Source organism: Silene latifolia, chromosome 2, assembly GCF_048544455.1.
Source record: "Silene latifolia isolate original U9 population chromosome 2, ASM4854445v1, whole genome shotgun sequence".
Lineage (NCBI taxonomy): Eukaryota > Viridiplantae > Streptophyta > Magnoliopsida > Caryophyllales > Caryophyllaceae > Silene > Silene latifolia.
In genome coordinates, this window is record NC_133527.1 from 154,575,151 (window position 1) to 154,647,239 (window position 72,089).

Sequence of the window (72,089 nt, forward strand, 5' to 3'; positions counted from 1 at the left end):
TGAGTCGACGCAATTAGACCCTTATTCTTAGTGAACCTTGACCTGGACCAAAAGGTTGGAAAAGGCAGACTAGTGGCGAACAATAGAGTATTGCAGCGAGGGCGAAAGTTAAACTGTTTACACTTTAGGGTGAATTAAGGACCGAAAGGTGACGTTCGCTACCCCTTAGACCGTACTGCATTGACCTGGGACCTAGATTACTCGACCAGATGATTATGGTGAACCGTTTGTCTTAGCTGTTCTCTTTTATCTGTTTAACTCTTTCCTTTTATTTCTCTTCTCCTTGTCCTCTATAGTTTAGAAATCACATTTTATAAACCCCCAAATTGGTTACTTGACGAACTTAAGTTTAGCCGACAAATTCCTACCTCTCTGTGGATTCGACCCGACTTCCCTAGCTATATTAGTTAGAGCCAGTTGGTTATTTTTGACAGGTACGCGACAGACGTGTCATGCATCAGTCTTTTCTAAGATTGATTTGAGGTCGGGGTACCATCAGGTGAAGATTAGAGAGGTGGACATACCAAAGACGGCCTTCACGTCAAGGTATGGTCATTATGAGTATGTGGTGATGCCGTTTGGGTTGTCTAATGCACCAACAGTGTTTATGGATTTGATGAATAGGATCTTTAGACCGTTTTTGGATAAGTTTGTAGTGGTGTTTATCGACGACATCTTAGTCTATTCTAAGACTAAGGAGGAACATGAGGAGCATCTGAGGATCGTGTTGCAAACTTTGAGGGAGCATGAGTTGTATGCTAAGCTATCCAAGTGTGAGTTCTGGTTAGAGAAAGTTGCTTTTCTGGGGCATGTGATCTCTAAAGATGGGATAGTGTGGATCGGCAAAAATAAAAAAAGTGACAAAGTGGGAAGCACCAAAGAATGTTCTTTGAGATCGGGAGTTTTTCGGGTTTAGTGGGTACTACAGACGGTTCGTGAAAGATTTCTCCAAGATAGCTAGACCTATGACAGCGTTGATGAGGAAAGAGAACAGGTTTCGTTGGGATGAGAGTTGTGAGACGGCGTTCCAAACATTAAAGGAGCGTTTGACCACGACTCTGTCTTAGCATTACTGAAGGGGGAGCGAGAACTTTGAGTTTTATACAGATGCCTCAAAGAATGGGTTGGGATGTGTGTTGATGTAGAACGGTAAAGTGATTGCCTATACTTCTAGGCAATTGAAGCCTTATGAGGAGAACTACCCTACTCATGATCTGGAGTTGGGTGCGGTGGTGTTTGCTCTCAAGATTTGGAGACATTACCTTTATGGAGAAATCTTTAAGGTATTTTCTGATCACAAGAGTCTCAAGTACATTTTCACTCAAAAGGAGTTGAACATGAGACAAAGGAGGTGGATGGAGTTGATTGGCGATTATGACATGGAAATCATCTACCATGAAGGGAAGGCCAATGTTGTTGCTGATGCTTTGAGTAGGAAGAGTGTACATTCTCTGTGTACAGCTCTATCTTTGATGAGGCTGAGAGATGAGGTAGCGAGGTTTGGGATACATATGATGTACAAAGGAGACGCCATGGGTGATATGATAGTACATCTTGAGTTTTATGATGACATTCGAGGTAAACAGGCGTTGGATCCTAAGATAGTGGAGTGGAGAGCTGGAGTAGAGAAAGGGACAGTGTCCCGATTTTCTATTCATACAGATGGTAGTTTGAGGTTCGATGATAGGTGGTGTGTCCCTAATGATGAGGAGTTGAAAAAGACTATCATGACAGAGGCGCATTGTACACCATACTCAGTACATCCGGGTGGTGACAAACTGTACAAGGATTTGAAGAAAACGTTTTGGTGGCCTGGGATGAAGAAAGAGACAGCTGAGTTTATGTCCCGTTGTTTGACATGCCAAAGAGTTAAAGGGGAACAGCGATGACCACAAGGGAAGATTCAGTCTTTAGAGGTACCTGAGTGGAAGTGGGAATCCATTTCCATGGATTTCATTATGGGTTTGCCAAAGAGTCAACAAGGTAACAACATGATTTGGGTAATAGTGGATCGACTGACCAAGTCAGCTCACTTTGTTCCAATGAAAGATACATGGACTAAGGCACAATTGGCTATGGCTTATCGAAAGAACGTGCTTAAGTTACATGGAGTCCCTAAGGACATAGTGTCTGACAGAGATGCGAGATTTATATCAAGGTTTTGGAAGGAGTTGCAGGAATCGTTGGGAACAACTTTGAAGATGAGTACTGACATTTCATCCCTGCGACAGACGGATGATCGAGAGAACAATCAAGACTCTTGAGGATATGTTGCGAGCTTGTGTGATGGACTTTGGTGGTAGCTGGGAACAGAGGTTAGACTTGATAGAATTTTCTTATAATAACAACTATCACACTAGTATTGGTATGGCACCGTTTGAGGCTTTGTATGGGAGGAGATGTAGGAGTCCAATTTGTTGGGACGATAGTGTTGAGGCAGTGGTTTTAGGACCAGAGATGGTGCATGAGATGGTGGAGCAGTTAAGATGATCGGGGAACGGATGAGGGCGGCTCGGGATAGGCAAAAGAGTTATGCGGATCTCGCATCGCGAGGACATAGAGTTTCAAGTGGGGGACAAAGTTCTTTTGAAAGTGTCTCATATGCGTGGGGTTATGAGATTTGGGAAGAAAGGCAAGTTAAGTCAGAAGTTTATCGGGCCTTATGAGATCTTAGAGCGAGTTGGGGAAGTTGCATATCGTCGGCTTTACCAATTTGCGTTAGAGAGAGTGCATAATGTGTTTCATGTATCGCGTGCTGGAAGTATATGAGTGATCCGTCACATGTGTTAGAGGCAGAGAACTTAGAGCTAGATGAGTCCTTATCATATCTTGAGGTGCCTAAGCAGATTCTTGACCGAAAGGTTAGGAAGACTAGGAGTGGTGAGACAGTTTTGCTTAAGATCCTTTGGTCTAACCACGAGATTGAGGAAGCTACATGGGAACCAGAGGAAGCTATGAAAGAGCGTTACCCTTTCCTTTTTGATCAGGTATGTATGGTTACGGGGACGTAACCTTGTTTCTTTTAGGGGGTAGGAGATGATCGCAAAAAGTTTTAAACCGTTTTTATACCCTTTTAGTATGTTGTGTCGGCATGTTTGTCGGGATGAGTTGGGTTAGTACCATGTTTTATGTTGGGTTTTGTTTTGTTAGTGAGTCGGAAGCGTTGGGGGAGTACCTTTGTTTAGTAGTGGTTTGAACTTCGGGGACGAAGTTCTTTTTAAGGAGGGAAGATTGTAATACTCCGTATTTATGAGTCTTTGGGTACTCTATCGAGTAGGCCTTACTCTGTCGAGTAAGGGTAAGATGCGTTTTAGAAAAGTTTCTGACCTGTTGGGTACTCGATCGAGTAACCAGGATACTCGATCGAGTAAGGGGGTAGTCGATCGAGTGCCTTGGGTACTCGATCGAGTAACCGGTTTTACGGGGAGTTTTCTCGGGTTTTGTTAATTATGCGATTAAGATATATAACCTTCGCCGTCATTATTCTAAATCACTTTTGGCAAAACCTAAATTACTGTTTAAGAGAGAAAGCAAGCAAGTTCACCATCTTAATCGCATTGTTAGCAATTCCTGGAGTTTGGGAGGTCGGTTCTCGTCGTTGATTATACCGTTGAGTTCCTTGCGTCGAGGATAAGATCTATGTACCCTTTTTATTATCTTTCCTTTATTTTGGTTAAACCCTAATATAGGGATTTGGGGGTTTTTGAATAGTATGTGATTTGGTAGCGTTTATATGTCGTATGATAGGAGGAGGGTTCATAGAGGAAGCTTTTTGATACAGCAGTAGAGACCGTCTGACAGTGTGCTTTCGGGTAGGATTTCCTACTCGTATTAGTCCCATAATGGGATGATTGTTGATGTGTTGTGATTGGTTGTTTGATATAGTAATTGTATTGTGATTGTGATTGTGATCGTTGTCTATGGTTCGCGAGGCGTGGCCTCTACCGAGTAAGGTCACTTGCGGGAGTGGCTTCACGCCCTAGTTTCGCCTTTCGTGGAACCCGCCACGAAAGGGGATGTGCACATTAATGGACAGGGTTATCGCTCGCTAGGTGGAGCGGGGATTTGGTGGGTACGGCTGCGGTCCCCCATGGCGTGGTGGTCCGGTGGACGATCGGTGATTGAGATGATTGGATTTGGCGTGATTGTGTGTGTATGACGGTTAAGTGTATGTTTATCTTATTGTTAATATATATTGAATTGTGTGATTAGTCGACCCGGTGTTGTTTTGTAAACTGCGGTGATCCATTCGGGGATGGTGAGTGAGATATTGAGCAGGTATGAGATGAGTACTGGATAGCTGGGATTACGACATGATGATAAGAGTCTTCCGCTGTAGCTTATTAGTTTATTTACATTTCAGCTAGAATAGTTAGTTTGAGAACATGTATTACACATTTGGTTTGGTTTTGAGAATTGTAACTCTTCGCTAAGTATTTATATTTAAACGTTGTTTCTTCATTGTTTATTTGATTATCATTGCCTCAGGTAACCGAGATGGTAATGTCTTCATATCTGAGTGGTCCTGGTAAGGCACTTGGAGTATGGGGGTGTTACATTTCATAACCCCTGATAAACAATAGGATGTCAGTAAATTATCAGATATAGTAAATAATGATATTGTTAACCAGATAGTTAATATTCCATTGCCGCACAATGATATTCCAAATACCCTTCTTTGGGGGGTTGTCTGTGAATGGAAATTTCTCGACCAAAATAGCGACATGGTTAGCACAAGGCTTGTTCGATAGAAATATTGACAAATGTGAATTTTACTGGATTTGGAAATTAAATGTTCCTCCAAAATTGAAATTTTTTCTTTGGAAAACTTATGTTGATGGCCTCCCTATGAAACGTAGTCTTCTAAGAAATCATATAATTGTCCCGCCTCACTGTGTTTTGTGCAATCATCCAATTGAAGATAAAGATCTTCTTTTGTAATTGTTCCTTGATTGTATCAGCCATCCAAGACATGAATATCATTGGCTTTAACAATTTTTTGGCAATATACGATAATATTGCAAGTCAGAGCTTAATAGAGAAACTTAATCATCTTAAAATTTTAATTCCAAAAGCCGATTTCATTAAGATTATATTTATTTGGTGGAATGCATGGTTCCATAGAAATGACATTATTTTTAATGATATTCATTTTAATATCAACAAACTTATTCTTTTATGTAATAATAGCATCAAGATTTGGAATGAGACTAGACATAAGGATCTTAACAATCCTGATAAATACGTGTAAGTTAGAAATACTATTAGTAAGGAAGAAATTTGGCGAAAAAAACCTAAAAATGGGTATCTAATGCTAAATTTTGACGGATCGAAAATAGATGATAATAAAGCTGCTCTAGGATATTCTATAAGAGATCAGAATGGTAAAGTCGTTTTGCTAGGAGCAAAAAAGTGCGGATCTAATAGTATTCTTGTTGCTGATGCTCTCACTTTAAAAGAAGGCATTTTAGCAGCTAAATACTTAGAAATCTCGTAGTTAATTGTAGAAGGTGATAATTTATGTGTTATAAACTCAATCCGTAGTACTTGGCAAATTCCTTGAGAAATTTCTAGTATAATCACGGATGTAAAATTAGATTTTCAATTATTTGATGAAGTGCTAATTAAACATTGCTTTCGTGAAGCCAACAAAGTTGCCGACTTTATGACTTCTATTGGACATTCATGTCCAAGTCGTTCGAGATCGTTTAAAAGCCGGTGGCTTGAAATAATCTCTATCATTGGAAAGGATGAGATAGGTTGTTCCTAACTTAAAGGATCGATCTAGTTTTATTACCTTATCAAAAAAAGAAAAAAAACTAAAGAAAGTCAACTAATAACAAAAGTCAAAGTGAGTTTGCACCACAATGTCACTCTAGTTAGACCTGGCAAGCCAGACCTAACTCGAGTGATCCTACCCAAACTCGAGCAAACCCGATCTGATAGAACCTGAGAATTTTGTGACCCGAAACCGTTCCGACCCGACCCGATGACGACCCGTAGCCGGACACGACCTGATAATCAGTGACCCGAACCCGACCCAGACCTGACCCGATTTTGACCCGACCTGATATTCACCCGATTAAATTGATGACGACAATTATTAAGCTTAATATTGATCAAAATGAAAGCGATTTACTGTTTCAATTGATACGTTAGGCTTAATCACGAACTAACTAAACCAAATAATGATCGAAAAATAAATTTTAATGGACAAAAATTGAAATAAGCGATAAAATCGCTGACCCGATAGTGACCGGGCCCAAACCCGACCCGACCCGAAAGGGTATACTGATCCGATATGATCCGACCCAAACCCGACCCGACTGACCTGATTGCTACGTTTAACTCAAGTGGAGGAAATAGTAGTTAAAAGATTATGGATAATATTGGTAATTTACCCAATTTATCATATCGAATTTGGAAAGATGATAATTATTTTGAAAAAAAAAATTAGAGAAAAAATAACAATAAAAATAAGGGTTATTTCATGGGAATAATCCAACCTATGTTCCCTCTTCTCATATTAATATATCCTCGTATTTAACTGAGAATAATCTCATCTTTGACGTCATTTAACTTGTAGTAGACCAATAGAAGGGTTACCTATACAATCGGTTTCCCTTATGTATAAACCTAATTAACCTTTCCCTCCCTTGATTATATTCATAAAACAAACCCAGATTTTTAATCCCAAAATCTCTACAACTCATCCACCACTGACTACAACACCGACCACCCACAACAACACCCATCACCGACAACAACACCAACCATACACTCCCTTTACCCGACAACAACACCAGCGGCCTTACTCCTTTCTTTCTCTCCTTCCTTTCTTCTTCCAAATCTGCCCAGAAATCCCAAATCAATTTGTAACTGATCCCAAATTAAAAATAATCTCAAAACCCCAGAAATCTCAAATTTTTCTTCTTCCCGGATATGTAACTTGCGCTAAACTATTCTTAATAATAATCAAAACACAAAAAACAATCAAACACTATACTAATTTAATAAGGACGGATATATGTGGGAAAGATCCAAGGGGTTTAAAGATATACTCTATATTCTACTGATGGAACATGGAATCTATATGACTATATATCCTTTTTTGAGCAAAAACCCAGAAAATCATGAAAATATATGACTGAATTTGAGCAAAAACCCAGAAAATCTACTGATGGAATGAGCATCAAATACTCACATGTGACTATATATTCTTTTTTAACAAAGATATCAAAATTTGAAGAGGTAGAAGGTGAGATTTGAAGGGGTTTTTATTGAGATTTGTTGTTTTAATTTGATTTGAAGGGGTTTTTAATGAGTGCATCCAAACATAAAACTCGGGTTAGATTGGTGGTAGTGGAGTGAGGACGGGGCGGTGGTGGTGGTGGTGGCGGCGCAAGTAGTCGGAGTTCTTTGAGAAGGAGGGAGATGAATGTGACGATAATGGTTGTATAGGGTGGTGGTGGTGGTGATTGAAGAAAAAGGAATGATAATTGAGGTCTAAGGAAATGAAGAATAAACAGAAAAATAGAAGAAAAGGTGGGACCCACATAGTCACTTGTTTATAAACCTGTAGTATCAGGTCAAAAATGGGTTTGGTCTATTAGAAGTTAAATGACGTCAAAGATAAGATTATTCTCAGTTAAACACAAGTATAGATTAATATGAGAAGAGGAGACATAGGATAGATTATTCCCATGAAATAACCCTTAAAATAAAATGGAGGAAATATATTATTATGAGATCGGTATATCGCGGCATCTCCTAACACATTTTTATTTCCGGTCATCACTATACATTTCGAGGTATTAATTCCAATTGGTTTAATCTTGGAGAATGCATAAAGAAATCTATATTTTGCATTTTACTCAAATTACATATTAACACACTGAAATTTTTTACCAATCAAACCATATTTTCTGCCATTTATGTTCGAATTTCAAGCGATTCATTTCCAATTAAACGAGCCAACTCACTTACTACTTACTAGTTGTTTAAGCCATATATATACACATTTAATTTTGTGCACATTATTATTACTAGTAACATCTCCTCTATCTCTTTCTCATCAGTTGCAACCATCATCAGAACAATGTTGTTAGTTATTATAACAGCCTTTATAATCATATTTTCGAGTTGGTTCGCTAAGTTAAGTTATGAAACCATCTCATTTTATTGGCTAAATCCTAGACGCATCAAGAAAATAATGGAAAAGCAAGGGGTGCATGGGCCTAAACCCCGGCCGCTTCTAGGAAATCTCTTAGACGTAGCTACTCTAGTTGCATCTTCTGCCTCCATGGACATGCCTACCATCACCCATGATATCGTCTCCCGCCTTATTCCACATCACCTCCTATGGTCTCGTAAATACGGTAAAATTGGCTCAGTTGATTTCAATTCACTTAATTAATAGAAGCATAAGGAAGAATTTAATTTAATAATTGCATTATATTAATTATTTCAGGGAAGAGGTACATTTATTGGCATGGTGTGGAACCACGAATGTGTCTTTCGGATCCGGATCTAATAAAGGAGTTGCTAACGAGATACAACCATGTGACGGGTAAGACATGGCTACAACAACAAGGATCAAAGCATTTCCTAGGCAGAGGATTACTTATGGCAAATGGTGACTCTTGGTATCACCAAAGGCACATTGTTTCCCCTGCTTTTATGTCGGATAAACTTAAGGTAACTATGGAACATGATGTTGGGTTGTTTATAGTATGAGTACTACGGAACATAATATTGGGTTATTTGACATGATGCATGCAGGGTTATGCAGCGGAAGTAGTGGAGTGTACTACTAGTATACTTAAATCGGTTCAAAACGCGATACAAAGAGGCAAACATGAGGTCGAAATTGGTGAGTTGATGACCAGATTAACTACGGATATCATCTCTAAATTTGAATTTGGGAGGGACCATGAGAAAGGGAAGAAAATCTTCAACCTTCTTGTACTTCTTCGACTCCGTTGTGCTCAATCTAGCAAGCATCTATACATACCAGGGGTTCGGTAAGTTCCATTTACATTTTTTGTTTAATCAAAACGACGCATATTGCTTTGGTGTTGCTAAATCATGTACAATTTTTACTCAATTATATTTATATACGACTTTGACACTTACTTGTTAGTACAACTTGGGCTTCCGTTCTTTGATTTGTAAAATGGTCTCTCAATAAAGTTATTAGAAGGAGATCGTTTTTCAGGAGACTTGCTCTTACAGTCTTACTTAAATTTTCAGGTTTTTCCCTAGCAAATGCAACAAAGAGATCAAAACCTTAAAAAAAGAGGTGGAGGAGCGTTTAATGGAGATTATAGAGAGTCGGAAAAGGTGTGTCGAAATGGGTAGAAGCGACTCATCAGATGAGAATGATTTAATAGGGATTTTAGTGAATGAGTTGCACAAAAATGATTCAAATGGATTTTCAAGTATGCAATTGATAATGGACGAATGCAAGACATTCCTTATTGCGGGACATGAGACAACGGCGTTATTGCTCACTTGGACCCTTATGCTTTTAGCAACCAATTTGGACTGGCAACAAAAATTAAGAGATGAAATTACACAAGTTTGTAATGGTGCTACTCCTTCCTTTGATCATTTGCCTAAGCTTCGTTTGGTATGCATCCATTTTCTTAATTCTAATCATTTTATAATTGTCCTATTAATTTTCAAATTGGTCTTTTCGGCGTGTGATGTATTTTAAACGGAAACTCACGTGATACTCCTAAACTTAGCCACTTTACATATGGTTATCCAGTATTATAAGTTTGTATATATGTTACCTTTCACATTTGATTTTTTTTGTGCACAACATTGTCCTTTTGGTCGCTTTAAAAAACTTCAATTGAGCATAGCTCCTCCACCGAAATTCGGAATCAACCAATTTTTTGTTCTATAAACATTTTTTTGTCATAATCTACGATTTTTTGATTAAAAGAATTATCAACCGACATTTTCTAAGGTTTTTTTCCTCACGAAAATCTTAAATCAAGCATAACTTCGATCCTAAATTTTTGAATGACCATTTTTTGTTTTATCAAATTATAGATCTCGAATTAATTTTTTTTTAAAAATTGGCTCATTCCGATTTTTAGTCTACGATTTATGCTCAATTGAAGATTTTAAGAACAATAAAAAGCGCATGTCGTACATGAAAATCAAATCTCAAGGTTATCATATGCACAAATTTAAAAAGTTGGGTACCATGTGCAAAATGACAAAATTTAGGAGTACCAAGTGAATTTTCTGTATTTTCCGACTCGAAAAGGTTGACCCACATAATTGACCTGAGCTACAACACCTGAATTTGACCCGGAACTCGAAATCCGACCTGGAGCAAACATGACCTGACTTTGCTGACCCGATCTGAAACACCCAATCCAAAAATGACCCAACAAAACATAAATCTAATGACCCGAAAAACTTAAAATGACTAATTTAAAATCACACTTTATATTATTTATGTTCAAATAAAAAAGTCAATCATCAAAACTAAACTAAAAAATGTAATACAAAAAGTACTTTTTTTCTCTTTTAATAATTGACCCGATAATGACCTGACTCGAAATAATCCGACAGACGACCTACATACAAAACCAAATGTGAAACTCAAAATGATCCAACCCGGCCCGAATTAACCTGTAAATGTAACACACTCGAACTAATCCGACCCAAACTAGCTCAATCTGACTAACTCGTTTGTTGGGTCTAGTGTTAGCCATAGGTTAGTTATAGTTTTTCAATTTTTTTTTTTTTTTTTTGGGGGGTTAGTTTGAACTTAAATTTCGATAAAATGTCAAGGTAGGGTTAGACAAACCTTTCTTAATTACCTAGCCATAGGTCGGTTATCGGTTTTTCTTTAAATAACTAATAAAAATAAAAGGGATATTCTATGGTGTACCCTTGAATTTTTCGGTACTATATATTAAAACCCTATGGTTTTGAAATTCTATGGAGTACCCCTGAACTTTATACATTAGTCTATACTATGACCTTATTTATTGTCTTTGCTAACTTAGTCTCTTAATTGACCTACTAAATCATTTATTTACCATTCCAATTACTCGATAACTTACTTATTTACTTCTTAGTTCGCCAAATTACTCATTTACCCACCAAATAGTATACGAATCTAACATAAAATTCATCAAATCTTCATTATGATGTCATGAATAATAACGGATGTTTTTAATAGTAGTTCGTGGTTATTACAAGGGATTTATGACGTTTCTCATATAGATCAATGATATAACATTAATAAGTCAAAATAAAGGTCAAAGTACGGTTGTTTGATAGTGATAAAGTTAATGGAGAGTTAAACGAGGTCGTGATGGAGAAATAAGTAAGGAGTTCAGATGTACAATGTAGAACATAAAAAAAAGGAGGGGTACAACATAGAAAACCGAAAAACTCAGAGATACACCGTAAAATATCCCAAAATGAAAAATTTAGACTCACAACATCACTTTGCAAACAAAGTAGGTCTTCCCAGAGACCGTCTCTCTTTACATTAGTGAGAGGCAACCAATAAATAAATCAAAAACTAACTAAAAAGAAAAATATAACATTTAAATGAAAATAATAATTAACTCTTATAAGAGAGAACTTTGTAAAGATTGAGACAGTTTAATATGATTAGTGTTGATAAGTTAAAAAGTTTACAAGATACATATTTATACTAAACAACCTAAGCTAACTAGTCCTAAATATAAGCTAGTAAATAGGTAACTAAAAGCTATAAGAAAAGGGGTATTTGACTAAGCTAATTTACATAATAAAAGGAATAATACAATGAGGAAGAATAGGGAATGTCACGTATGACTTGACTGACTATCAATAACTAGTTGTTAGATGGACTTGCTAATTTCGTTGACGGAAGTAATACCCTTGACAAGCTTTCATAAGATGGACGGGTGGAGAGTAAATAAATCCAATCTTGGAAGCAAGTGACGAGAAACGTGGTTTTGGCAGTGGCTTGGCAAAAGTGTCGGCTATTTGATCATCACCATTACCATGTTGAATACGAATCGTACCAGAGTGCACTTGTTCCCGAACAAAATGAAAGGAAAAGGCGAGGTGTTTCATACGCGAATGAAATATCGGATTGCGGAATAGTTTGTTACACCAAGATTATCGCAAAAAGTAACAGGGGGTCATGGGAACTGAATACCGAGTTCAGAGAGCTGCGATTTTAATCATAGCATTTCGGATGTAGTATCAGTTATAGCTCAAAATTCAGCATCAGTTGAGAACCGTGAAAGGGCGCGCCGCTTTTTCGATGACTAAGAAACCGGGTGTTGTTTGACAAATACAACGTAACTAGTGGTCGACAAGTAATCATCTCGATCCCCGACCCAATCCGTATCCCAATAGGCATGTAGATTTAACAAATTGTCTTTGCGAAGCTGAATACCGTGATGGAGAGAGCCCTTAAGAAACCGAAGCTATCGTTTGAGAGCGGAACAATGAGTTGATGTCGGATGAGTTAGAAATTGAGCAAGTTTATTGACAGAGAACGCTATATCGGGCCTTGTGAGAGATAAATATTGTAAGCTCCCAACAATTGCATGTTAAGTAGTAGCATCTTCAATAGGTTTCTCATTTTCACGAACAAGGGGTGGATGAGAGAGCATCAGAGTAGTGGTAGGATTACAATCTAGCATATTATGACGTGCTAGAATATCATATACGTGCTAGAATATCATACACGTACTTCGATTGATTAAGATGTAAGCCAGAGGAAGTAAGCGTTACTTCCATGCCAAGAAAATACGATAAAGGACCCAAATCGTTTAGCGAAAACTGATTAGAAATAGCTTGAATAAACTTGGAAACTTGGTTGGGGCTTGGACTTGTAATTATGATATCATCAACTTAAATGAGAGCATAAAGACAGATATTAGTGCGATTATAAATAAATAAAGATGAGTCAGAAATTGAATTTCAGTTTAAGCTCGGTGTACCAAGCACTCGGACCTTAAACTGTAAATTGCTTTGCTTAATTTGCAAACATAATTTGGTGTGTCGGAATTTGAAAACCTGGGTTTTTGAATCATATACATTAACTCGGTTAACGTTACTTTGACGTCAACTTGACGGAGAGACCAACTGTGAGTGACAGCTAGGGAAAGAATAAGACGGATTGTTGTGGGTTTAATGATGGGGCTAAAGGTCTCCGTGTAATCAAGACCGGGTCGTTGGTGAAAGCCTTTAGTTGCGGATAAGGGCATCATATTCGGCTTGCATAGCAGCACTCCAAAGAGGGTCAATTTGAGCATGATTGTATTAGGGGTGACATAAGAAGAAGGTAGAGACGCGAGTTTGGCATATTTTGGATTTGATTTATGAATATTGTGACTGAGACGTGTGGCATGAAGGAAGTGGGACAGCGGTTGTGATTGATGTGTTGGGTGTGATGTCGTTAGAAAGGGGAATGGAGATAGCATGGGAGGAAGTAGAAATTGTGGTAGTGGTGGTGGTGGTGGTGGCGGTAGAGGCAGTGGTAGTCATGGTGGCAGAGGTGGGAGTGGCGGTAGGGGAGGGCAGAGTAGAAGAGGACAAGGGAGAAGATGTGGAGGCAGGTTTGGGTAGGATATGGATTACGAGAGGACACCAGTCAGGAGGTGTCATTGAGGCAGGAGGTGAGAAAATTTTAAGGAGAGCCATGTTCGAAAATTCATCAATAAACCGTACATGAGGAGAAGTGTAGATGCAAGAGGTGATAGGATCGAGACACGGGTAAGCACTTTGAGTTTGTGAATACCCGAGAAAGACACATTGAATTGAGCGAGGTTCAAGTTTATGCTTGGTATAGAGAGGTAACCAAGGAAAGCACAAACAACCAAAACTATGGAGTTTCTTTATGTTGTAGGACGGAATAAGAAGAGGAATTGTGTAGGGTCAGAGTTAGAAGACGATTTATTAAGTATACGGCAGTATTGAAGGCATGAGGCCAGAAAGAGAGCGATATTTCGCCATGAGTGAGAAGAGATAACCGGTTTCAACAATGTGACGGTGGCGTCTTTCGACAAAATCGTTGTGTTCCGGGGTGTGGGGAAGGGAGGTGAGATGATTAATTCCGTTAATATGAAGATGTTTAATAATCTTGACAAATTCACCACCGTTGTCTTAATAAAATTGACGGATCTGTTTATTGAGTGGCAGTGTCAAACTTTTGTTTAATCGATAGAGCCAATTATAATGGGCATAATGGTCAATAAACACAACATAGTATTTGAAAGACTCGGTAGAAATAATCGTGGATGTCCAAAGATCGGAAAAAATGAGGTCGAGAGGGGCGGATGACTAAAGCGTAGATATTGCAAAAGGAAGCTTATGACTTTTATTTATGTGACATGAAATACATTGTTCGGAATTCAGAATGCGTAAATTAAACCTAGAACTGAAAAGTTGTTGAATTTTACTTGACGGATGGCCACGTCGATGATGCCAAGACGATTGACCAGAAGCTAGGACAATATTTGCGTGCGGCGGAGAGGGCAACCAAATGTACATTCCATCAGTTAGTCGACATTAAATAAGGACCGCTCCCCTTTGAGCATCATTTATAGAAAACGAAGTGGGTAAAAATTTAGTGAAGACATTATTACCGCTGCAAAATTAGGAAACTGAAAATAGTTTGCGGGAAATTGATGGAACAGCTAAGACATTAGAAAAAAAATTGAATGAGAAGAGGAAGTAAGAAGAATAAATGAACCGGTGTGAGTGATTGGAAAAGAAGAGTTATCATAACGAGATCATCGGGGCCTTCATAGGGAGTATGAAGGGAAAGAGTATTGAGGTCATCAAGTTATCTGGTGTGATGCACCGCTATAAACGACCCACGAGCTTGGAGGTTGGATGGTCGAAGGGGCAACGATGTAGCCTCATGGGCGAGGACCTCAAAGCTGCCTTGTTGGGAAAACAACATTCGGATATCGGGTTTGGAAAACGCGGTAATCGGAAACGACATGACTAACATGATCACAATAATGACAACGACCTTTATACCGTTTTGTGTACGGGTTTGGCTGAGTGGGTGATGAAGATTGGTTATGTGAGACGAGTGCTTGATGAAGACGAGAATAAGTCATTGTCGAATGCTCAGGGAGGAAAGGAACGAAAATCCGAGTGTGTGTGTATGTATGATTCAATGTTCGGGATTCGATTTTTGTTTGATCGTAAGGATCGTAATAGACTCGTGACACCATGTAAAGATTGAGGCAGTTTAATATGATTAGTATTGATAAGTTAAAGAGTTTACAAGATACATATTTATAATAAACAACCTAAGCTAACTGGTCCTAAATACAAGCAAGTAAATAAGGTAACGAAAAGCTACAAATAAGTGATATTTCACTGAGCTAATTTACATAATAAAAGGAATAATACAAGGAGGAAAAATAGGGATAGTTGTTTGATGGACTTGCTAATTTTGTTGACGAAAGTAATATCCTTGACAGTCTCTCACTAAAATTAATGAGAGACCGTCTCTCTTAAGAATTTGTGTTGCAAACACTCCAATCCTCTTTATTAAAGCAACAACCATAGAGCTGAGGTGTCGCTCTGTGGTTAAAAGTCAAATTTTCAAAGGCATTTTTCCTTTCCTAAATTTAAGGGACACGTGTTTTCGAAGAATTTAATTACAAATACTTTGACATGATACATCTCTCATACTTCTTTGAATTGTTCAATTGATCAAATACATGATTATTTAATTAAAAAATTTAAAAAATTACACCAGCCTGAATAATTGACTAAAATAAAAACAATATTTATAAAAGTATTTTCTTAAAAAAATCATGTTATTTACGGAGTATATATATCTATATTTTTTTCTACTCAAAACAACAATAAAAAAGGAGAGAGAAATGACACAAATATGGAAAAAACATAATACAAAGATATTTTCTTGAAAAAAAAGGTGAAGGACGACATAAATGTAACACCCCATATGGATATGCAATTAACATAGATAAACACATAATGATCCCAAGACACATCCCATAGTGACCGGTTCAAAGTTGTAGGGCGAGATCGCGACTTTAGGACGCCTTCCAAGTCTTTGCATTGACTCCTAACAACTCCTACCCGGGTTCATTTTATTTTGACTCCCTAAGTTCATTGGGTTCATTAGTTACAGGTTCCAAAATCGTTTCTCTGATACCACTTTGTAACACCCCCATACCCCAAGTGCCTTACCAGGACCACATAAAGCATGGAAGTGCTACCATCTCAGTTACCGGAGGTAATGTATATCAAATGGACAATAAAAAAACATACTTTATTAAATACGTTTAAAGTGATACAAGTCCAAAAACCAAAACTGATAAAGTAAATACAACTGTTTCTCAAATATATAAAACCAACTGAAATAATATAAAAGAATATTTATGACACAGCGGAAGACTTCTAAACATCTCATTGCGACTCAACCCAGCTATCCCATGCGCATCAACTCATACCTGCTCAATAACTGCTCACCATCCCCGAATGGATCACCACATTTTCAAACATTTAAACGGGGTTAGTACTGATTACACGAAACAACACAACAAAAGCAATATAACAATTCAATCCAACCAACCAATCTCCATCATGTCACCACACACTTGACTACACACTAAAGTGTGCAGTCCTGCTAGAATACTCATCGCAACAAGTATTCCACACCGCCAGTAGGGGACCGCAGCGTTCCCACCTAAGCCCCGTTCATCTCATCGGAGTGATAATCCAAGTTCCTAAATGTGCACATCCTCTCTGTGCGGGTTCCACAGAGGGCGAATCAAGGTCGTGAAGCCACTCCCGCAAGTGACTCCACTCAGCCGAGGACGCACCTCGCAAACCACAGACAATTATACAACAACCACATTATGCAACCAACAATCACCAATTCCAAATCTGATATGATATAAATCACAACAACGATCAATCATCAACAATGCCATGTAAACAATACTGAGTAGAGAAACCCTACCTGGAATAGCAACCACAAGACCTTCACAGCATCTAAACAATAATGTTCCTCTATGAAACCTCCTCCTATAACACATATGCATACAATTATCACCTAATCAATATAACACACCCAAAATCCCCAAATCTACCCAATTAGGTTTCTAATCAAACTCAACAAAACATTATAAAAATAATACAAGAATCTTATCATTGACGCGACGAAACGGTGTAAAGAACAAGACAATCCGACGATCCTAGCATTGGGATTTGCCAATAACGCGATGAAAGCGAACTACGTAACTTCTTTTTCTTTTGAAGGGTTTTAGAAGGGTGAAAAAGTGATTAGGAAGAATGACGAAACCTTTTATATTAATCACGCGTCATTAACGAATCCCGGCTAAAATAACCTGTAAGACTCACTTACTCGATCGAGTAAGTGACTTACTCGATCGAGTGCCCCTTACTCGATCGAGTGTCACACGTACTCGATCGAGTACCCATCAGGTCAGCTACTGTTTCCTATAAAAACATACTTACTCGACAGAGTAAGCCCCACTCGATAGAGTACCCATAGACATAGAAAACTGTAGTATTACAATAAATAAAGAACATATAAGATAATTAAATATGTTAAAATTACATAAAATGAAAAAAAAAAACGGAAAAGATTGTTAATATTGAGAAAGTTAAATATGGGAAATATGCTTATACAATAACAATAGAAATCGCCTGCTAAAATGGATCAATACATACATGCTTTTTTTTAATCCGTATGGTCTAAACTTCATGAATAAAGCTAGATGATAATTCGGTTGTACAATAATGATAGAAATCATCTTAAATATGGTTGTATTTATATTTGGTGAAGAGTCTACCACACCCGAAATACTCGAGGGGGGGGGGGGGGTGGTGAATTGAGTATTTAAAAATTATGCCTACTTTTATTTTATATCAAGGTAATTAATTACTTAAAGTTTATTGATTACACTTTAACTAATTAACTAAATGATTATTAACGTAATGAAATGACTAAAATGAAAACTGCAAGGACACACGATATTTGAAGTGGTTCACCTTCACACGTCGAAGCCTACGTCCACTATTCTCGATTAATAATTTTAGTACCTTACTCCGGATTACAAAATTATCAACCCAACTCGTATAGTTAACTCTAACTATAACTCAATTTGAATATCACTAGATATTCGATTTTGACTATCTTAAGTTACTAAGAAAGCACTTGATTGTTCTTCTAAGTGTTCACACAATTGAATAAGTAAGAAATAATATGAAGTACTATTATCTTATGACTTAATCTTAAGAAAGATAAGCAAATTAAAGAGCATGACTTTTCGCAATATTTTCAAAAGCAAAACAATAAAACAATTAAGAATTAAACTCAAATATGTTTGCAAGGATTGTTGTATTTCGAAAAGCTTAACTTAAATAAGGAATGATCATGTGTATTTATAGTAGAAGAGAGAACTAGGGTTTGCATGAAACCCTAGGATGCCGTGAGATAGGCGGCATGATTTGCAAGAGATAAATCTCTATCTCTTTCCAAATTCAATCCAAGATATTATAGTTTAGGTAAATAAGATAAAAGTGAATCTTATTTGTTTTCTATAACTATATCTTTAAGATATTTAGATAAGTAAACAAATCAAATCATATATTATTAAGATAGGAAAATATCTTATATAAATATAAGCTAGATTTGATTAGATAGGTTACTTATACAAAACAACTTACACAACCCATCGGTTTACAGCCCATGGCCAAAACCCTAGGCCCATGTCCATCTTAGATGAAAAACTCTCTTCTTGGATTAGGGTTAGGTTAAATAGACTAGCAAACCCTAGGTAGCATGACCACCCATAAGTCGTTTTACTAACCAATAGAGAAATGCAAGTTATTAAATATAACAACCCATAATTCATCTCTACTATATACACAAATGATTTCGAAATATGTTTAAAGAATTTTATCCTTTGAAAAATGATTTTAAAACTATTAAAATCGTGCTATTAAAATGCTACCTAAAGTTATAGTAGAAACAGCTATAACTTTAAGTTTGGTAAGTAAAGTTATAGGTGAAATAGCTATAACTTTACCTTCCCAATATTCTTATCTTAAGATACCGTCATTAGATGAAGACCTATAATAGCTAATCTTCCTGGAGATCTTCAGTGATAGGATCTTCTCTTTATCTTGACCAAAAGCTCTTCATCTTGAGCTTTGTTAAAGACTTGATCTAGCCTTTTACTTGAGTGATCATCATACTTGAAACTTGTTACAGTAAATATGACGCTTTAAGAATCTTCAATGTTATAGCTCAAGCTTCTATAACATTACTTGAATGATGCCTCACAAATCTTCAATGTTATAGCTAAGAATGCTATAACATTACTTGCTAAACTTGTAAACCTAAGTTAATCTAACAAAGACTAAACAAACGATTATGAGCAAGAGTATATATAAAACGAAGCACACACTTGTCATTATCAAAACTTAATCATATATCTATATGGTCCAACAAATTCCCCCTTTTTGATGATGACAAGTCTCTTATGATTTGTGACTAAGTGTAAGTTCCCCCTCAACATAATACTATAAAAGTCATAGACAGTTGAACGCAAGAACAATCACTTATATACAAAGTATAGCATCTAAGGACCTTAAGAGATTAAAGGTTCCGGCAAGGAGCAAGCTTAGGCAAATACTTAAGTCACGATAATTTTCTTCCCCCTCTTGACATCATCTAAAAGACGAGAAAAGACATAAAATAACTAGAATAATATAAGTCGAGACAAATATTAAACATGCAAAGAAAGATTATAAAACGAGAAAATAAACTACATAAGCATGTCACATATAAAATAAGTGTACTACAAACCAAGATAGTCTAATTTCCAATTGGGCCGAATAAGAAACAAGTTATTAAGCCAGATGGGCCGAATGAGAAGCAAGCCAAAATGGGCCGAATTAGATAATTATTCAAAATATAAAGTCTAATAAAAGAAAAGCAAGGAAAAGATGATGACAGGTTAAGGGTAGCCACGTTTCACGACATTGGGGTTCACATAACCGGGACGGGTCCTAAACTCAAGAGAGTTAAGACTATCAAAGCATGAACGGACATGGTTAGCTTGTGCCGTGAGACACCTCTCGAAATTAAGCACTTTCAACGACAAGGCTTTAGTAGCCTCATAAACAACCCGCGTATCCTCATGCATAGCCTTCCCTTCACGCCATATTGCCCCACCTTGACTAGCTAAGTTAGCCAATGATCCAGAATGACAAACACACTCTTTGGCCGCCCTAGTCGCATCCTTAGCCATAGCATCAACCCTAGCTTCTAACCCAAGCAAATAAGACAAGACTTCGCCAAGATCCGAACCCTTCGAACCCGAAGCCCCATTCTTGTTTTGTCCCAAACCCGAGACCAACTCCGCAACCATCTTATTTTGTGCATCCATTTTCTCACAAATACTTGCCATAAATGATTCTAATTTTTGTTCAACAACCGATACCACATCCGACGATTTCTCCACGACATTCCCTTTTGCCAAAAACACCAAATCGGGTCCAATGGCACCTATCTTCATCAATTTAAGATGAGTGTCACACATCTCATCTTTCACCTTTACACCATAGCTAGAAGTCCCAATTACCCATTTTTGTTCCAAAAGCCGAGAGACCCACATACCATACGATAAATCCAAAGTAGTATAAAACTTTTCCTCAGTGACGCATATACTTGTTTGAACGATTTTATGAAACACGAGACGAGGAAGACTAACTTTGGACCCTTCAAGCCACTTAGACATCAACACCATCTCATAACTCGACAATTTATCATGACCACCCCTCCTTGGAACAACCGTGTTCCAAAGGAAATTAAGAAAGAATTTCAATTTTGGAGTAAAGGACCCCGCACGCATATTACTTGACCCCGTAGCATCAACATCAAACGACTTCTTAATTTTAAGCTTTTCTTCCTCCGTCACATCTCCCTATTCTGCACTAGGATTTACTTCGATCCCATCATCAGGGACCGAAAACAAAGTACAAAAATCGGCAAGGGAGATTTTGACTTCGGAATCATTCACCACCGCACGCAACACATTATTTTTTAAGGAGACAGAAGAGTAAAATTGGATTACCTCAATAGGATAAACAGGACCAACAAAGGAACAAACTTTCTTCCATTCTTGAAAATTCAAGAAATCCTTAAAGAATTGTAAAGCTTCAATTTTTCCATACCATTTGCCGGAGTAGGAACGACCACCATGAATATCGTACCGCATAACATAGTTGACACGGGTTCTCTCGTCCGTGGTGAGTCGAAGCTTATCGAGCCCCGTTGATGTTGCATTCGGCATATATTCTCGAAACATTGCCCTTTGATGACCTTCTTGAGTAGCTACAACCTCGGTTTCTTCCACCGAACCTTCAAACCCTACGGCTCTCTTTTTCCCTTTATTTAACTTCCGTCTTTTCTCTTCTAAGTTAGGATCAACCCGGTTATGATCGGGGTTAGTAGGTTTTGGGTTTGATGAAGGCGAGGGAGTTTTGAGAGGGACATAGGTTTTGTTGCATAGTGATTTGGAAGACCCGGTCCGAGTTGTGGACCGAGTTGAGGGCGAGTGGAAGCGAGTTAAGGGAGGAGTCATAATGATGATTGGATTTTGGAGGTTGAGTGTGTAGAAAAGTCTAAAGGTAAATCTTTGGGTATTGTGTGTGATTGTGACGGTAGGAGGAGTGTATTTATGGGATTAATAATTCAATTATGGTAAAAGAGTTTAAGGGAAATAGGAAAGGTGGAGGTGGCGTGTGAAAGTAGGTAAAGTTTTTTTTTTATTGTTTACTTACCATAAGATAAAATAAGTGGCTAGGGTAAATTGTTTAAAAGATATGATAAGATATGGTAAGATATGGCAAGATATATAAAGTTGTGGAGAATTTCGATTAAGGCAACAAACTGGAAGCAAATTGTTACGACTTTTGGTTCGTAATAAAACTTAAGATATACATGACTAGAAAATGGAATATTCTCATAATATAATATAACATTTGACATAAATAAACTTGCAACGAAAAATACGGACACAGTCATACAATCTCGTCAAATCTAGTCAGTCATATGGAGAATAAAATATTTGTGACAAGTTTAGTTGCCACCAATTAAACCAATTTCCAACCGCAAAATCTCAAAACGTTCTCTAGCCAATGCTTTGGTAAAAATGTCAGCCCATTGTTTTTCTGTACTACAAAATTCCAGTCTTATGTTGCCCTTATCTACATGATCACGTAGAAAATGGTGTCTAATGTCTATATGCTTAGTTCATGAGTGCTGTGCAGGGTTCTTAGATATAATTATGGCACTCGTGTTATCATATAAAATAGGTATACACCCAACATTAACACCGTAATCATATAATTGTTGCTTAAGCCATAAAAGTTGAGAACATACCAATCCAGCAGCAATGTATTCGGCTTCAGCAGTAGATAACGCAACGGAATTTTGCTTCTTTAACCCCCACGTGATAATACATGGTCCAACAAATGTGGCTATGCCGGAAGTACTTTTTCTGTCAAGTGAACAACCTGCATAATCTGCATCGGAATACCCTATGAGATCGAAATTACACTCAAGAGGATACCATAGATATAATTTAGATGTACCAATTAAATACTTCAAGATTCTTTTAACTGCAATCATATGCGATTCTTTAGGGCACGATTGAAACCGAGCACATACGCATACACTAAACATAATATACGGACGACTTGCAGTTAAATAAAGAAGTGAGCCAATCATACCTCGATAAGTCGTCTCATCGACAGACTTACCGTTTTCATCCAAAGTCAACTTCTTCTCAGTACCCATAGGAGTTGGCTTAGAATTAGAATTTTCCATACCGAATTTCTTGATTAGCTCCTTGATGTATTTTTGTTGGTGTATCATAATCCCTTCAGGAGTTTGTTGGATATGGAGTCCAAGGAAGAACTTGAGTTCTCCCATCATGCTCATCTCGAATTCTGAGGTCATTAAATCTGAAAAGTACTTACATAAACGATTATTAGTTGAACCAAAAATAATATCGTCAACGTATATTTGTACAACTAATAGATCAGAATCCTCAGTTTTCAGGAATAGGGTTTTATCGACAGATCCTCTTTTAAAACCACTTTCAAGAAGATATTTTGACAATCTGTCGTACCACGATCTCGGAGCTTGTTTCAAACCATACAGGGCTTTATCTAATTTGAAAACATGGTCTTGAAACTTGCTATCGAGAAATCCTGGGGGTTGTTCAACAAAAACCTCCTCATTCAGATAACCGTTAACAAAAGCTGTCTTAACGTCCATTTGAAAAAGTTGAATTCCTTTATGAGCATCAAACGCTATTAATAATCTAATGCCTCAAGTCTGGCTACAGGAGCGAAGGTCTCATCATAGTCAATTCCTTCTTGTTGATTATAGCCTTGTACAACCAATCTAGCTTTATTTCGTACAATAACTCCTGTATCATCCAGCTTGTTGGTCGGACTCTCGAGGAGGTTTAGTTTTCGGTACTTGTCGTTAGGAGCACCTAGACCAAAACACAATTTATAACTTCACAAACAACTCTACAATTAGTAAAGAGGCAAGTAAAGGTCGGATCCCAAGGGACGGGAATTGAGATGAGATTTTCTATTGCAACTAGTGGTGTATAAGGGTGTCACAATTTGGGGTTTGAAGTAGAAGATCACTAAACTAAATAGCAATGAAAGTAAAGCAAGATGATTAAAAAGGGATGTAAAAAATTGATAAAAGGCACTAGGGTGTCATGGGGTCATAGAGGATTCATGGGAATTGATCATACAAACATATTCTCAAATTATAAGCAAGCAATTATTGTTGTGATGGATCGAGTTGGTTTATATCTTACAATCCTAGGAAAGTTTGGGTCCCGGAGCCGAATCGATTAGATTGTACAACACCTACAAGTCGACTTAATCTTCCCTACTCAATTATATGCATGGTCTAATGAGACTTGAGTTGGTTTATGTCTTACAAGTCTCATTGAAAACATAGGTGATGGGTAAAAAATGCAAGGATTCATAGGCTCGCATTTCATCAAACATAACATGTGCATAAGTTGAGATCACAACAAGCAAGCAAATAAACTATGAAAACATATTAAATTAAGCATGAATCATCCCCCATGTTGGTTTCCCCTAATTACCCATTAACCCTAGCTAAGGAAACTACTCACCCATTATCATGTTGAACATGCTAGCAAGGTTGTCAATCATACCAACAAAGTGAAACATGATGAATAAATGAAGATAATTAGCAATAATTAAAAAGGGGTTAAGAAAATTATACCTACTAATGATTCCAATAATAAAGCAAAGAATAATAGAAGTACTTGATGATTGATTGGAAGGTTGTCAATCTCCCAATAATAACCCAAATAATCTTCAATTACCCAAAACAAAGGATGAACAAGAGAGAGATTAAGGAAATGAAACTTGTATTAAAACTTGATTAAATTTTGATTACAAGATTAAAGAGAGATTTGATTGATATTAACTACACTAAATATTGCTAAGAAGAACATGCTCTTCTAATTAGACTAATGGGGTATTTATAGTGGGGATTAGTTACTCAAATTAGGGTTTACTAAGGGCTAAAATGACGATTAAGTCCTTGAGGAATCGCCGGTCTCTAGGGAGACTCTGGTCTCCTTTTCGCCGGTCTTAGAAAAATATGTGCATCCTTCCTTGAAGCTTGTAGAAGACGAAATGGCTGTTAGAGAATCCGGACGTCCAGGGCACGAAACGGGCGAATTCTGTATGGGCGTCCAGATGGGGAAGACGGGCGGATTTGGGGTGTTTTGGACGGGCGTCCACAGGGGGAAGATGCTCGGATTGTGGTTGCTGGACGGGCGTCTTGTTGACAATCCGCTCGGATTGTCTTACAACTTCTTTCTTTCTTCTTTTCTTCCTTTTTCTTCATAAAATCCTTGAGGATTTCCTCGGGGATGCAAGGACCTTTTCTCATCATTGCCCATCTACTATAGTATGTACAAAGGCTTTCTAATCTTGTCTTCTCTTTTATGCTTGGTCATTGAATTCAATCAATTTAGCTTCATTTTGCCATGAAAATGCAAGGTTTGCACTCCTTTCCTACCAAGGACACAAAACCTCAAAGAATATGCAAAACAAAGGACTAAAGACAATAAATGACCCAAATATGCACTAAAAAGCATGGGAACAAGGCTAATTTGGGGACTAAATATGCTCTAATTATGGTCACATCAAATATCCCCAAACCGAACCTTTGCTCGTCCCGAGTAAAGAGGTGACAAAGACTCGGACCATTATTTAAACTAACCTAATAACATAGCCGATATGAGACAATTAGCGGGTCTCACTCCGCCCCTTCAACTCACAACAAGACAACCATGTGGTAGGATGCCTTCTTGCAAGGCAAGGTGGGTCTTGCCAAAATGGCGACACATCCAAACATTAAGCACACAAAATCATATAATGGATGCATCTACAAAAGAATAGCCACTTTCCTCATCTAAGTGGCGGAAATTATCTACAAGGGAAGCAATTCAAGGGTACACACTCCTTCATAGATGCAAATTCTTCAAACTACTAAGCCTAGAAGGATACCAATAAATCACCTCCAAGTTGTGTCAAGCTAGGGTACCTTTGTCCTCAATCGTTAAATTCTTTTGTCAAGAGTAGACTCCCTATGGTGTTAGAAACACTGGAGGATCGCGGAATTCCCCCTCTTGCCTAGACAAGAAGAAGGATCGTCCCCTCTCTACCATGCACAAAAATGGATACGATGGATAAAGGGATCAATAGTATTTGAGTTTCATTTGGGAGTTTGCTTTGTTGTTGTTTTTCCCCCCAATTTCTTGTGGCATATAACATTTGAGAACATTTTCTTTTGCCATTTCTTTGATGTTTGACATTTTAATACTTGACAACTTTTCAACTTTTCTTTCCATTTCTTTTTGAACATTTTCAAAGTCATCCCATATGTAGTGAGGGTGCCTTATATTTGAAGCTTTAGGAGTTCTATTTTTGCTCCTCTTTTCATTTGATGCATTTTGCAAACTTTCTTTCACTTTTCATTTCTTTGAACTCAAATCAATTTCTTTTTGTGCCCATTCCCTTTGATAACAAAAATATGGTAGAACATGGATGATGGATGCATGGTTTCAAGGGTCACCTTGGAATAAATGGTAGCCAAGGAGTTATCACACCATAAGGTACTCTTGACTAGGCCTTAATCCATTGGTCAAGGATACTAGCATGACACATCCTAGAGTGTTTTACAAGTATTCTAACAAGTAAAGTCTTAAGAAGAAAAAGCATCTAGTAGGGCCTATATACACTTGTCAAGCTTCCCAAGTAGACGGTTTCACAAAATTTTTCTAATATGCAAAACTACATGCCATGATGCAACTAGCATATAAACATCCTAATGCAAATGATTCTACCAACTAATATGCCATATAAACTAAATGCAAGTTCTAAATTCACATTGTTATACCGCATCAATCAAAATAAAGCCACATAGTCATTAACATAAAGAGGAAAAAGGAGATTGGAAAGATCATACCATGCGGTCTTCAATATCCTCATGTCTCGGATGTGGCGTAGTCATTCAATGTGAACAAGGATAGAACAAATACAATATATACAATAATATATACAAGTCTACACTACAAAGTAAATGAACTTGTTTTTGGATTTTCAAATTTTTTAATTTTTTTGATTTTTTCGAAACTTTTTGATTGATTTTTTTTTTTGTTTTTTTAATAAAAGTTAAGTTAGAATTCCCCATCCCAACACTAATATGGGCATTGTCCTCAATGGGCAAAATCATGGGAAACTATGCAAGCATGATGCATGAATTCTACACTAAATGCAAGCTACACTAATCTACACTACATGATGCATGGTTTTTTTGTTTATGACGGAGAGCGTAATTTAGATTACCTCCCGTTGCGTATGCATGTACTTCCCCAAACCGAGATAGACATTATTTCTAATCTCCTAAAGTTGGGGGTAGTTCATGCACACAAGATGCAATGCATGAAACTAAATTGTCATTTTGGATTTTCAAAATGGGAACAATGAAATAAGAACACCTCAATGGGGCCGAGGTGTTAGTCCTCTATGTTGCTAAGACTATCCAACTATGATCAAGATAAAAATAAATAAAACAAAGAAAGAAGTAGACAAACCTCAAGAGGGTAGGAGCCTCCAAAGCTTGCTAGTCTTCCACCATATCATCATCTTCCTCAATAGAAGTGGACTCATCTCCACTCCCCTCTTCACTTCCTTGCTCACTTCCTTCATCACTTTCTTCATCATCTTCATTAGCCTCTTCTTCTTCATTTACCTCTTCAACAATGCCCTCATCATCAACAACCTCATCACTGACAACCTCATCGTCACCCGGTCTTTGACCCCTAGATGCACTTGGAAAGAAAACTTCCCTATCCGCCCAACTAGGTAAAGGACATGAAGGATCAAATAGTCCTTGCCTAGCTAAATGAAGGAGGGGTGGATATTGGGCCAAGTATGCATCTTCCCGATCCTTATAAGCTTGTTTGTGCATCTCTTGCATAAGTAGAGTCATGTAGTCATTGCCCACTTCAACACCTTCGGGTTTGAACTCTTGATATTTGAATGGATAGGGTGGTGTGACAATGGAGGATGAGGGCATTTCAATTTCACCCCTTTGTTGACGGATGATGTACTCGGCTTCCTTTGAGAGGGGGAGAAGGTAGTTTGTTCGATGGACACTCAAACGGCATATATTGGAAGGCAAAGTAAAAGATCTAGCATCATTGGTGAGCCACCCATATTTGGTGTCAAGAGGATTATGCTTGACCCACTTGTATTTATTAATCATGGCGTCCATGTCAATGAGATGACCCCCTTTTTTCGCCACATACTTGCTATCCTTGTTGAAATTCGGATCAAAGTACTTGGCCAAGAGAGTAACTAGACCTCCATTTACGATAAAAGCGGTGCCTTCCTTTCCACAATCAACATTGAGCCATCTTTCCACCAAAAGCCTTAGAGCATTGTAAGGCTTGGTAAATTCCCTTCCAATATTTAAGGCCGACTCAAGTAGAACACAATCGAGCTTGGTAAAGTGGTTAGTATCTTTTCTTGGAATGATAGTATTCCCGATGACCTTGTGCCACACTCTAATGCCCGGATGGTGGACTAATAGAGCGCGACAAGCATGAAAGTTCTCAAATTTCTTCCCGGAAATCGCCTCTCAAAGAGGAGCGGGGTCATATTTTTCGGGCTTCTTATAATAACGAGGTGTATCACTAAGACCTAATGCTTTACTCATAATATCAAAGGTGATGCGCCTATTCACATTGGCAAGGCGAAACTCGATGTATTCTCTAGTCTCTACCTTAGTCACACTTTTAATGAACTCAAGAATTCCAAGGTAAGAGAGGGGTATGTCAATTCTCTTGTAGTAAACAATTTTCCTAACCCCATGGCTTCAAAGAAGGCTTTCGTTTGTTCAAGGACACCCAATTTGTTCAAGGCATCTTCACATATGAATTTGGTGGGTAGAATGGATTTCTTAGCATACTTGGCAAATGTATCCCTATGGGAGTTAGAAATGAAAATTACCTCCGGATAGTTTGATAATTGAGCAATTTCCGGAGTTGTTGTTGTTGTTGCTTCCAAGGGAGGATTTTTTTGTTGTTGAACTTCCAAGCTTGCACTAGCAACCACCATAGCCATTGAGGCTTTCTTTGCTTGAAGGCATTGTTGCCTTTTTGAGAGTGCCTTTGCCTTGAGTGCCTTTGTTGATCCTTTTGTTCTTGCCATTGATAATTATACCAAGAAGAGATTGAAAATCTTCAATTTCCAATTATACCCAAATCGATTTTAAGATGAAAGGATTTGCCTTTGTATTTCAAAAATCGACCAAAAGGTTGAAGATTTTGGTGCTTGGATTGATTATTGTTGGAAAAGGAGTGATTAATTGTTGTTGAAAGGAAGTTTGGATTTGATTGTGTTGAATTTGGTTGAGGAAATCTTGTTTTGGTGATGGAGAGGATGAGGGTTTTTGGGGTTTATGGTAGTGTTTTGAATGTATGAATGAAGGAATGAATGTGGGAGGGGTATTTAAAAACACCCAAAATTTTTGAACTGTAGGGGGAAGACGAGTGGATTCCCTTCGGGACGCTCGGATTCTGCCTAATCTGGGTTCAGGAATTCTCGCCTAAAGACGAGCGTCTTTCAGTTGGGATGCTCGGATTCTTCAGTTTCAGGACGAGCGGATTCCAATAAAGACGGGCGGATTCTGTTACAGCGAGTTTTCTTATTTTGCACTGGCAAAAAGACGGGCGTCTTTCTGCAAAGATGAGCGGATTCTTCCAGACGAGCGTCTTCTCTGCTGGGATGCTCGGATTGTCTAACAGTCCCAAATTTTCAATTTTTTAGTTCAATTGGACGGATGGATTATGCAACAGACGCCTGGATTCCCTAAAGACGAGCGGATTCCCCTTAAGGACGCTCGGATTCCTCCTAGTCTACCCGGATTCAATTCCATCCGTGTACTTGCATATCCCGTGTCATTTTCATTCTTCAAATCCCGTGTTCTTCATTGTAGGGGCACTACTAAGGCATGAATAGCCTAGGCAATTGGTATCCCCACACTAAGCTAAAGCACTACACATCAATTAAATCATTAATCCCGCCCTCACTTCTCTCAAAAATGATAAATATCTTGATCAAAGCATAAAAATCCAAAAATAAGAAAAATGCAATGTAAGAATTAAAATACAAATTAGGGAGTTAGAAATATTTACAAATGGTGGTTTGGAGAGGACTCCACCAAAATCTCATCCTTAGTGAGATGTCATGAGGGCATGTCCAAGGTGTTGTTGATGTTACTCAACACCTTGAAGAAGTAGTCAAAAGCTTGTTCATTGCCACGATAAAGATCTTCAATAGATCTTTACACTTGTTGTCCTTCATGTTGGTCTTTATCGATAGCATTACCAATGTAGGGATTGAAAATCCCTTCAAACTCATCGTCCCAAAGACCACAAACTTCATCTACTTGGTCACTAAAGATCTATTGAGTTGATAGTGACAACTCTCCCACTTTCTTGTCTTGGCCAATGAGGCCATCCTCTTCATTGCTTGACTTTGGTGAGCTTTTCAAGCTCTCTTTGTTACAATTCACTTGCTCTTTGAATGGAGCATCATCAATTTTCTTCTTCCATTGGAATTCCGACTTCTTCCTATCATCCTTTCGGCTATAATGATCAACCATAAAACATGGTTCATGCAAACGGGGAGCTCTCATGGTCTTGTCAAGATTGAAAGTTATGCTCTCATATCCCACTTCTAGAGTGAGATCTCTATGCTTCACATCAATCACCGCACCCGCGGTGTGCAAGAAAGGTCTACCTAGAATGATTGGAATGTTGGAGTCTTCTTCCATGTCCACAATGACAAAGTCCACCGGGATGAAAAATTTCCCAACTCTTACGGGAACATCTTCCCATATCCCTAATGGTGTCTTCGTCGTTCTATCGGCCAATTGGAGTGTGATATTAGTGCATTTAAGCTCTCCCATCCCTAACCTTTTACTCACCGAGTACGGTATAACACTCACACTAGCCCCTAGATCACATAAGGCTTTGTTGATCGTGGTGTCGCCAATGGTACAAGGTATTGAGAAGCTTCCCGGATCTTTAAGTTTTGGAGGTGAACTCCCTTGAAGTATTGCACTACTCACCTTAGTGAAGGCGATAGTCTCAAGCTTCCGGATTGACTTCTTCTTCTTGACGATGTCTTTCATGTATTTTGCATAGGCCGGCAAGTGATTGATTAATTCCGTGAAAGGAATAGAGACTTCCAAATTCTTCACAATCTCCATAAATTTTCCAAGTTGGTCATCAAATTTGGGCTTGGCTTGAAGACTTGGAAAAGGAAGTCTAATCACAATGGGCTCCTTCTCCTTGGCCTTGTCTTCATTTTTCTTTGAAACTTCTTCTTTTGATGGTTCTCCATCCTTGGAGTTTTGCACAATCTCTTCTTTGTCACTAGCTTCCACAACTTCATCCTCAACTTGCTTCTTCGGTGTTTCATACCTTGTACCACTCCTCAAGTGAATGGCGCTAACCGTTTCATGTCTTGGGGGATTACTTTGAGGTGGTGATTGCCCCTTTTGTCTTTGTGAGCTTGAAGATGCTAGTTGAGTCAATTGGGTTTCCAACATTTTGGTGTGCGCTAGGATGTTGTTGATGGTGATTTCTTTTGCTTGACTATCCTTTTGCATTTGAGTGAAAAACTCTTGTTGATTCTTTTGCATTTGGAGGACCGCTTTTTGAACATCAAAACCTTGGTCATTTTGTTTATTGTATGGAGTTTGATTTTGGTAACCTTGGTTTTGGTTATAAAAGGGTCTTTGATTTTGGTTTCTCATGGGAGGTGGGGTGTATATTGGTTGAGGGTTTTGAACATTTTGGCATTTGTATGAGAGATTTGGGTGGAATTTGGTGTTTTCATTGTAATAGTTGGAATAAGGGGTACCACTCTTGTATGCTTGAAAAACATTCACTTGTTCATTTGTTCCCCTACATTCACTTTGGTCATGTCCCAAAGTTCCACAATTCTCACATATCCCACTTGGGATTGATGAAGATGCCGTCATGGCATTAACATGATGCTTTGCTGATTTTGAGGCTTCTTCAAGCCTAGCCATAGCTTTTTCGAACTTCAAATTGATGGTATCAATGTGAGCACTAAGTTGAGCACCCAATTGAGTAATAGAGTCCACTTCATGCTTTTCTCCTCTAGTAGCCTTGCTATTGTGAATTATGGACCGCCATTTCCTCAATTTTGTTCGAAGTTTGATTGTCATCAACTTCGGTGAACATTCCATTTGATCCCATGTTGAGAATGTTTCTTGAGTCTTCATAAAGACCGTTCCAAAATTGTTGTACCAAGAACCACTCGCTAAGTCCATGGTGAGGACATGAGCGACAAATTCTTCCAAGAATCAATTCCGAGAGTAGCCTTATCAAGGCCTTTCAACCATTGTTTCGCGGTGCCAATTAGAGAAAAAGGAAATATGACCCATCGAATTTGGTCTTGAGTTACACCGGTTTGAGATATCGCATCACAATAGTCACAAAAAGTCTCCATGTGAGAGTAAGGGTCTTCACTAGGCATCCCCCCAAATTGACTTCTTTCGACTAATTGGATAAATGAGGATTTGACAATAAAATTTCCGGTTAAGTGTTGTGGTGTGGGAGTACCATTGGGTAGGTTCTCCTCGGTTGGTACGGAATGTGATGAAAATTTAGGCATTGTGGGTTTATTTTGTGTTGGATTTTGTGTTGGGTTCTCCTCACCTTCTCTTGCAAAAGGGTTGATGAACTCAATAGTGTTTGGTTGAATATCTACAACCTCACCAATACCTCTCAAAGTTCTCCTAGCAAGTCTTCTATTGGTTGTCAAAGTCCTTTCAATTTCGTGATCAAAGGGTAACAAGTTACCTTGTGATCTTCTAGACATGCAAAATATCAAACAACTCAAAAATAATTAGGACAAACCTTGAGGATATTTACTTCCCTAAGGCAAAGAAAGACACAACTAATAACAATATAAGAAAATCTAAATCAAGTTAACACCGTCCCCGGCAACGACGCCATTTTTGGTCGGACTCTCGAGGAGGTTTAGTTTTCGGTACTTGTCGTTAGGAGCACCTAGACCAAAACACAATTTATAACTTCACAAACAACTCTACAATTAGTAAAGAGGCAAGTAAAGGTCGGATCCCAAGGGACGGGAATTGAGATGAGATTTTCTATTGCAACTAGTGGTGTCTAAGGGTGTCACAATTTGGGGTTTGAAGTAGAAGATCACTAAACTAAATAGAAATGAAAGTAAACTAGCAAAATGATTAAAAAAGAGATGTAAACAATTGATAAAAGGCACTAGGGTGTCATGGGGTCATAGGGGATTCATGGGAATTGATCATACAAACATATTCTCAAATTATAAGCAAGCAATTATTGTTGTGATGGATCGAGTTGGTTCATATCTTACAATCCTAGGAAAGTTTGGGTCCCGGAGCCGAATCGATTAGATTGTACAACACCTACAAGTCGTCTTAATCTTCCCTACTCAACTATATGCATGGTCTAATGAGACTCGAGTTGGTTTATGTCTTACAAGTCTCATTGAAAAGATAGGCGATGGGTAAAAAATGCAAGGATTAATAGGCTCGCATTTCATCAAACATAACATGTGCATAAGTTGAGATCACAACAAGCAAGCAAATAAACTATGAAAACATATTAAATTAAGCATGAATTATCCCCCATGTTGGTTTCCCCTAATTACCCATTAACCCTAGCTAAGGAAACTACTCACTCATTATCATGTTGAACATGCTAGCAAGGTTGTCAATCATACCAACAAAGTGAAACATGATGAATAAATGAAAATAATTAGCAATAATTAAAAAGGGGTTAAGAAAATTATACCTACTAATGATTCAAATAATAAAGCAAAGAATAATAGAAGTACTTGATGATTGATTGGAAGGTTGTCAATCTCCCAATAATAACCCAAATAATCTTCAATTACCTAAAACAAAGGATGAACAAGAGAGAGATTAAGGAAATGAAACTTGTATTAAAACTTGATTAAATGTTGATTACAAGATTAAAGAGAGATTTGATTGATATTAACTACACTAAAGATTGCTAAGAAGAACATGCTCTTCTAATTAGAATAATGGGGTATTTATAGTGGGGATTAGTTACATAAATTAGGGTTTACTAAAGGCTTAAATGACGATTAAGTCCTTGAGGAATCACCGGTCTCTAGGGAGACTCCGGTCTCCTTTTCGCCGGTCTTAAAAAAATATGCGCATCCTTCTTTGAAGCTTGTAGAAGACGAAATGGCTGTTAGAGAATCCGGGCGTCCAGGGCACGGGACAGACGGATTCTGGTGATTCTGGACGGGCGTCCAGATGGGAAAGACGGGCGGATTTGGGGTGTTTTGGACGGGCGTCCACTGTGGGAAGACGCTCGGATTGTGGTTGCTGGACGGGCGTCTTGTGGACAATCCGCTCGGATTGTCTTACAACTTCTTTCTTTCTTCTTTTCTTCCTTTTTATTCATAAAATCCTTGAGGATTTCCTCGGGGATGCAAGAATCTTTTCTCATCATTGCCCATCTACTATAGTATGTACAAAGGCCTTCTAATCTTGTCTTCTCTTTTATGCTTGGTCATTGAATTCAATCAATTTAGCTTCATTTTGCCATGAAAATGCAAGGTTTGCACTCCTTTCCTACCAAGGACACAAAACCTCAAAGAATATGCAAAACAAAGGACTAAAGACAATAAATGACCCAAATATGCACTAAAAAGCATGGGAACAAGGCTAATTCGGGGACTAAATATGCTCTAATTATGGTCACATCACTTGTTCCTAAAAACACATATCGTACCAATAACTATTCGGTCTTTAGGTCTTGGAACCAAATGCCACACTTTGTTCCGTTCGAACTGTTGAAGCTCTTCTTGCATAGCAACGATCGAATCTGGTTCGGCAAGTGCTTCTTTGATATTTGTTGGCTCAATGGTTGAAAGAAAGGAGTAGAATGAGCAAAAGTTGTTAAGTCTTCTACGAGTTCGAACACCTTCATTCAAACTTTCTAGGATGGTTTCCATTGGATGGGAATCCTTACATTCCCATTTCTTTGAAATAGGAGGCACATCTTCATCTAAACTAGTTTCATCATCTTCGAATGATTGGGGTTCAAGCCTTGTTCCCCCTAAATTCAAGCTTGGGGTTATAACAGAGTCAGTTATAACATTAGACTTAGTTTGTTGATTAGGAGTTGAAGTTATAGCTTTATCAGTTATAACTTTATCCTCCAATTTCTTAGATTGAGAAGAGGTTTTAGTATCATCAACTAAATTCTCAGTTCTCTTTCCTTTATCATTCGAAGGGCTTCCTTGTTCATCATTTGTGCCCTCAATTTCTTTATCTTCCTCATCCAATTCTGGAAGTTCATCCCTGGATAGTCGAAAATCAGGTTCGTTCAAATCTTCTTCCTCATCCTGTTCAGCTTTGTCAAACATATTATTCTCATCAAAAACAACATGAACACTTTCTTCGATGCATAAGGTTCTCTTATTGAAAACCTTATATGTTTTACTGTGATTAGAATAACTGACAAACACCGCTTCGTCACTTCTGGGATCGAATTTGCTTAATCTATTTTTGCCATTATTATGCACAAAACATTTACTCCCGAAGCAACGTAGATGTGATATGTTAGGTTTACGTCCCCTAAGAAGTTCATAAGGAGTCTTCTTGAGAATGGGTCTAATCAAAGCTCGATTATGAACATAGCATGCAGTACTAATAGCTTCAGCCCAGAAATTTCGAGGTAGGCCACTACACAATAATATCGTGCGTGCTGATGCCCGTCGTTGTGTGCACCAAAGATAATATTTATAATACCTATTAAAACTAACAGAAGCTAGTGGTAAAAGGGTCGAACCACAGGGAGGCGATGCAATCAATAGTTGTCTGATTTTAGTCATTAAAGTAACAAGTGTGGGGGTTTGATTTGATTTGGTCTATATCTAAAGACAATAAAAGAAAAGTAAACTAAATAAACGGATGAAAACAAATATTAAAAGGGTGCTAAGATGGTCGGTTCACTATAGTTTCGGCGGCAGTATATTAGGTAGGTCTAAAACAAACATGTGAGACGGGAAAATAAGAAGTCCTCTCGGTCCATTCTTACAGGTAGCATCTTTCGATCTCGCTACAGGTCCCTAATATCACTAATACTAACTTTCGTCCTGAAAAATGACTAAAAAGGATAAATTAACTCATCTCTCGATCTTATTAATTTAGTCGTCTTAATAAGGTAGGCTATCTCCCTTCCCTATCTTTCGATCTTTATTGGGTCGGTCAAATCCTAAGCATTCAACTAGTCGCGTGCACTCAATTCGTCAAATATGGAAATTAAATTAATTAAAACGAAGCATATCTCACGTGGCCAGTCGATCGACCAAGGCGCGATTCCAGGTCTACTATTCTAATGCCACCTACTTCTACAGATTCCCTACATCCTAGCATAGGGTATTTAGCTACTCATGACTGTAATGAAAACAACATTAAGATTAAGGAATAAAACTACTGAATTCATGCTTGAAATGATTAAATAAACGAATAACATAAAACGATAATTTCGGCTTCGGGTAACTAATCTAGCAATTCTATACTATCAGCAAATTAAAGTAATGAAACTGAATATAAGAACTGAAGAGTACCGTGAAGGGAATCGCAGAAGAAAGATCAAAACCGATTGCAAAACAGAAACTTTGTTAATGAAAGAATCTGAACTAATGTATGTGCAGAACTTGATGATAAAACTGAATTAAAGCTTGATGATTATTCTGAATATCCTAGGTTATGTTATATAGAATATCGCGTAACACTTATTCCTAAACCTAATATACAATGGGCTTTGGAAATCTCGTTCTATTAATTCACGTCAGAGTTAGCGGTATGGTCGATCGACCATAGCAGCCGGTCGATCGACTGGTCATCGCTGAACAGTAGCTTCTGTAAGTCGTGGGTTGGTCGATCAACCATGGAGGCCAGTCGATCGACTGCTTTAGCTGATAGTCCACTTCTAATTCTTCATAAAATTATCTTTCAGGCCTCGAAATGCGCACCAAGCCCGTTCCTTAAGTGAATACTTCACGTCAAATGCAATGCAAGATACTCGGGGACGGATTTAGCTCAATATCTACTCATTTCTGCATAAATCTGCAATATTACGTAAAAATACGAAAGTAGACAAAATGGGGCAAATAGTAGCTTTAAACTACATAATTGAGTTGTGAAATGCGTGTAAAATAGGGCGTAAAACAACATATTTAGGACACGCATCAAACTTTCCCAAACCAACCCTTGCTTGTCTCCAAGCAAGAACTTGACTCGATCCTAAAACGTAATGGAACGAATTAAATCTCGGAGCGAAAAGCAAACTGCGAAGCCTAATCCAATTTAATGCAATAACCAACAATCAATTAGCAATGTGAATCATGCAAACGAGTTATGTAGTCGTTAAAAACTGCTGAACCGTCAACTGTAGAGACTTATCATTATGTACTCTCACGGGTCGCTCATATCACTCATAACCACAGGTGAATATATGTAAAAGATAGAAAGAATTCATTTTGTAGTGACACTCACCTAACTACGACCTATAAGAACATGCCTGCAATCTAATATGAAAATGATCTCTACAACCGTACATATGCATTCCAACCAAACAAATGACCATGACACATGCCGATGTAAATATGGATAAGTGAGGTAATGGGTAAGAAGAGGCTAAGATAATTTTGGATAAAAACAGAGTTAAAAGCCAAGCTAGTAACTAAGGGAACCAAATTATGACAACATCCAACTTCTTGCTGAAAATTCAACAATAAGCGGGTGCTAATAGCAAGCACAAATCTCACAATCTCCATAGTTAATCAACTCCCCATAAGATATGAATGCAACATGGGAGCAAAAATCGCCATTTAATAAAGACTTTGAATTATGCGATTTGATTTTCTTTTTCTTCTCGGGCATCAGCCGATCGACCAATTAGTCCAGTCGATCGACCGTCCTCTACAGTACACATGCGTTCCTCTTTTTTTTTTTCATTTTCCCAACAACACCTCAAAATGAGCATTAACTACCAAAAACGAAGTAACAATCCCAAGAACATAAACTACTAGCTTGACAAGTGCAGGCTAAGTGTAGGATGTAGTAACGGGACAAAAAGGCTATTTTTGGCAGTGTGGAGCTTATGGGCAAAATGAATAAAGGGATGACCTCTTCCACATGTGTCAACAAACCACGAACCGAATGCATACAGGTATTAAGCAGATTAAGTTCATATTTATGCAAATTGATGTAACATGTCTTATAAGGAGTAACTACTCACAACTTAGATAAACTGGTCATGGATGTCACCAGTTATAGGCTCTAAATATCAGAAAATATTAGTTTGCCAAAATTTAAAGTCAAATCAGAAATCCAGCAAAATATTAACCAAAACTCGTAGACTATGCATATGATTCTACTAATAACATGTCAATTTGCAAGGCTTAGGCATAAACAGCTGAAAATGCAATGTCATCACTGAAATACTACCGTTCCGACTCGACCTATATGCTAAAATAAACATGATATTTGTTTTTTGAATTTTTGAAATTTATTCAATTTTTTTGAATTTTCTGTATATATAAGAGAAACTAAACAACAATGCAAGACAAAATGTAAACGTGAATGCAAGCAAATGAAATGCAACCAAAACCCTTCCCCAAACCAAATCGCACAATGTCCCCATTGTGCAAAATCATGTAATGAAGTAAAAGAAAAACGGGAATTTGTGTGAAATTAACTAAACAAGACATGAAGTAAGGACTCGGAAAACTCACAAGACTTTAAGCGCAGCAAAAGGAAACCTCCCTAAACCAGCGTGAGCTAGGAGGTTTCAGTAGCCAGCAATGCTCCAGTAAGTACCTGAAAAGACACAAAATACCGCGCATAAAATGAGAAAACAATTTATGAAACGCAATATTATGTGTAAAATAAAGAAATGGAAGAAAACAGAAACGAAACGGAGAATAAAGTGGAGAAAAGACTCCCTCAACTTTCGCAAATCGATCAAACACAGCAGAGGAATGATCAAAAACAGGTACAGCAGCGAAGGGTGGTCGATCGACCACATCACCCAGTCGATCGACCAGAGTGAACAGGAACTGAAGCTCTTGGAAGTCGCGGCTCAGTCGATCGACCATACTGGCTAGTCGATCGACTAGAATACCTGCTGTAACTTTCTGATTTCTTCAATTAGCTCAATAAATTGAGCTATCAAGGTCTATGAACCTGTAAATACACACAATAACGCGCTCAAAATTGCACAAAACCCAAAGTAACAATCTAAAGTGCATAAAATCCTAAGCAAACTCATTAAAAATGCAAAGTCTCGCGCACACAAAAGCAATAAAAGAAAAAGTTTAATGAAAGCAAATAAAATGTTTGTAAAGCATTCGATCAACTAATAGTTGATCAAGAACGGCCATGTAATGGCCCACTTGCTCGGCTTCTAGCTACAAGAGGTAGCCTCTACAGTGCTCATCTTCTCAGCTACGCCCTTCTCAACTCCAACATCCGCAGAACTCAACGGATCAACAGCTTCAGCATCTCCCCAATCAATGACCTCATACGGCTCATCAGAATCCAAATTGGACTCCGTCACTTTGACTGGCTCCTCATCAGTGCCATAGTTAAGAGATCCTAGACCGCCTCTTTGAACGATTGGCTCCTTCACAGCTGGAGCAACATGCGGCTCTTCCTTCCCCAAACCAGCTACTGCAATATCCAAAACAGAAGAATCTTCCTCCAATTTGCTCCCAATCTGGGGCGGAGGTGTTATAACAGGAATAGGCACAGAGGTAGGCATATCAGGAAGCATAAAATAGGATTTCTTTTCAGAAACCGCATTACAAGTGACTGGCCACATGAGGTCTTTCTTTTTAGCTGTCTGGGCAAAGACAATGGAATGCTTTCCTACTTTGAAGGTCAAAGTCCCTGAACCAACATCAATAACTACACCAGCAGTGTGCAGATATGGTCTACCCAATATGATGGGAATGTGGGCATCCTCGGGCATATCTAGTACAACGAAGTCAACAGGGAAAAAGAACTTTCCTATTTGCACAGGAATGTCTTCTAAGACTCTTATAGGCTGGACCGCAGATCGATCAGCCATCTGTACTGTCATGTTTGTGACTGCAAACCTAGTCAATTTCAACTTCCTAGCAAGACTCAAAGGCATGACACTAATACTGGCTCATAGGTCACACAAGGCTTTCTCAATAGAAAAGGTGCCAATACTACATGGGACTGAAAAGCTACCTGGGTCTTCTAGCTTATGAGGTGCAGTATGGGTCAAATAAGAGCATGACTCCTCAGTTAGTGCGACAGAATGAACAGTTTCAAGTGACTTCTTTTTAGATAAGAGTTGCTTCATAAATTTCATGTAAGCAGACACTTGATTAACTAACTCAAGAAAAGGAACTTGTACGTTTAAGCTACGAATAACATTTTCAAATTTATTAAACGATACCTGTTCCTTCGTCGGCACCAATCTCTCCGGATAAGGAGCTGAAAGAAGTAACTTAGCCCCTCCTCTAGATCTCTCATGCCGGCATCGGTGGATTTAGGCTGAAAATCCACTACCTTCTCCTTGTTGTAGCTTGACCCTTCTTCAGACCGTCTCAAAAATGAACCATTAATCGTCATCGGGTCATATTTCGGAACCGGAACTGATCCATCAGCATTTGGGTCATGCCTCAATATTTTCGGAGTAGTCGTACCCCGAAACAAGTGGTCCCTCAAGTTATTTGGCATTGGAGGACGAAAAGACTCACCCTCAGCAGCGTCGTCAGTCGATCGACCAAGAATGTCAGTCGATCGACGCGCGTCAGGAACGAGAGTGTGTAATTTTTCATGAATCGTCGATCGACTGGGTATGTCAGTCGATCATCTGATATACCTGGCAGGCGTCTTTTTCTTGCCATTGTTCGTCACTGCCTTTTTCTTACTTGGTTCCGCCTCATATTTTTCAGTAGCTTCCTCGACCATAGCGGGCCCATCAAGGGCAGACCCACTCCTCAAAGTAATAGCATTGAGGGTCTCCTTTTGATCCATCTGCGACGGTAAATGCCCTGGAGCTCGACTTGCACTCTTGCTAGCCAATTGAGCAATTTGACTCTCTAACATCTTCATCCCGGCCTCTCTAGCTTGAGACTCTTTCAGCAACAAATTTTTAAATTCGGCAAATTCGGAACCTTGGGACTGCTGCTGCTGCTGTAGAACATACGAAGGCTTTTGGTATGCCTACTGCTGCTTATGAGGGGGCACATAACTTTGCTGCTGCTGCTGCTGCTGTGGAGGGGGAGTCGGATTTAGGACATTTTGGCTACTCCACCTCAAGTTCGGATGGACATTCGGCTCAAAATAGGTGTTTGTTTGCCTATAATGTTGAAAGGCAGCACAAGACTCATAGGGATTAGGACAATGGTCTGAAACATGTCCCTCAGCTCCACATCTTTTACAGACGAAAGGACCGTCTAACACAACATTCACTTGATAGATCCCTCCTTTCGAAGCTCCTCCCAACTCGTACTTATCAAATCTCGCCGTAAGAGCCTCTAATGCAGCTACAGAACGGGATTCAGCACTCCTCCTTGATTTCCCCTGGAATTTCCATACTCAGCTTTTTGGGTGGCCAAATCATCAATAATTTTCCACCCCTTAGTTTCTCCAACATTCTCCTGGAATCTACCATTTGCTGCCGCATCCAGGATAGCCCTCTGATAGTCATAAAGCCCATTATATAATTGATTGCATAGGCTCCATTTCTCAAACCCATGGTGCTGAATAGTTCGCACCAGCTTCTTGAAACGGACCCATGCCTCATGAAAATTCTCATCTGGACCCTGTTTAAAGCTCGTGATCTGAGCTCTAATGGCATTTGTCTTCGAGGCAGAGAAATATTTCTTGTAGAATGCCAGGGCCAGCGACTTCCAATCAGTGATCCCGTTAGGAGCTCGATCCAGGTCTCTCTACCACTCCCTTGCAGCATCACGAAGAGAGAATATGAACATGGTCTCCTTCACCTGGTCCTGGGTCACACCGGTTGGTGGGGGTATGGAACAGCAATAATCAATGAAAGTCTCCATATGCTTAGCTGCATCTTCATTAGCAGCTCCCCCAAATTGGTTTCTCTCAACCAAGTTGATATAGGACGGTTTCGGCTCGAATTTTCTCGTCGTCCTCGGTAATGCGAATCCCTTATAGAGATTCTCAGCTGTCGGCTCAGAGTGACTGGCTATACTCGCTTCTTCAGCCATGTCTGGAGATGTGATGGTCTCAGTTGATGAAGTAGAAACAAGAGATGAAGGTGGATCCTCCTCAAATAAAGCGTTCTCGTAGTAACTAGACAGAGTACTCAGCTCTTCCTCTGTCGGCAATACTCTAGATGATCGTCTCAACTCACGCAAAGTCTTCTCAATCTCAGGATTGAACGACAGTAATTCACCACCCTGTGACCTGCGCATAAGAAGAAACTACAAGTAGAATATGAGAATAGTTTAAGGAACAGATGTCCCTTAAACTAGAAGAAAGACTAAAAATAGAAACAACTAAAAATTTTAAACAATTGCCACCCCGGCAACGACGCCAAAATTTGAAGCCCGTCGTTGTGTGCACCAAAGATAATATTTATAATACCTATTAAAACTAACAGAAGCTAGTGGTAACAGGGTTGAACCACAGGGAGGCGATGCAATCAATAGTTGTCTGAGTTTAGTCTTTAAAGTAACAAGTGTGGGGGTTTGATTTGATTTGGTCTATAGCTAAAGACAATAAAAAAAAGTAAACTAAATAAACGGATGAAAACAATTATTAAAAGGGTGCTAAGATGGTCGGTTCACTATAGATTCGGCGGCAGTATATTAGGTAGGTCTAAAACAAACACGTGAGACGGGAAAATAAGAAGTCCTCTCGGTCCATTCTTACAGGTAGCATCTTTCGATCTCGTTACAGGTCCCTAATATCACTAATACTAACTTTCGTCCTGAAAAGTGACTAAAAAGGCTAAATTAACTCATCTCTCGATCTTATTAATTTAGTCGTCTTAATTAGGTAGGCTATCTCCCTTCCCTATCTTTCGATCTTTATTGGGTCGGTCAAATCCTAGGCATTCAACTAGTCGCGTGCACTCGATTCGTCAAATATGGAAATTAAATTAATTAAAACGAAGCATATCTAACGTGGCCAGTCGATCGACCAGGGAGCCCAGTCGATCGACCAAGTGGCGATTCCAGGTCTATTATTCTAATGCTGCCAACTTCTACAGATTCCCTACATCCTAGCACAGGGTATTTAGCTACTCATGACTGTAACAAAAACAACATTAAGATTAAGGAATAAAACTACTGAATTCATGCTTGAAATGATTAAATAAACGAATAACATAAAATGATAATTTTGGCTTCGGGAAACTAATCTAGCAATTCTATACTATCAGCAAATTAAAGTAATGAAACTGAATATAAGAACGGAAGAGTACCGTGAAGGGAATCGCAGAAGAAAGATCAAAATCGATTGCAAAACAGAAACTTTGTTAATGAAAGAATCTAAACTAATGTATGTGTAGAACTTGATGATAAAACTGAATTAAAGCTTGATGATTATTCGGAATAACCTAGGTTACGTTATATAGAATATCGCGTAACACTTATTCCTAAACCTAATATACAATGGGCTTTGGAAATCTCGTTCTATTAATTCACGTCAGAGTTAGTGGTATGGTCGATCGACCATAGCAGCCGGTCGATAGACTGGTCATCGCTGAACAATAGCTTCTGTAAGTCGTGGGTTGGTCGATCGACCATGGAGGCCAGTCGATCGACTGCTTTAGCTGATAGTCCGCTTCTAATTCTTCATAAAATTATCTTTTAGGCCTCAAAATGCGCACCAAGCTCGTTCCTTAAGTGAATACTTCACGTCAAATGCAATGCAAGATACTCGGGGACGGATTTAGCTCAATATCTACTCATTTCCGCATAAATCTGAAATATTACATAAAAATACGAAAGTAGACGAAATGGGGCAAATAGTAGCTTTAAACTACATAATTGAGCTCTGGAATGCGTGTAAAATAGGGCGTAAAACAACGTATTTAGGACACGCATCACGTGCCATATCCTCCAATGTTCTGTTCATACATTCAACAACACCGTTTTGTTGTGGGGTTCGTGGTGCCGAGAAGTTATGCCCAACACCATTCTCCCTACAATATTCTATAAAAGCTTGGTTATCAAATTCGGTGCCATGATCCGTAGGAATGGAAACTAATTTTGACTTATACTTATTCTGGGCAAGCTTCATTAGAATTGCAAATTCTTCGAAAGTTTCATCCTTTGAATTGAGAAATATAGGCCAAACATATCTAGAGTAATCATCAACTAGGACGAAGACATACCTGGATCCACCTCTAGTTCTTACCTTCATTGGGCAACAAAGATCCATATGCACAAGTTCTAGTGGTTCCTTGGTACTTACCATTCTCTTGGGTTTGAATGATGATCTCACGTGTTTGCAACAAGCACAAGAATCACATAAAGTTTCTTGATCAAACTTGATTGAAGGAAGTCCTTCAACCAAATCCCATTTCTTTAGTTTATTCAACGTTGTTGAATTTATGTGAGCCAATCTTTTATGCCAAAGGCATGGATCATCTGTCGTTACTTTTATGCATGTGAATGAATTAGTAGGAATATTATTTAGGTCAATCATATAAACATTCCTTCTACGGTGTCCTTCAAGCACAACACTACTTGTTCCTTCAATTATTATTCGACAAGAGTCTGAATGAAAGACAACTTTATTTCCTTTGTCGCATAATTGAGAGATACGTAGTAAATAGTGTTTGAGTCCACTAACAAAATAAACATCACTAATAGCATGAGAAGAGGATATTACAACTTTACCAACACCGATGATCTTACCCTTCTTGTTATCACCAAATGTGACCTTACCTCCATCGAAAGGTTCAAGTGAAAGAAATAAATTTACATCTCCAGTCATGTGGCTTGAGCATCCACTATCAAGGTACCATAAGTTATTTTCTTTCATCACAACCTGCAAAATAATTAGATACAATTTTTAGGTACCCAAGCTAAGTTGGGTCCTTTGACGTTAGTCACTCTAAAAACTAGATCTTTTCTAATCCAAACCCTTTTTATAACTTTTCGTTTTGGAGATGAATGGGTTTGTTTAGGAGCTGTCTTAGGTTTAGTTGTGGGTTCCTTATGCCGTGATCTTTTAGGTTGTTTTGGAGGAGCTTTTGTTTTGAAGGGCACTTTAGGTTTAGGTGCTTGTTTTGATTTTGTAGCTAGCCTTTTTGAAATCAAAACTCATATCATAGAACCAACGATGATCATTGTTGCGTTCTTCACTTGTACTTGGCTCTGATGGGGTACAATCATTATCCTCGAAAATAGTGTCGGATGCTTTAACGAAGTTGATTCCTTTTCTTAAATCCTGAGCATATTTGACACAATTTTCTTGGATATGTCCAGTATGACCACAGTAATTGCAAATCAAATATTCTGGTAAATTTGTATATTTTCTCCTTCTGAAATCTCGTTAGGAAGGGGTTGATTTGCATTTAGAGTGATCTCTACGACCATAGCACTCATGTCCTAATCCCATTTTCATGTTATTATCTGATTGCTCAGTTAGGAAATTTAGGACACGTGTTCTACCTTCCCATTTCTCATGAACTTTTCTAGCATGCAAAAGTAATTCCTTTAAGGACTCTATTTCTTTGTTGCATTTGGAATGGTCTGACTCTACGATTAAGAACTCATACCGTCTCGGTATGCGTTCTTTTAATATTTAAAAGAACAGTCTTAGATTCCTTTAATTGCTGAGTTAGAGATTCAATCTCCTTCTTTTGATATGAGATCACGGCCTCTCTAGCCGTAGCCTGGGTCTCAAGAAGCTCTTTGACTTTCCTCAATTCCTATGTTATAGCTTCACTAGCTATAACTTTGGCTTGAAGATGCTTAATGTTGTGTTTTAGGTCTGAGGTTATAGCTTCATTAGCTATAACTTTAGACTCAAGAGCCTTCTTCTCAGCATTTGTCGTATATGAAGTTGTAGCCATATTAGCTGTAACTTTAGATTTGAGCTTTTTGGCCTTTGCATTAAGGAGATGATTCTCTTCAGCAATATCAAGAATTTGTTCTTTCAAGTCTTTTAATTCCATCTCCTGTTCGTGGCACTTATCAGGAGATTGCTCAAAATATTCAATTAAAGCATTCTTAGGCAATTTCTTAACACTTTTCTTAAGTTCAAGATAACTTACCTCTTCTTCTTCTTCTTCTTCTTCTTCTTCTTCTTCTTCTTCTTCTTCTTCTTCTTCTTCTTCTTCTTCTTCTTCTTCTTCTTCTTCTTCTTCTTCTTCTTCTTCTTCTTCTTCTTCTTCTTCTTCTTCTTCTTCTTCTTCTTCTTCTTCTGAATCGGAGTCTCCTAGGAAGCAGCAGTAGGAGTCCACGCTATCTTTATCATTGTCTGATAAGAGGTCTAGACTAATGTTGCTCAGACATAAGTTAGCAACTTCTTCTTCTTCTGATGCTTCGTCGTCCTCTAGATCGAGATCTCCCCAGCAAGATGCCGTCATCACTTGCTCGAATTCCTTCTTGGTCTTCTCACGCTTTGCTTTGTCTTTAATGTTCTCCCATGTGGGACAATCCTAAATCATATGACTGGATTCTCCACACTTGAAGCATCCTCTATTAGCAAACATATTCTTTGACTCAGAAGTTTTCTTATTAGAGAACTTGTTGTTCTTGTTGTTGAACGATTTTGCTTGCTTATTTCTGAAGATGCGTTTGTTAAATCGTTTAGCAAACAAGATCGTTTCGTCCTCTATTTCATCATCTTCTTCTTCTTTAGCAGAGGCTTGTAAAGCCATGCTTTTAGTGTTACTGGCCTCAGCCTCATCGTCTTCCAGGACGAGTTCATGCGCCATAAGAGCACCAATAAGTTCTGCATAAGGAAGAGAAGTAAGATCTCTGACTTCTTCCATGACCGTGACCTTGGGACGCCATTTCTTGGTTAGACTCCTAAGTACTTTTCTAGCAATATCCTCAGAGTTAAAAGTTTTACCAAGATTTTTAAGCTCATTGACTATAGTAGAAAATCGTGCTGAGATGCTATCAAGTGATTCATTCCTTTCCATTCTAAAAAGTTCATATTTTTGAATCAGCAAGTCAATGCGATATTTCCTTACAGCCGACGTTCCTTCATAGGCCAATTCAAGACCATCCCATATTTCCTTGGCCGAAGTGCAAGAAGAAAAACGACCGAATTCAGTCGATTTCATGCCGTTTTGTAACAGGCTTATCGCTTTCGAGTTTTTTTCAGCCTTCTTGTAATCAGCCTCAACATAGTCTTCTTCCTTTTTCTCATAGGTAGTGCCTTCCGAAGATGCGACCAAAATTTTATGTGGTCCTTTCTTTATAATCGTCCAGCACTCCCAATCATGTCCTTTTATGTAGTGTGTCATCATGTTTTTCCAAAGCCCATAATTCTTCCTATCAAAGACGGGACACTTAAGATACTTGGAATCCATTTCAAACGTGTAAGGCAGTGGAATAAAAATAAAATAAAAAGATAGAAAGATAGACGGATCTAGCCTCTTTGCGGTTAGGCAATCAAGAGCACGAGGCTCTGATACCAATTGAAGAGTCTATCACACCCGAAATACTCGAGAGAGGGGGGGGGGGGTGAATTGAGGATTTAAAAATTATGCCTACTTTTATTTTATATCAAGATAATTAATTACTTAAATTTTATTGATTAAACTTTAACTAATTAACTAAATGATTATGAACGTAATGAAATGACTAAAATGAAAACTGCAAGGACACACGATATTGAAGTGGTTCAGCTTCACACGTCGAAGCCTACGTCCACTATTCTCGATTAATAATTTTAGTACCTTACTCCGGATTACAAAATTATCAACCCAACTCGTATAGTTAACTCTAACTATAACTCAATTTGAATATCACTAGATATTCGATTTTGACTATCTTAAGGTACTAAAAAGCACTTGATTGTTCTTCTAAGTGTTCACACAATTGAACGAGTAAGAAACAATATGAAGTACTATTATCTTATGACGTAATCTTAAGAAAGATAAGAAAATTAAAGAGCACGACTTTTCGCAATATTTTCAAAAGCAAAACAATAAAACAATTAAGAATTAAACTCAAATATGTTTGCAAGGATTGTTGTATTTCGAAAAGCTTAACTTAAACAAGGAATGATCATGTGTATTTATAGTAGAAGAGAGAACTAGGGTTTGCACGAAACCCTAGGATACCGTGAGATAGGCGGCATGCTTTGTAAGAGATAAATCTCTATCTCTTTCCAAATTCAATCCAAGATATTATAGTTTAGGTAAATAAGATAAAAGTGAATCTTATTTGTTTTCTATAACTATATCTTTAAGATATTTAGATAAGTAAACAAATCAAATCATATATTATTAAGATAGGAAAATATCTTATATAAATATAAGCTAGATTTGATTAGATAGGTTACTTATACAAAACAACTTACACAACCCATCGGTTTACAGCCCATGGCCGAAACCCTAGGCCCGTGTCCATCTTAGATGAAAAACTCTCTTCTTGGATTAGGGTTAGGTTAAATAGACTAGCAAACCCTAGGTAGCATGACGATCCATAAGTTGTTTTACTAACCAATAGAGAAATGCAAGTTATTAACTATAACAACCCATAATTCATCTCTACTATATACACAAATGATTTCGAAATATGTTTAAAGAATTTTATCCTTTGAATAATGATTTTAAAACTATTAAAATCGTGCTATTAAAATGCTACCTAAAGTTATAGTAGAAACAGCTATAACTTTAAGTTTGGTAAGTAAAGTTATAGGTGAAATAGCTATAACTTTACCTTCCCAATATTCTTATCTTAAGATACCGTCATTAGATGAAGACCTATACTAGCTAATCTTGCTGGAGATCTTCAGTGATAGGATCTTCTCTTTATCTTGACCAAAAGCTCTTCATCTTGAGCTTTGTTACAGACATGATCTAGCCTTTTGCTTGAGTGATCATCATACTTGAAACTTGTTACAGTAAATATGACGCTTTAAGAATCTTCAATGTTATAGCTCAAGCTGCTATAACATTACTTGAATGATGCCTCACAAATCTTCAATGTTATAGCTAAAAATGCTATAACATTACTTGTTAACTTGTAAACCTAAGTTAATCTAACAAAGACTGAACAAACGATTACGAGCAAGAGTATATATAAAACGAAGCACACACTTGTCATTATCAAAACTTAATCATATATCTATATGGTCCAACATTAGGTGATACATTTATATGGTATAATTATGAGATGAGAGGCGAGAGCCAAGAATATGAAATAGCAGGCTAGCTGAAGAGTGAGAGCTTGAGAGAGTAGTTGCATAATTAGAGACGAGGATTTATTTAGGGATGAATGTGGAGGCCCGTAGGGTTCCTTAGTTATATGGGCCGATAAATCAAATAGTTAGATACGGCGTATATAAGTCCATCTTCTATGACATTGTGTTTAGTTTGTTAATTTCCGCAAGGAAGTGATACGAGGATCGGGTTAGGACATGGATCGGGTTGGATACGACGTATACAAGTCGGCGGCTTAGGATATGGGTTGGTTGAATACGGGCCGGGTCGAGGAGTTATGACACACACACACACACACACACACACACACACACACATATATATATATATATATATATATATATATATATATATATATATATATATATGGTCCTTGGATCGGGTTAGGATTAGAATACGGGTTAGAAAAAAGGTTATCGGGTCAAGTATCATACCAGTTAGATATATAAGACAAACATATTATTTATCCCCATGCATAATATACACGATTGACATATTTAACACGTCTTAATGTTAGACGGATAATTTCGTCTTAAAATAGACTTACGAAAGTAAAATACTCTTCTTTTTTCTTCTATTCCTCTCATCTACCTTTCTAATAGTAAAAGGTTTTAAATCATTGGCCACAAATAAATTAATATATGATATAATATTTTATACTTTTATAGTATGATATTTATATAGATATATTATTATAAATTCTTAAATTTTAAACGTACATGGGTCAAATATATATAAGTCGGTTTTTTTTAAATCGATAGAGTAATAAGAGAACATTCATAAATTGCAATTGAGTTTTATATTTCAAATATAAAAACTTAAATACCTATGTTACTCGGACACGGGAACGAAGTATCGTATCCGATACGTGATTTTGAATTTTAATAGATACGGAAATACGGTCAAAGGAGTATCTTGACTATTTTATAGACATGGATAGGACACATTTTATACTCTTATATTTAATTTCCCTACATTTTTTTAATCATATTTTAGAAATAAATAGAAAAATATATGCTTTCAACTGTATCTTTTCCATTTTGTATAAGTGATAGTTCTATACTACTATTAAAAGGTGGCTGACTCAAAGATAAAACATAGAGATAAAATTTAAAATATTACAATTCATCTGTCCAACTGGCATCCGCCAACCTTTCACCCAAACTCCGAAACTCCTTTCTTAAAAATTACAAACCCTAATCTCTTTCTTTAACCCGCTGCATTACCACTCACTCTCTCTCTCTCTCTCTCTCTCTCTCTCTCTCTCTCTCTCTCTCTCTCTCTCTTTTTTTTTTATTCTACATCATGCTACAACTCTTCCTCAAAAGTCACACCCATCACTCCATCAGCTTCAATTCCTTGAGATCCTCTCCTTCTCCCAACACTGATGTCTTCCTCACACCCATCACTCCATTAGCTTCAACTCCTTGATATCTTCTCCTTCTTCGATCACTGATGACATACTCAAATGTAATCAGATTTGGGTGAAGGTCAAGATCCTTCATCTTCCATTGGAGGCTGGTCGAATCCTTCGTCTTCGTCTTGCATGTAAGTTTTTCTTTCCGTTTCAGTATCGTGTCTATAATTCGTGTATCCGATATGTATTGCGTATCGTATTACGTATCATATCGTATCGATTCGGAATATGTCACCTAAGTGTCGTGTCGAAGTATCGTAGTTAAATACGACTCTATAAACCATTACATTTCAATTTTTAGTTGCTAAAAAAAAATAGAGATATTTTTTTGTTTTATTTAAAAACTTTGTTAATAAATATAATTAACTTCAAAAGCAGATAATTAATTAATAAATTTTTTTTATCTTAAATAGTTATATTTTTAAAAGAACAAAATTTAAATAGCATACCCGTGCAATTTGCACGAGTTTAAGACTAGTATGAGTTTTGAGAAGTACCTGAAAATACACTAATTTTGTTTTGAGATGGCCGTATAATATTATTGTTGAAAAGCCTCTCATGTAGTTGGCGGTTAGTTCTTTTATTTCATTTTTCATTTTTTGCTTTTTTCTCCTTTTTTGTTAATTGTGAGTGGATTTTCTAATTTATTTCACAATACTTTTATATAAGGAGTGTTATATATTCAGGGACTAAAACTATATGCCACGAAACCTTTAAGGCAATTCGTCAAGGGATTTGATTGTAGTTGATCATAGCCCTGTAGGAAGGTTTACCTTGAAATTACGTGGCCATGACAAAGAATAAGAGTTAATCAATTTAAAGGTCAGTTTCTTGAACACTTCTCATATTTGTTCAATAATTTTGACAGTTAAGCATGATAATAAACGAGTCGTTGAGGTTATATCCACCGGCTACACTTCTACCAAGGATGGCATTTGAAGACATTCAATTGGGTGATCTCTTCATTCCTAAAGGATTATCAATCTGGATTCCAGTGTTTGCAATTCATCATGATGAAGAATTATGGGGTGAAGACGTGAATGAATTTAATCCTTACCGTTTCGCCTCCAAATCATTCATCTCAGGTCGTTTCATTCCCTTTGGAGGTGGTCCACGAAATTGTATTGGCCAATCTCTTGCAATTTTGGAAGCGAAAATAATATTAACCATGTTAGTATCAAAGTTTAAGATTACAATATCCAACAGTTATCGACATGCTCCAATTGTCGGTTTTACCATCATGCCGAAGTATGGAGTTCCAGTTTACTTAACACCCCTAAAAAAATAATGTAAAATTTTACTTATTGACTAATTTACCTCAGTTTATTGTAAAATTTAGTTATTTCTAAACTATTACTATATTTTTCAGGAATTGTGCATTATTGTTGCCGTATTAAACTTATAGCTTTCTATATACACCATAGATCCTACAGTTGCAGCGTCTCTAACCTACGCTAACCTGGCCTTTTCCTTTTCCCTTTCCCCACCCAGCGACGTCCTCCCTCTAATTGAAAACCCAACCGTGCCTTTACAAGCACTATATATATAACTATATAACTATATAACTATATATAAATAACTATATATATAACTATATATATATATATAGGGTCGCGATCCGGTGAGAACCACTAGTATAATGAGAACTGTGAGAACCCCTCACACCCATTAGAACTCAAAGAAAAAAAGAGCTGAGATTGACTAATCTAACTCACACACCCCCAAACCCTTAAAGCCCGTCATTTTAGTTGTTCTTACTTTTATTTCTTTCTCTTTTCTTCATAGCTCACAACAACAAAAATTCCACTGTTCGAGCATCGATTTCGCGGCTCCATGTAACTACTAACCTTTCTTTTTCCCCCATTTCGATCGCATTCCAGGCATTGTGAATTCAACCTCGTTATGCTTTCTTCCTCAGTGGACGTTGTGGATTCAATGAGGTAAAGACTTGAAATTGATTTTTATTTTTGTGAAATTAGGGTTTATATTTTTATGTCTTTCCATTTTTTCTATTCATCAATTAAATGTAGTCGAATTAGTCGAAATTAGGGTTCATATTCATCAATTTAATCCATATTTATTTTTCGTTGATGATAATTGGAGTTTATATTCATCAATTTAGGTGATGGTAATTCGTTGTTTTCACTTATTGTTGGTTGATTTCTGGTGTTATAACCAAAATATTTTAGTGTTTATAATTGAAGCTATACAATAGAATTGGAAGATTTGAATGTTATAATTGTGACTTCTATTCGATTTTTGTTGTTGTTTAAAGTGTTCAAAAGTAAATTTGTTACATGTTAAATCTCTGCTTATACAATGATCCAATTTACGCAATTTCATGTGACATCAAAATCTAGCTTGGATGTAGTATTTTGCCGGAACCTAGATACGGTAATTAGCCTCACACAAGCACTAAAATATAGTTGAGGTACTCTGAGCTATGTTTTGGTGTATCTGCAAGGGTTGGGTAAATTGAGAAATTACCTCAAGTGGTTGAAATTATGAAATTGGAAATTCAATTTCGTGAATTAGGCTGGCTCTATTGGGAATATAATTCTTTTGTTGATAACTTTATCATTCTATAGATTAAAAGTGTGCCATTCGTTGTAGGATTTTAGCTTGTGCTCATACTAGTTCCATTTGTTCCATTTGTTGGGTGAATTTGACGATGGTAAGCGTTGTCGTCGTAATTTACTTTCAAAGACACCCAAAGAAGGCGGAAACCATAAGTATGCTATAACAATGGTCTGGATAGGCCTTTTCATACATGGGTAATATTCATTCACCCATATGATATTTTTATGATTATAGTTCTTTTGTATTGGCAAGTTTAAGCTATGGAGTATTAGACTGTAGCTTTTGATACACATATTAAATTCTAATTGTGACGTGAATCCACCCTTGTATAAAAGCGCTTATCGAGTAATGCACTCAAGTGCCTAAGATTTACAAAAGTTTGAATTGAACAAATTTTAAACTGATGGACAACTAATAAATAATTTTGTTGATTATTTGTTTTTTTGATTTTTTTGTCTTGTTTCAAGACGAAATGTCGACAAAAATTAGTGGTGGGGAAGACTATAGCAGCAAAAGCCATAAGAATTTATTTAATACATTGGAACAAACTTTTTTGTGTTTTTGCAATAGTGACATTGATTTGGAAAATGCAAACCAATAACTAATATAAGCCTTATGGTATTTGATATATATTTTAACTACTTTTCCACATATTATAGCATAAGTTTTGTTACGGTAAGCATCATTTTATGATTTTAATCTTTCTCTTGCATATATCGCTACCCGGTTATTGCTTGCAGGTTCCGACAACTTTGTGATACGAAGCACTTATGACTTCTCCAATTGTATTACGATCATGAAAGTTCAGACATTATTACTAATGGACATCTCTCTTCAGTGTTCACTTAGCATGTGTCTTCAAATTTTAATTTCATTGTATCAATGAAATTGTGCTGTGCATGGCCTTATATAAGTTTAAATCCGAAACTGTGTTTATGCTCGATTGGAGTAAGGTATGACATTGGTTAAGCCCAACACTTGTTCAGGCCATCTTTTTGTTTTTTAAAAACAAAATGTTATTAATTCATTTGGAACTAAACTCAAGTGAATGACAATTATGTTCTTGCTGAATTTTTGAAACATATGAACAGTGAAGAGAGAGCTTTTAATCACCGTGTTCTATGTTAAGTTTTGTAGATACCTCATTTCTGCACCTTCCGCAAACCACCCGGTGATGATTGGGCCGCATGTTTGGTATACGGAACGATTTGTGACAGTTCGTAAGTTTATCGTCATGTGATCGCTCAAACACTTGTGTCTACCTCTTAGTTGTCATCGACGTGCCGATACGGTCGTTTTGGCAGTAATTAGAGTACATTTGGAGTCCGGGTAAAAAAACCGTCTTCATTTTCTAATAACCGAGTCAGAAAGTTCTGAAATGTTCCGGATATTTCTATTCCATATATTTTCCAATCATTTGATCTTTGGTAAAATATCTCCCGTAATATTCACACAAAATATTAAGGAAACGAGATTAATCCGCTATTCCATAATAAAAACGCGGAAATCTTTCTTCCGCAAGAGGAAACCACTGAGGAAAGGACTCAGCAAGTGCTACGCCTCTTCCAAGGGACGCAGTGCCTGCTGCGCCTCTTCCTCAGTCCTTTTCTGCGTATTTTTCATATCTTTTCGAGATTCACTTCCAAAGTTTCTCCGAAACCCTAATTTCCTCCGTGTGATTAGTATAAATAGAGACCTTCGGTCTCACATATTTCTCACGCGAGTGTCCGCCCTTCTCTTCTCCCTTTGCATTCTAGACCACGTTCTTACTTTTTGGCGTGTTAGTGCTTGAACTTTCGACCACGTAAGCCCGGATATTTCTGAGTACCAGCCTCGTTTTGCATGACCGACCAATTTGACCAACTCCACATCAATCAACATTAATCAATCTTATTCGTTTTCCTCCTAGAGGGCACTTTCGTCGTACATTCGAGTCAAGCATCAGTAAACGTTAACTTAGTTCATCTCGTTTCGTCAAACATGTAAGTCTGAGGGTGTAAATCCTTCTTTCATTTATTGTTCTTTATTATCATAATCACAATTGTAAGATTTATGTCGAAATTATTCTTAAAACCGATTTCCCTTTTTACGGATTATCAGAAGACAACCGTCGAGAAAGGACGCAACAACTGCTGCGCCTCTTCGTGAGGCTGCCGCCAGTTCCTGCTTCCTTTCTTTTTCCTTCTTCTTTTGTTCGTCCTTTTGTTTTTCGTTTTGTTATCAATTGTTCATTGTTTCATTAACATAACAATTTGAATATGATAATTTTGAACTCTAATTCATTAATCATCATTAATTAATTCATCTTTCAAATTTCCGACTTAAATCCCTTATAATCCATATTTGCGGTTTTTCGTCATTAAGTCAATTCGGGTTTTAGAGATTCGATTTACCCATATTGAATCTCTGGAATTCATCTTTGATATACTTGTATCTGTTATTTACCGTCACCATCATTAATTCATCATTAATAACTTGTTTAGCCTAATTAATTTGTTTGGTTTGTTTAATTCTTTAATTAGTCTTAATCTTGTAATAATTCGTTCTAATCAGTTTGCATCTATGTTTTATCGTTTTTATGACCCAATCACATGTAAATAATCTGTTAAACCACTTCCATCCGAGTCAAATACCATTAATCAAGCATTAAATTCACCAATAAACATTAACGAGATGCGGTTCCGGCTTCACAGCCAAAACTCAATCCAGGAACAGACGCAGCGACTGCTGCGCCTCTTCCAAGGGACGCAGCTCTGCTGCGCCTGTTCCCGGTTGATTTCTGTCCCTGAACTCCCGTTTCTGCCTTGACCTAGTTTATTAATTACGTATTTAATTAACTACTATTTGTATTATCACCTAATTTCTGTTCGTTTATTCATTTATTCTTTCTTTTCTAAAACCATCCATTTTAAATGTATTTTCGACATAAATCAATAAATCCGATGTAAATATTGTAATTTTATTTATTGTATTTTTATTGTATTTCTTTTATTGTATTGCTTGTATGCTTTCACATGTAATAAACTTAAATTCCTACTTCGACCTAATTGTATGTTAAATTACGTGTTAACCGACTTAGTTAATTCTCATATGCTAGGATTAATTTATTGAATGTTGCATTGCATGCATATAACCGACAACATATCGAGCATAGACTATTTCCCTAATCATTAGTAGAGGCCGCTATCGAGGCGGGTGGGATTAGGTGTTCGATCAAAGGAGCTTTCTAATACGTACCCTCATCCCTTACTCCAGATCTCTGTGGACATCCGTGTTCATTGGCATCCACGAGAGTCATTCTAAACATAGAATGCTAAAGGTAACGAGTTCCTGGTGTCTATGTCACTACTTTGTGTCTTGACATGACACGAGATATTCGAACGGTTTTCAATTTTCCACAATAAATTGGTGGCGACTCCACAAATGCAAAACAAACAAAGAGGAAAAGCTTGCTTCGTTTTTTGCCCCCGTGGGCCCGCCTCCACAGTTTGGCGACTCCGCTGGGGATAATACACTTACGTGTAACCAAAAGGGTGAAACTTGAACAAGGTTAGGGAATAGTTTGTACAAGACAATTGTCGGTTTTCAAAACTCGATATTCCTAGATCATTTCATTTGGCCTTCCTAGGCCCAACCCAACCCATTCGACCAATCGTCCCGTCTAAACGGTCCTAATTCTTATTTGGGCCTAAGGATGGATAGCGATTGACGTCATTCATACCATGATACTTACTCTTGTTTGTATCAAGGACTTTCACTACTTGAGGAAATGGACTAGGAATCGGCCTTACTCTTGTTTGCTACGAGCCTCCCCATAGACCTCGGGTTTGATTGTTCGGTATGGCAACCCACCCTTTTAAAACCAAAACCCTTCTAAATGAACTCAACATTCCGTTATAATGATTGTATAATGTTTGTACCATATGTGATCACCATTTCTAAACAAAACCATGACAATTTTTGTAAAATCAAGATCCCTTTTAAAATGTAAAATTTTTCGAAACATAGGCCTAATATTAGCGCAAAACCAGTCGAAACTCTGTCCAATTGTCGAGTCAAAATTCGGGCCTCAAAACCCATTTCAAAACCTCACTTCGAGTCCACTCCTACAACTACACTAAAGTTGACTAGGACCAACATTTTCAAACTTTGTCATTTCCTCAAAACTCACTTGACACAAGTGGCACACTCCCACTTCACGAGTCCAAACATTTCTTTTTTCGAGTAAGTGTGCTAGAATGGTCGATCGTGTTTTGATTCGTCGTCGATCTCTTATTCAGCTTCCAAGATGCCTGAAACAAGCGACGTGAGCCACAACCAACCCCATAATGGTAATGATCAAATCCTAGCCGCAGTAGCTCGTCTCCAAGTCACTCAAGACCAAGTGTATGATCGCCTTGACACAATCGAGGGCCGAATATATGCCGTGGAAACAAGGATGCCTTCTCGAGAAAGTGAAGTGTCTGATGAATTTGTGAATAACTTCGGGGATGAAAACCCTCCCATAGGTATGACTACAGCTGAGAAACGACTTCAATACTTGGAGGAACAATTGATGTATCTCAAAGGAGATGCCATTTATAGGGAAAATAATCGTAATATGAAGCCGTGAGCTCCAAGTTGCCAACCAACTTCAACATGATGGATATCCCTAAATTCAAGGGGCATGAAAACCCTTTGAACCATATCCGTGCTTTCAAGGATTACATGTCTATCAAAGGCATTAAACCCGAGATGTTCTTAAGGATCTTTCCTTCATCTCTTGACACCATCCCAAAACAATGGTTCTATTCTCTAGAGCACAAGAAAATTGCTACCTGGGACGATGCCGCAATTGAGTTCGCCAAGCAATATGCAGAGAATGCTGAAATCCAAGTCAACATGCGCACTTTAGAGGTTCTTACCCAAAATGACAAAGAAGGTTTCACCGACTTCCTAAGTAGATGGAGGAAGACTAGTACTCAACTTGTTGAATGTCCAGATGAAGCTACCCTCGTGGAGAAATTCGTGGATAACCTAAAGTCCATCTATGCAAGTCATTTGATGTACCAAAACATTAAGACTTTAAAAAACTTAACCATACTAGGAACAAGGATCGAAGATGACATCCATAAAGGGCTCTTGTCCAAAACGGTAGGTCGTGGATATCAAGGCTCAACAAGTCGTTCTTACGGCTCTACTAGAAAAACTGATGAAGTTAACCTTCTCGAGCCATCTAAGAAGAGTACCCCACCAAGGAAATTCACAAATATTGGGGACAAATATTCCAATGCTCTAAAAAGGTTGATGAAATTGGGTAAACTTCAACCCATAGGTCCTACACCCGAACCAGAAAAGAAATCTAAGTTCTGGGATGAGAATTCGTACTGCGAATACCATAAAGGTAAGGGACATGATACATAGAAATGCTAAAAACTGAAAAATGTACTTCAAGTCATGATTGAAGACGGTCGCCTACCAATACCGCCTGGAGGTAAGCCTAACAACATTCAAAATCCTCTTGGAGTTCTGATGATTACAAGTGATTAATCTACCTTAGATTGCTCACATCTTATCTCCCCAAAAGAAGAGGTGATCAATGGGATATGGACGAATAGCGAGGAAGATGTCTACCTCTAGGATCTTCCCTTAATCAAGAGCACCGAAAGCATCATAGATGAGATCATTGCCACACTGGGCACAGAAATCAACGGCAATCAGTAGAAAGGATGGAGAAAATCGATCAAGTGGACAAACAATCAAGGAAGACTCTCCAAGCTCACCACTGGAGAATGAGAGATGTTCAAAGGAGAACCAGAAGACGATGAATTCGAGTCGGAGTCAGAGTCGGAGTCTAGAGAAGTTCCTAGAGAGTCTCCTCCTGTCGTCACTCCCATTCCACCTGTTTCTCCTAGCCTAGCATCAAATAGTAACAGTAGTTCGGGAAATGTCCCAACGTCTGTCCCTTTACCGCCACAGACTACACATCAGATGGCTTCTTTGTTTCAACTTTTCTCAAATTTTAATAAATCAGGTTCTGCTTACTCTCTGTGTTATTCTGAAAGCAATTCTCTTTACGATGATAATGAGGATGACCCAGACCCATACTCAATCGAAATACCTCCCTACATAGCCAAAGAAATACTACAAGAGGGGAAAGGGGGACCAGTAATAGAAAACACTGAACCCATCAACGTAGGAACCGAACTAGAACCCCAAGAACTTAGGTTAGGGACGACCTTGAGCTCTACCGAAAGGGCCAGTTTCATAGACCTCATACACGAGTTCAAAGACGTTTTTGCTTGGTCCTACAAAGACATGCCAGGGATCAACAGGGACATCGCAGAGCATAGAATCCCAATCAAACCGTGTTTCAAACCCGTGAAACAGAAGCTTCGTCGAATAAGGACAAAATGGGCTCTCAAGATCAAAGAAGAAGTCGATAAATAGTTCAAAGCCGGGTTCATCAAAGTTTCCGAGTACTCAGACTGGGTAGCTAACATAGTACCCGTACCCAAAAAGGATTGTAGAATCCGTGTTTGTGTTGATTTCAGAGACTTAAACAAAGCAAGTCTTAAGTATGACTTTCCTCTACCACATATTAACATATTGGTTGACAATACAGCAGATCACGCGCTACTATCCTTCATAGATGGATACGCGGGATATAACCTGATCAAGATAGCTATAGAAGATAAGCATAAGACCTCCTTCGTCACTCAATGGGGAACCTATTGCTACACGGTTATGCCATTTGGGTTAATTAACGCTGGAGCTACATACCAACGCACCGCAACTGCGCTTTTAAATGACATGATGCATAAAGAAGTTGAGGTATACGTAGATGACATGATTGTCAAGTCCAAGGATAGAGAAGGGCACATTGCGAACCTTCGCAAATTCTTCTCAAGGCTACGGAAGTACAACATGAGGCTCAATCCTCAGAAATGCGCATTCGGAGTAACATTTGGTAAACTCTTGGGATACGTTGTTAGCCAACGAGGAATAGAAATAGACCCTTCTAAGATCAAAGCTCTAATCGAAATGCCGCAACCTCAAACGGAGAAAGAAGTTAGAGGATTTCTAGGCAAGGTGCAATACATAAGTCGATTCATATCGTAACTCACCATGATCTGCGAACTTATCTTCAAGAAGTTAAAGAAAATAGATCACGCCATGTGGGATGATGACTGGCAGAAGGCTTTCGACCGAATCAAGGAAATACTAGCCAAACCACCAATGCTTATGCCACCTCAACGAGATCAACCTCTTGGTTTATATCTCACGGTAACTGAATCGGCCATGGGCGTCATGCTAGCTCAAACCGTAGGAAAAGAAGAAAGAGTTATCTACTACCTTAGTAAGAAGTTCATGGAGTACGAGTGCAAATACACACCACTCGAGAAGACATGCCTCGCTCTTGTGTGGGCAACGAAGAAGCTATGCCATTACATGCTTAGCTACTCCGTCAAAATATAATCCAAAATGGATCCAGTCAAATACCTCTTCGAGAAACCCGTTCTCAATGGACGCTTAGCAAGATGGACTTTGATTCTCTCAGAGTTCGATCTCAAGTATGTACCTCTGAAAGTTATAAAGGGGCGCGCCGTTGCCGAATTCTTCGCGGAAAATGCAATTAATGATACACAAACGATAGACACCTGGTCGTTTCCGGATGAGGATATACTCCAAACCGATGTAGACTCCTGGGACCTTTATTTTGATGGGGCATCGAACTTGAGAGGATTTGGAATAGGAGTGTTCCTCATTTCTCCTGAAGGCGAGGATACACCAATATCTGTCAAACTTGACTTCGAGGTGACAAATAACGCTGCTGAATACGAGGCTTGTCTCAATGGATTACAAGCAGCAGTAGGTTTAGGCATCAAGAATCTTCGAGTGCATGGGGATTCATCTTTGATCATCAACCAAATTACGGGATCTTGGAAAATTCGAAGTGAAAGCTTAGCACATTATCAAGCCAAAATAGACCAAATTGCCCAATTATTCGATCAAGTAACCTACCTACACCTACCTCGAGAGGAGAATCAATTTGCAGATGCTCTTACAAAACTTGCATCTTTGATTAATATGCCGGATAGCATGGTAGAAATGCCTTTATGCATCGAGCGATGGTCAGAGCCAGCTTATGTGCACCAAATCCCCGATGAAGAGGCAATCACAGAGGAACCTTGGTTCCAAGCGATCCTAAACTTCAAACTCAATGGCACCTATCCACTAGATATGGACAAAAAGGGACAACGCGCTATACGCTTACTAGCTTCCCAATACGTTCTCATGCAAGGAGAGTTATACAAAAGAACACCTCTTGGTGTAATCCTACGCTGTCTTGATCATTCACTGGCACATAAAGTGATGAAAGAAGTCCATGATGAAGAATATGGCCCTTACATGAATGGACCCATGATGGCAAAGAAAATCACGCGTTTGGGGTATTATTGGACCACAATGGAATCCGATTGCATCAAATATGTAAGACATTGCCACAATTGCCAAATCTTCGGAAATGTGCAACATGTCCCTCCTTCATTGCTTTACAACATGACATCTCCTTGGCCATTTTCTGCTTGGGGAATCGACATCATCGGAAAGATCACGCCAGCCGGAACAGGAGGGCACTTTTTCATCCTAGTAGCAATCGACTATTTCACCAAATGGGTAGAAGCGGCTTACTACGCTAGTCTCACAGCCAGGAACGTGGCAAAGTTCATACAAACCAACATCATGTGTCGATACGGTTGCCCACATGAGATCATTAGTGACAATGGGTCACATTTCCAAGCTAAGACTGAGCAATTGCTAGCCAAGTACAAAATCAAGCATCATCACTTCTCACCATATAGACCACAAACTAATGGCACGGTAGAAGCGGTAAACAAAAATGTTGTCACAATTCTCAAGAAAATGATTGACAACTATCGAGATTGGCCAAGCAAGATACTTTTTGCTTTATGGGGATACCGTACATCTATTAGGACGCCCACTGGGGCCACCCCTTTCTATTTGACCTACGGCATGGAAGCTATACAACCAGTCGAGCTACAAATATCATCCTTGCGTATTTTACTCGAAAGTCAAATCCCAGAAGCCGATTGGAAGAGGGATAGATATGAAGAACTCATCCTCCTGGATGAACGAAGATTGGGTGCATTACATAATGTGCAAACATATCAGGCACGTATCAAACGAGCCTTCAACAAAAGGGTTAAGCCAAGGAACATCAAAGAAGGAGACTTGGTCCTCAAATCAATTAGAGCTCTTTTACCTGTCGATCCACGAGGAAAATTCAAGCCCAATTGGGCCGGGCCATTTCTAGTGAAGTCCATACTTCCAGGGGGTGTGGTTAGGATCACCGACTTAGATGGGAATGAATTTGCCAACCCGACAAACCTCGACCAACTGAAATGTTACTATGCCTAGAATAGAAGCAAAAACGCGCCTCGCGTAACCTCACGTGTCGCTCTTGTGGCACGAAATAAACGGCCCCTGGCCAAGCTTAAATAAGCTAATGTCATCTTGCTCTTGCATTTTGACAATTTCTCATCATCATATCATCAAATAAACTTAAATGCATTTTAGGAGTAAGTGAAAGCTCATGCTTATTTTCTAAGTTCATTACAAGCTCTTGCTTAGAACAATTATTCTTTTACATTTACTTGAACTACGCGCAAGGGTTTGATTTCATTTTTTAAGATGAATACGTAGGCAATCCTTCACAGGATACAACCCATTAAATATTTTAAATGTAAATAGAATGACATTTGCAAATGCATTTGGATTTCGACAAGAATAATGATAGAAAATCGTAACGGTTTCATAACCAATCAACCTCTTTTATTCCATGCCTTTTAAATAATAATATGCCACATAATATAAAAAATAAAAATAGGCTAGGATTCTAAAAACCCCACCTTCTTATTACAATAATAATAATAAAGACTTCGGCTATTCTTCCATTTTCCCTTTGCCTTTGTCATTTTTATCATATTTCTTGTCCCGACCTCGAGCCGGAGGTTCTTGGGCCACTTCAGACCTAATCACCAACGGTCTCTCTCGTGGTCTTGCCTTGCCATTATTTTCAAACACCATCTCGACGGCAGGAGAAGTCTTCGGTTTCTTAGAAGGATGCACAACTCGAAACCCGGCTTCTTCCTCTCCCTCAGTCAGATGCTTCTCTTTCTCCTTCTCTATATCACGAACCTTGTAGTCAACAGGCTCGCGTTTCCTCAATCTCCCGCGCTCTTCCGGAGTAGTAGCTTTCCTCCACCGTAGATAGGAATCCGACACCCATAGAGCACCAATAGATGAGTTTAAGAACCACATGTTTCTTTGAGCCCATTTGATGGCCCATTCTCTTTGACTCTCAGTAGTAAGCGCCACGGCAGTCTGCGGGACAATGTCAAGCTTCGGAATCATCTGCTTCAATCCAACCTGCCTCATCAACCTCTCCGGGAAGATGCATATAATAAACTCCAAGCCAGAAATGCGCACAGACCGGGTAGGATCCAAGGATGATACTCTAGTGACAGAATTAAGATGCCACCATGGTACGATCTATCTAATCAAGGGGCCATCGTCACTCTTCAATTTGTTTTCCCAATAGTTGCAGACTCGAGTGAAGTCCACCATGTAGAGCCTGGTCCTCATCGCGATTGAGCGAGCATGATAAGCAGGAACATTAACTGGGGGCTCGATCAATCGAAGACGCTCAAGCCAGACCTACCAAAATCAGGTATTAGAAAAAAAAAAAAAAAAAAACGAAATAAAAAAAAAACGGGGATTTTTTTTTTCTTTTACCTGCAAAATAATGGGACTTCCCAGATAAGGAAGGTCACGGTTGGACTTCCTGTTATCTAACCCCAACAGGATCTCTCCTAGACACAAGCAAGTTGGGCTCCAGCGCAGCTTCATTTTCTCAGTCAGGCTCAAATAACGAGGATCACCTATCAAATCCTCATCAACATACCCCTGAAGGACATATACATGTAGTAGGCAAAACCTGAATGCCCTTCGCCTGGAAACATAAGAGGTAGTGGGATCTGCCCTATTGATGAATCGATCAATGAAGTCCAGCATTCACACTTCCTTTGAGGTCACAAGACGGTCCACCTCAGCTCTTGTCAACCCAAGCAAATCCCTAAACTTGTTCTTATATCCTTGAGAAGTAGAGGGAATAGCAGGCAAATGTTCTGGGTCCCAACCACCAATCGCAGCAATTTCTTCGGGAAATGGGCAAATGTCGCCTCCGGGGAAGACAAATACGTGATAATTCGTGTCCTAATAATCAAGACAAGCATCTAGGAACGGTTTAACCACCTTTATCAACTTCAAGCTCAAAAGTGATCCAAAATTATAAGCACCCATGTCGTGTTTTTGCACATTGGAGAACTCATTTGTCCATTCTTTTCGACGAATTTCGAGAGTATTCATGATGTATGCTTATATTGAGAGCTTCATGTAATAAGACGAAAGAAAGACGGAATAATTATGTGAATAACACCTCCCTCGACGTCTCTATTTATACTAAAAGTTGTTTCCTAAAATCCGTCAGGACGGATACCCTGGGGAACAGGCGCAGCACCTGCTGCGCCTCTTCAAAGGGACGCAGCTCCTGCTGCGCCTCTTCCGCAGCCTTCTTTCTGTGTTTTTTTCCGCGTTGGATCTTTCCTAATTCCTCAAATAATAATTTCCTATTCATACGGGTTATTATTTTGGTAAATCCGTCAAATTACCATGTTTCGTGTTTCCTAATTCCACGGGCACGCATTTCGAGGCGATATCGACATTTTCTTCATCTTAGCACGCTTATCCATTTCCTTTTTTTAATTTTCTTTTGGGGAATCATTTCACCAATTTAATTTATTCATTTTCAAACTTATACATTTCTTTTTAATTTTCTTTTTTGGGGGAATCATTTCACTCCCGTTCCACATTACATTTCAAACTTATATGTTTCTATTTTTTCCTTTTTTTAGGGGGTAGCCCTCCCTACCGTCCGGTCATTTCCGGCAAATTTTTTTTGCATTTTTTGTTTTGCGCTAATTTAGGCCATGTGTACAAATGTATGTTCTATGTGATTTCTGTGTAAATTTCGGCAGCATGACGGCATAAATCGTCATCTACCAAACCTGTTCAAAGCTAACCTACAGGTACAAACAAAGCAACCCAGCAGCAAAGGCACTCAGGCCATCATATATACAACCAAGAGGGGATATGTATACCAAACTGGGGGCTCGAGCCCCAAAACTAAGTCCGAAAGTCCAAAATGTAGGTCCTAAAAATGTACAAAATGTGCAAAATACAGCCGAAGACAAAAAAACAATAAGCAAACTACTGCTGGTCGCCGCCTAGCTCCGCAACTCTCACCTCGAGAGCAGCAACCTCGGCGTCACGGACCTCGAGCTCCCTCAGCAGGCGAGCTGTCTCCTCCCGAGACTGGGCTAGCTCTCGCTCCAGGTCACGCTCCCTCTGCAAACGACAAGAATTGGCTCATGTCAATCATTCCAAACAATAAGGAAAGTTAGAAAAATTCGAAAATTAAGTAAACAGAAGGTTTATACCTGATGTCCTCGACCGCCAACAAGTGCCTCGACGACAGTAGCCCACAGCCGGTTGGCCACCCTCCACAAAGCCACGAACTGGGATGGCGCAAACTACATTTCAAAAGAAGAGATTCTTAGACGATTGGACAAACTCAAGCAAATGTGTTCTTATACAAAATTATACAAGTTAGGAGACTCACCCTCCGAGTCAAATGCTGCCACTCGTCTAGACCAGCATCTCTCACCGCCGCATCAAAGTCGCGAAGCTCGGAGATCGTCGTCATCCCCGTCGCGTCAATGTACTCAAGGGTCTCAGGGTACTCTGGGGGCTCGATGCCCGCCGCTTCGACCTCCTGCAAATTCAAATGATTTCCATTAACAGATGATCATTCATCGTGTTCTCAAAATGATCAAGAGTAAGAGTAAAACACTTACCACGACCGGCCAGTACGCCAACCTCCCGTAAAGGACCGACAAGTAGTCCTCACTAGGAAGAAGGAGGGCGTCACCACCAACGCCTGCTAGGTCAGCCTCCCTCTCAGTTTCAGGATCATCGCTCTGATACCATTTTGAAACACCCCCATACTCCAAGTGCCTTACCAGCACCACCCAGGTATAAAGATGTTACCATCTCGGTTTCCCGAGGCAATGATAATCATAAGACAATAGCGAAACAACATTTAAATAATATAAGTTTAGTGAATAAGATACAATCCAAAACCAAATACCAAAATACGGTTACATGTTCTCAAAACAAACTGTCTACTCAACAAAATGAAATGTCTAATAAACTACTCAGGCTACAGCGGAAGACTCTTTCATCTGAAAGTGGCACATCCCAGCTATCCCATGTAACTCGACTCATACCTGCTCAACAACTGCTCACCATCCCCGAATGGATCACCACAGTTTTTAAAACAATAAACGGGGTCAGTACTAATCACACAATTTATATAATCCAACAGCACAACAATCAACACAACTCAAACATCACAGATATACTCTGAACTCCATCACCAACTCCACAATACTTACTACACACTAAAGTTTGTAGCCCTGCCAGAGTGCCCATCGCAACAGGTCACTCCACGCCGCCAGTGGGGGACCGCAGCCGTTCCCACCTAATCCCCGCTCATCTCCGTTGACCGATAAACCCAAATCCATTAATGTGCACATCCCTTCTGTGACGGGTTCCACAGAAGGCGAATAATGGGCGTGAAGCCACTCCCGCAAGTGACTCCACTCAGCCAGAGACGCGCCCCGAAGAACACAGACAGATACAAACAATCACAACTACTAAACAGCAATCAACACCAACAACCGCCACAATACTTGTATGATAACAATCAACAAACACAAATCACCACCAACACATTATGGGACTAATACTGAGTAGGGAAACCCTACCTGGAAAGCAACACAGTCAGACGATCTCAACAGCTATTATCAAAAGGCCTCTTCTACTAATCCTCCTCCTAACATACAATCATACAATTACTACCAATCAAGAAACACAACAAAACCCCCAAATCCCCAAATTAGGGTTTAACTAACTTTAACGAAATAACATAAAAACAGTACGTAGATCTTACCCTCGACGCAAGGATCACAAAGGTGTAAAGAAAGGTGAATTCCGACCTTCCAAGCTCCGGGATTTACCAATAATGCGAAGAACGAAGATTGTTTTCTCTTTTGAAAGTAATTAGGTTTGTAAAAGTGTATTAAGAAAGTGACGGAAGGTTTATATATTAAATTGCATTATTAAGAAAACCCGACAAATCATCCCCCCGTAAACAGGCTACTCGATCGAGTAGCTGACATACCCGATCGAGTGCCGCCTACTCGATCGAGTATCAAGGTTACTCGATCGAGTACCCAACAGGTCATAAACTGTTTTAAATCACAAAACACCCTTACTCGACATAGTAAGGCCCACTCGATAGAGTACCCAGAGGCTCATAAAACCGTAGTATTACAGTCTTCCCTCATTAAAAAGAACTTCGTCCCCGAAGTTCAAACCACAACAAAACAAAGACACACACACTACTACACTCCCAACTCAACAACCAAAACAAAACTCAACATAAAACATGTTACTAACTTAAACTCAACCCGACTCAACCACAACAAACATACCGACACAACATAAAAAAGGTATAAAAGCTCTTAAAAACTCTTAGCGATCATCTCCTACCCTCCTAAAAGAAACAAGGTTACGTCCCCGTAACCATACATACCTGATAAAAAAGGAAAAGGTAGCGCTCTCTCATGGTCTCCTCTGCCTCCCATGTAGCTTCCTCAGACTCGTGGTTAGACCAAAGGATCTTAAGCAAAACTTTCTCACCACTCATATTCTTCCTAACCTTCCGGTCAAGAATCTGCTTAGGCACCTCAAGGTATGACAAAGACTCATCTAGCTGAGATACATGACACACATTATGCACCCTCTCTAACGCAGCTGAAAAAGCCAAACGATATGCAACCTTTTCAACCCGCTCTAAGATCTCATAAGGCCCTATGAACTTCTGACTCAGCTTGCCTTTCTTCCCAAATCTCATAACTCCACGCATAGGAGACACTTTCAGAAGGACCTTAACCCCAACCTGAAACTTTATATCCCGGCGACGTAGATCTGCATAACTCTTTTGCCTATCCTGAGCCGCTCTCATCCTTTCCCTGATTATCTTAATTTGCTCAACCATCTCATGTACCATCTCTGGACCTAGAACCACCGCCTCAGCACTGTCGTCCCAACAAATCGGACTCCTACATCTCCTCCCATATAAGGCCTCGAACGGTGCCATACCAATACTAGTGTGATAGCTGTTGTTGTAAGAAAACTTTATCAAATCCAACCTCTGTTCCCAGCTACCACCAAAGTCCATCACACAAGCTCGTAACATATCCTCAAGAGTCTTGATCGTTCTCTCAGTCTGACCATCTGTCGCAGGATGAAATGCCGTACTCATCTTCAAAGTTGTTCTCAAAGATTCCTGCAACTCTTTCCAAAACCTTGAGATAAATCTCGCATCTCTGTCAGATACTATGTCCTTAGGGACTCCATGTAACTTTAGCAGATTCTTCCGATAAGCCATAGCTAATTGTGCCTTAGTCCATGTATCTTTCATTGGCACAAAGTGAGCTGACTTGGTCAGTCGATCCACTATTACCCATATCATATTGTTACCCTGTTGACTCTTTGGCAAACCCACGATAAAATCCATAGAAATGGATTCCCACTTTCACTCAGGTACCTCTAAAGACTGAATCTTACCTTGTGGTCATTGCTGTTCCCCTTTAACTCTCTGGCATGTCAAACAACGGGCCACAAACTCAGCTGTTTCATTCTTCATCCCAGGCCACCAGAACGTGTTTTTTAAATCCTTGAACAGCTTGTCACCACCTGGATGTACTGAATGCGGTGTACAATGTGCCTCTTTCATGATTGTCTTTTTCAGCTCCTCATCATTAGGGACACACCACCTCCCATCAAACCTCAAACTACCATCTGAATGAATAGAGAATCGAGACACTGTCCCTTTTTCTACTCCAGCTCTCCACTCTACCATCTTAGGATCCAACGCCTGTTTACCTCGTATATCATCACAAAGATCAGGTTGCACTGTCATATCTCCTATGGCATCCCCTCTCTGCATCATATGTATCCCAAACCTCCCCACCTCATCTCTCAACCTCATCAAAGATAAAGCTGTACACAAAGAGTGTACACTCTTTCTACTCAAAGCATCTGCAACAACATTGGCTTTCCCTTCATGGTAGATAATATCCATGTCATAATCGCCAATCAGCTCTATCCACCTTCTCTATCTCATGTTCAACTCCTTTTGAGTGAAGATGTACTTGAGACTCTTGTGATCAGAAAATACCTTAAAGGTCGCCCCATAAAGGTAATTTCTCCAAATCTTAAGAGCAAACACCATTGCACCCAACTCTAGATCATGTGTAGGATAGTTCTCCTCATAAGGCTTCAATTGCCTAGAAGCATAGGCAATCACCTTACCGTTCTGCATCAACACACATCCCAACCCATTCTTTGAGGCATCTGTATAAACCTCAAAGTTCTCGATCCCTTCAGGCAATGCTAGGATAGGAGCTGTGGTCAAACGCTCCTTTAATGTTTGGAACGCCGTCTCACAACTCTCATCCCAATGGAACCTGTTCTCTTTTCTCATCAAAGCTGTCATAGGTCTAGCAATCTTGGAGAAATCTTTCACGAACCGTCTGTAGTATCCAGCTAAACCCAAGAAACTCCTGATCTCATCAACATTATTTGGTGCTTCCCACTTTGTCACTGCCTCAATCTTTGTCGGATCCATAGCTACCCCATCTTTAGAGATCACATGCCCCAGAAAAGCAACTTTCTCTAACCAAAACTCACACTTGGACAGCTTGGCATATAACTCATGCTCCCTCAAGGTCTGCAACACAATCCTCAGATGCTCCTCATGCTCCTCCTTAGTCTTGGAATAGACTAAGATGTCATCGATAAACACCACCACAAACTTGTCCAAAAACTGTCTGAATATTCTGTTCATCAAGTCCATAAACACAGCCGGTGCATTAGATAACCCAAACGGCATCACCACATACTCATAATGGCCTTACCTCAACGTGAAAGCGGTCTTTGGTATGTCCACCTCTCTAATCTTCACCTGATGTTACCCCGACCTCAAATCAATCTTGGAAAAGACTGATGCACCACTCAACTGATCAAACAGGTCATCTATCCTTGGCAAATGATACTTGTTCTTCATCGTCACTCGGTTCAGCTCCCTGTAGTCTATGCACAACCTCAAGCTCCCATCTTTCTTCTTCACAAAAAGAACTGGTGCTCCCCACGGTGATACACTAGGTCTAATGAATCCCTTCTCTATCAGATCATCTAACTGCTTCCTGAGCTCCTCCATCTCTTTTGGACCCATCTGGTACGGTGCCTTAAAGATTGGCCCCGTCCCCGATTTCAACTCAACCGTGAAATCTATCTCCCTCTTTGGTGGCAACCCCAGAATCTCCTCTGGAAACACATCTGCAAACTCACCCACCACTGGTATCTGATCAACCGTCGGACTCTCTATCTGGTCATCTCTCACATGGCACAAGATCAACGGGCATCCCTTCCTCAGATAGGACTTCAAGGTCACAGCTGCAATCAACTTAACTTTGGGTTTGACCACAAACCCACGATAAGACACACTAACTCCCTTAGGACCTCTCAAACACACTTTCTTTTGATGACAGTCTATCTTAGCTTTATACTTTCCCAACCAATCCATCCCGACTATCATCTCAAAACCATCAAAAGGAAACTCTAACAAGTCTACAGGTAGATCAACTTGCCCAACTATCATAGATACATCCCTATACAACCTCCCACATGATACAGACTCACCCGAAGGTATAAAAACTTTCTCACTTACAGACTCATATACCCTCAAACCCAACCGTTTAACATGACTCGAAGATACAAACGACTGAGATGCCCCCGAATCAAACAAAACAAAGGTATGAATACCGTTAACAAGAAAAGTACCAGTGATAACATGTACATCATCCTCAGCTGCTTTGTTGTCCATCATGAACAGCTTTCCACTGGTCTTCTGTCTACCTCCCTGGACAGTACTGGCTGATGTGGTCTGTTAGCACCCGACCCCTGATTGTTGTTGTTGTTCATAGCTGGTTTCTGATAGCAATTACCGCCATTGCGGTTACCTCCACCCTGGTAGCTCTGACCTCCCCAGTTAGACCATGACCCAGTCGGTCTATTGCTCGCATAACATTGTGCCGGCCCCTGAGAATAGCTCCCCTGAGCTGATCTCTGAAAAGCTCCAGGTACACTCGTGCACTCATGTCTCTTGTGGCCTACACCGCCACAGCCATAGCAGGTCATCCCCCGACTACCACTACCACTCATACGACCACGCCCAAAGGAAGCCCCAGCACTGAACCCTGACCCAGAAGAAAACTCTCTAGCCTGATTGTGGTTGCTTTTCTTGTGGCTAGATTGGCCACCACCTTCACTCTCAGCCTTTCTTTTATCAACTACTCTCTCCTGAGCCATCTCCACCAACCTCTCAGCTCTTTCAGCCCTCTCATAAGCTTCCTTAACATCATTAAGGACTCTCGCGGGTAACTTGTCCATGATCTTGGGAGTCAACCCCCTCTCAAACCTCAGTGTTAGGTTCTCCACACTCAAACCCATGTCCTCGGCATACCTACACTTCTCATTAAACTGCTTGTAGTACTCAGCCAGTGACATATCGGATGTCATCCTAAACCCATCAAACTCCTCCCTTGGCTTACTCCTCACATGCTCAGGTACAAACTCTTTCCTCATAGCCCTCCGGAACTCTTCCCAAGGTATAGCAG

General features: G+C 38.8%; 1 protein-coding gene across 3 annotated transcripts; it reads left to right on the forward strand.

The window, feature by feature from the left end:
- The first annotated feature begins 8,052 nt into the window (after window positions 1–8,052).
- LOC141630779 (cytokinin hydroxylase-like) lies at window positions 8,053–54,134 on the forward strand. Of its 3 annotated transcripts, XR_012537553.1 has the most exons (6): window positions 8,053–8,378; window positions 8,471–8,697; window positions 8,782–9,023; window positions 9,253–9,631; window positions 52,461–52,520; window positions 53,901–54,134. XR_012537553.1 is itself a non-coding variant. In XM_074443536.1 (5 exons), exons 1-5 carry the CDS (start codon window positions 8,099–8,101, stop codon window positions 51,866–51,868), a joined length of 1,548 nt encoding a protein of 515 aa, XP_074299637.1. In that variant the 5' UTR covers window positions 8,053–8,098; the 3' UTR covers window positions 51,869–51,947. The 3 variants fall into 3 exon arrangements, 2 of the variants coding, with proteins under 2 accessions (XP_074299637.1, XP_074299641.1); XM_074443536.1 differs by lacking the exons at window positions 52,461–52,520; window positions 53,901–54,134 and adding an exon at window positions 51,449–51,947; XM_074443540.1 differs by lacking the exons at window positions 52,461–52,520; window positions 53,901–54,134 and adding an exon at window positions 36,747–37,072.
- The last annotated feature ends 17,955 nt before the right edge of the window (window positions 54,135–72,089 follow it).

What these genes read in the sequence shown, in the direction of transcription:
- LOC141630779 (XM_074443536.1), top strand. Translation starts at nt 8,099, where the DNA reads ATGTTGTTAGTTATTATAACAGCCTTTATAATCATATTTTCGAGTTGG. An exon ending in CTATACATACCAGGGGTTCG is followed by an intron (nt 9,024 to 9,252) that starts GTAAGTTCCATT and finishes TTAAATTTTCAG; the next exon opens with GTTTTTCCCTAGCAAATGCA. An exon ending in ATTTGCCTAAGCTTCGTTTG is followed by an intron (nt 9,632 to 51,448) that starts GTATGCATCCAT and finishes TAATTTTGACAG; the next exon opens with TTAAGCATGATAATAAACGA.